This window comes from Halichoeres trimaculatus, unplaced genomic scaffold (genome assembly GCF_033239565.1).
Source record: "Halichoeres trimaculatus isolate MK-OKI-2021-1 unplaced genomic scaffold, fHalTri1.1 fHalTri1_scaffold_17, whole genome shotgun sequence".
NCBI classification, from domain to species: domain Eukaryota; kingdom Metazoa; phylum Chordata; class Actinopteri; order Labriformes; family Labridae; genus Halichoeres; species Halichoeres trimaculatus.
Genome location: NW_027437195.1, coordinates 8,365,109 through 8,424,796, shown reverse-complemented (window position 1 = coordinate 8,424,796; position 59,688 = coordinate 8,365,109). Strand labels below are relative to the sequence as shown.

Genomic DNA, 59,688 nt, shown 5'->3' with positions numbered 1-59,688 from the left:
TCCATTTGCACAGCCGCAGGTGAAACTGATTAAAATCTGTGCTGCTTCCTAAATGGACGGGTTGAAATCCCAGAGGTGTGACTGAGGTTGAATTATATTATAATGATTATGTGTTTGGTTTATTTTTTTTTAATAGCTCTGCCCCTCTGGAAAGAAGCCAGCTGGAGGAGGACAGAGCTGAAATAACAAACTCAACAAAGGAGCTGAGCTGGCATCACCTGTGTGTCATGAACTCAGATTTTGCAGGTATCTCAAACAACCCTACACCAAAAAAGAGGAACTAGTCCTTTAAATGCTTCCTTTGAAACAAGTTGAACTCTCCTTAATAGCTAAGCTGGCACCATGGTTACATGTTGCATGTTTAAGAAGATAAATAGACAAAGCTGTCTAATATGGTTAAAGATGCAATAAGGAGGATCTGTTTTTATTGGACTGCCTCACAGTCTCAGTCTGCGCACACTGGCGCAAATAACTTTAAGCATGGCGTATGTTTGTTTTGGAATTAAATGGAGATCGGACCGAAACAAATTTCCTTTGTTCAAGACAACTTTTTACCTGACAGCAAGAAAATATTGTAGTAGCCGGCTATATGTAGTGCTATCAGCAGTCCAGTGCTCCGACGTCTCAGACGACTGTAATGTGTAATGTTAGTGAATCCTGGTTATATCCTGCCAGTCATCTACCAAGCAGAGCTAAGGTAACCTCACTTTTCATTTTACTGATGGACTCTCAAGTTTGAACAGACCACTGCAGAATAACTGCTGACTGTGGGTTGGAATGGACATTAGCACAAACAACTAAGCCCCTGTGTTAGCCTTTAGCTGGGGCTGTATCACTCTCCTGTTTATCTTTCTCCTGCTCCTCTGTCCTTTTTCTATGTCCAGTGTCCACCACCACTACAAAATTAATCACAGAAATCGTTTTCAGCAGAGAAAAACACTAATCTCTCTTCTAACTTCTAAACTTCTTCAGCCAGCTTGGTGTTGCTATTGAGTCTTAGACGTGCTGGTCCTGCTCAACCCGATTGGTGAGCTAAAAAGTAGCATTTTCAAATAACCTGTAACCTGTAATATTGGTGCTGATAATCTCATTGTTAAGTGTGGATTAGAACCAGGCATATATCTAGAAGTGAGACTTTTTCAAGGTCACTTAGAAACTCCTCACAGCCTCTTTATGACTTGAAGGAAAGTTACAAACACATCCAGAGAAGCAGATGTTAGTATGCATTGGTAGTAACATACATACACTGTCAAACACCCTGAGCACCTTTCTTTTCATCACACACACACAAAGACACAGCAGAACACACAGCCTGTGCTCGTCTCTTGTTTCTTTTGACATTCTCCTCTCCGGATGTGAGGATTTGCGGGGCATCCCCTTCCCTCTTCTTTCATCCTCTCTCCAACCCTCCCACCTGCCCAACTCGTTGCAGAGCGTCTCATCTGATCCTGTTCATTAGACAAATGCGTCCCTGACTCACAGCTGACAGAGGACAGTGCTAATTCAGTCTCAGCAAATGGCACACTGACTTTTTCCTGCCAGAAGTATAATTCTTGTGCTCTCACATGGTAACGGGATCCATATCAGACATCTCACTGTATGATCAGTGCATGAGAGTCTCAGACACAGCAGTGTTTGCATCTAAACATCAGATTTGTGAGGTAAAATTAGATTTCCGTGTCTCATGTTTACTTTGTAAACATATTAGTTGTGTATCTACAGAAAAAAAGCAACGATATCATATTTGTGATGGCCTGATCCTCTTTAGACTCTGGGATTTCCTGACACAGGTTTGTTTCTCAGGCCAGCTACACCTTTCACAGATTCCCTGCAGGTTTTATATGATCATCAAGGAAACACCAACATACTGTACATTACCAGGTTCAACTTTGTGCTTCTATGCAGTATTTTCACATCTTTTTAAGGTTATTTTAGGTCTTTTTTAGTTTGTTTGGGACCTGTTTTGGTAATAATGTGCCTCTTTTTGTGCTTTTGAGGCTTCATTGTTGTAAGTTTTGAGTCACCTTGCACATTTTTATGTTATCTTAATGTCTTGCCTGGATTTCATCTGGTTCTCTACAGGGTGCATAGATGTAAAGAGTTACTGTACACTTTCTTTAACCCTCTAACAAAGAGTTGTGATATCAGTTACAAGGAAGGATTTATGCAACAGCTCATCTGTTCTTGTTCCTTATCTAGACCAAAAGTGTCAGCTCACAACTGTTGTGCAACAGAAAGTTGTGTTTACAGTCATGTAAATGTCCGGAAATGATACGGCGTGAGCTCCATCACGATGACATGTTCTATGGTTCAGTATTTAAAAATCAATTTAGAATACTGAGCAATAAAACACACCATAGGGTATCTCATAAATGTGGGGAAAAAACTGAATACACAGTGCAAAAACTGGAATCTAAGCAAGTAATTATGTCTAATATTTCTGTCCACAAAAATATCTTATTTCGAGATATCAAAATCTAAAAAAAAAAAAAAATGTTTGAATTGCTTATAGTGAGTAAAAAGATAAACCAATGGGCTAAGAAAAGTTTGCCTTGTTAAAAATTTGTCTTAATACAAGAAACTAAACATGCTAACTTTTTCTTGTCCCGTGTGCAGATATATTTTTTCTACTCTTTACAAGCAATGCAGGGGTCAGTTTTGTCTTGTAGTATCTTGAAATCAACCTTTTTCTGGACACTTCGGGTAAGTGTGGCCCAAATTAGGTCTAATACAATATTTTTGCTAAAAATAAGACAGATTAGATTTCAGTTTTTGTAGTGCATCAATTGATGATCAGAAAGTATTTAATCATCAGTCAAAATAAAATGTGTGATTAATACATGAAATAACAGCAGAGAATGAAAGCATTACTAATCATCAGTTTAAATGGAAAACAAGTTGTCAGACAGATCGTTAGGAGATTTTAAAGGTTAGATACCACAGAGTTAGAAAATAAAGAAAAACAAAAGGACAGAGTTCAGCTTGTTAAAACTCAAGGAGTCTAAATCTTACAACAATTTTTTACATTTTTTTTTACTGTAGCTCTTTTTTTAATGATACAACAAAACCAAAATGACACTGCTGACTGAAAACTGGACGATAACCCTGTGATTATCTGCTGGAATTTACCCCCCACGTCAAAAGAGGTATAATTTGAGTATTCTTGATACTAACTGATTGTCAGGATGTTTGCAGTGACTTATAATAAAGGTGTGAAAAACAGGAACAGGAAATGAGGATGTGTTAACAGATCTGCTGGCAAGCTTTTGACCTCGATGTCCCCGAATTAAGCCTGGAAGAGGAGCGAGGAGCTGGGGTGGCTGTTGGTTAACAACACAAATCAGACACCCTGTGCTTGCCAACTGGTAAACAGTGAATCCTCTTTGCATGGTGTCTCAAGTTCCGTTGTTGTCTAAGGTGTGGTGAAAGGGCACATCTGTACTTCCTCCATTCAGTGACTCTCTGACGGTTATTGACACAATAATTGTAGTACATGAAAGGATCTTTAAAAAGCTACAGAAAAAGGGTCTAGAAATAAGTTTGATGGCAGTACAGTGTTTTACTGATGATGCAAAGTCTCTTTAACGTGATAGTCTGCATGATTTGTTGCTGTATGTAAAGAAAATTTGACTTTGTCAGTTTCTTTGTGTCATGTGTCTCTTTCCACAGAGCTACTCACCTCACAGTCGGCATTACGATGAGACCACTTACACACAAATTCAAATAGGTGCACACTAATGCAACCGCCCCCCATATGGGGTTATTAAAGGTGTCAGTGTGGTAAATGAGTTGTTCTACTTTCATATAGCAGCCCTGTGTTGCTCAGTTTCTATTTGTCTCCTTTCAGACTATAAGGCCTACTTTGAGGTATGACCTTCCAGCAGTTCAAGTTTGTCTATCAGTCACTTTGACAAGCAGTATTGAGGTCAACAACTAGGTTTTACTTTGTCAAGATGATCAAAAGTCGAGAAATTCAAGTGTTTTTTTTTGTTCAGTCTAGGCTAAAATTAATGGCACATTTGCTCAGTGACTACTAACTAGTTTTTTTAGGGGACGTCTTGGTCGACATTAAGCAGCTTCTTAGCCTCTTCACAGAGATGCTACATACGTTTCTGCTAACATTTGCACTCTAACACAGACACAAAGTTTAGCTAAGGTTAACCTAAATATTATTAGCTTAGCATGCAAACATTCACTGATTAGCATTGCACACAAATTGAGCTAAAGCAAAGGCTGATTGGATTAACATCAGATTTAAGAGAGGTTAGTGTGTTAGCATGCTAACATCTGCAAAGTAGCACTCAACACAAACCTGGCTTCAGATGGATTGACATTCTTTTATTTTAGTCAAATGTAAAATGATGTTAACATTTTGTAATTAGCTCTTGATAACTGAGGCTAAACGAGGCCTGACTTGATAATAAAATAAAAAATATAGGCTTTTTTGATTGATGTAGTGACACTCCATCAAATGTCGACATAATGGCACATCTAGTTACTTCACACCACAAGGAAAAACTAATAAAGTTAAAATCAATCTAAATTTTGGATTTTACATTACCTTTGGGGCTGAGTTGTTGTTCCTGACCTATTCCAATTTGTTTTAACACCACTGACAGTGGGGTGTGGATTCTTCAGTAATGCGCAAATTTCACGATCTATATATCTATATATGTATTGAGTGTAATAGTCAGTGTACCAAACGTTGCTGCTCTTGGTAGAATTGTTTACAGCTTTTGTCATCAGAATATTCATAAAGTGTTGCCTATGCATTTTTGAGTCAGACGAAAGGTTAAGTTGCTCACTTTCCATTCTCTAGCTCTTTTGAGGATGTAAGTTTAAATACATGACTAAATGTAATGACATTATTGATGCTGCTGTTTCAGTTCCCACGGCCTTCATTTAAATTTTACAACCAAAGAGTAAAAGCTACTAAACAGTCCTACTTAAATCACACAGCCGCCCTGAGTGTCTGCCGGGAAGCCGCTGTGTGGGTGAAGTGTTACCAGCTTCCAGAACATAATAGTCTTTGATTAATTGATAAGCAACACTCGAGGCTGCTGTTGAGTTAATGCTGATTCTCTGATAAGGGACAAAACTACTTAACTTAAAACAAGATCATTGAAATGATTAAAGGTGAAATGATGGATTTTCACTGTGAGATATAAAAGTTTTTATCACGGGTTTTAAAATCCAGATTCTCGCTTGGAAAAGAACAAGAGTGGTGTAAGTGGTTGTCCCCCCTCAGGTATGAAAGCTTCTGAGCGTCCTTCACCTCTCCCTGATCCCTCCTCTTGTCCTTCCTCTTCCCTCTCTTTTATTTGCTCCCTACAGAATGTGCTCCCTCCCCCCTTTCTGCACCAGCGGGCAAACACCTACACCTGAACTCAGGTACCTCCTTATGTTTCAGGTGAATGGGAGGGGGTGGCTGAAGTGGCTGGAGTTGTGCTTTAAGTGGTCACACTCCTGCAGTCAGCAACAGGAGGACACTACTCTTCATCACATGGCTGCACTCCAGCAGCTTTAAAGTTTCACAGCTATGCTGCTGGAATGTGGCTGAGGCTCTTTTAGGGCTCTTTAGATTTAGATTATGAAGGACAGAGACAAATCAAACAGAAATCCAGGTCTGAAAACAAACGACAATCTCCCTCTAATGAGAAAGAACCTGGGGTGTCTCAATGAAGATTGGGGAGAGATGGATGAGTGGCAGGAGCAGAGGTCGTGATCAGAATCCAGCTATAGAACAAATAACATGAGACAATACAACCTTTGTCATGTGATCACAGTGGAATGCTATTCCCACACTGAGTGGGAGCTAAAGGGGGAAGGTGGGGGCAACAACAGGTGGATTCCACAGATAGAGAGGCCCTTTGATGGCACAACCCCCTGCTCCAGGTGAAGGAAGGAGGCCAGACTCACCAGCCTTTAATTATTCATCCCTCTGGTCAATTATTAAAGTTCTTTATTTGTCTAGTACTTACATCTTTCCTCTGAAAACAATATTTACAACTACAAGTCTGCTATTTGCAGCCAGCAGTTCCTGAAAATGGGTTTCCCATATAGCTTCAAAGCTTTAGACATTAAAGGGACCGCATTCTTAGAATGTTATTGACCATTAAATATGTGATTTGAAATATGACGTGCATTGTAAAATGAATGGCTAGAAGAAAAACTTATGTTTCCTTTAAGTGCCCCAAATTTCTCCCATGGCTATTATAAAAAGCTTCATGAAGGTTCTTCATGTAGCCCGGGTTGAAGTGAAATTCTGCATCACTGCGTTTTATTGATAAGCTAATAAAGAGAGTATGTGAAACACTGTTTTGTAAATAAAAATTTTGAAAGAAAAAAGTTTTTTTTTGTTATTATCTAGAAGCTGATGATGGCATGAAAAACGTTGGCATGGTTTGTTGTTTGTAAAACTTGAAGTAGCAGGATGCTAATGTTAGCTGTTGCAACATGACAACACGGTACTTAACAATATGACATACTAAGTTAAAATACACTGAGATATGACCATGAACAGTTCATTTAAATATGCCTCTGTATGATTTAATATGATACAATATGATCCTGGATAAATGAAACTATTCCAATGTGAACAAAAGTCCATGGCAATAACTAAAAACGGTCGTCTCACAGTTTTTTTTTTTTTTTTGCCAAAGTAAGTGTCAGGACCCACTAGGCGGTCACAAAATTCCATCCAAAATCAAAAAAATATTTACAATAGCATCAGTTATTATTGTAAAAATATAGCCAAAAAGACACCAGTCTTTTACTTGTCATCTAAATTAAGTATATCCAGCTTTTCTTTTTGCTTCGTCTGTTTTTGTATTGGCTTGTAAGTGTATTCTCATGGCAGGGGGTCACCATCACCACCAATTTTAGGATCACAGGCTCAAAAGTTCTCCAACAAATGTTTAATTTCACTTCTGGAAATAGCCTAGTCAAAGTAGAGTTTCTTATGCCCAGGACTCATGAAAACATGTTTAAAAACTGCATCAAAGCTTGCCATCCCTGAGCATGACCTCACAGGAATGTATCAGAAGCAGCTGGACTTCAAACATCCTCTGCACTCTGGATGCAAGGACAGGGAAGTTGAAGAGGATGTGTTGAGGAATTATGAAATACCTCTACTTTGCATGTCAGAATACACTTGTATATTCTGCATGTCTTTTGGAGCAACCACAAATGGTTTATTGGTTCCAGAGAAACCATTTCCATTCTTATACAAATTGTGTGCAAATGAACCATGGTGGCTGTGTGATCAAATGTGGTTGGGCTTTAAGGTTCTTGCAAATCTTTTATCCTCCCTAGTGCATTCAAAGTAGTAAGAAAAGCACTGCATGCAACAGATAGCGTGTGTAAGTGTACATGGTAATATGGGAGATTTCTCAAGTTTGGTTTTTATGCAAGTAAAGCCTTCAAGTTTTTATTTTCTCTCATTGTGGACAGCCCTCATATGAAAGGTCAAAGTGAAAGTTTTTTGACTGCTTTAGGTTTTCTCTGCACAGGCTTCAAATTTGATCAAGTGGATGACTGAGGTAAAGTTTAAGTAAAGAAAACACAGCTAAGGCAGCAATCAGTGATTCAGCCTTTTTGACTTTTGACTCTTCAACCCCCACATAGCTGCCTGATCAATCTGAAACTAGACCTTTAACTCTATTTTTTCCTCTTTGCAAACTTCCTCTGCAGACACTTGGTCTTAGGAGGCACAAAACTCTCGGAACCTCAAATACGTTCGCGCCGAGCTCAAACATGAGCGCTCAATCCAGAAAGAAGAAGTCTGTCAACATGAGACTTGTACAGTTCAAAGCTTTATTGGACATACAAAATTTAAATTCTAAAACACATTCACAGCAAACATTTCCAAATTGTTATACAAAATTTTCTGAACTCGTTTACAATCAGGTCGGGCCATTAAAGCCTTGTGTCAAGTAATTTTCGTAAATTTTTTTAGAGTGCACATTGGGCATATTTGTTACCAGCGACCACTTTCCCCATCCTCTGCAGAGGACTCCAGCTTCAGCTTTAACACCAGCGTCATGCCCGGTAAGGGGAATTTCCACAGTTCACAGAGGGCTCCTGTGACGACCAGAGGGACTCAGAAACAGCTTCCCGGTCCGTGCGCAAACCCGGGAAAGCACTCTCGCTGGCACGTTCCTCTCAGAAGACATCCTCAAAATACGGGACAGGTAAAACTTGTGTGAAATCCAAAATGCGTGGAAGGACAGGGGCTTTTTTAAAGAACTGCTCTTAAAATAAGTTGAGTCCTCAATCTGGGCGTCCGGGCTGTGTCTGAGTGTGCAGTGCGCAGCGCCATCAGGCCCGTCATCACCACCAGGCGTGGAGGAGAGAGGTTCCCAAAGCCAGGGGGAGCAGCAGAGTGAAGACGTCGGTCCGCCCGCAGCCGTTCTTGTCATCGGTAGTGATGGTCACTGAGGGAGTGGTCACGGTAGCGTTCAAGGAGGGTTCTGTGGAGTTCTGAGCCTGGACCAGCTGCAAGAAAAAAAAAAGTTGAAACAGTTCAAACACACATGAAGAGTTTTGGCAGAGATTTGTGCAGGGGGTCTGGATTTAAACGCAGATTATTCAAACAATTACCTGCAGCAGATGGAAGTTACAGGTTTTTTTCAGTGCGCATTTTCACACCGAACGAAACGCGTTTAATTAATTTAGCCGGTGGGGGAAAGAAAAGTCTGGTCTACCTCGAGCAACATGCAAATAGTCTTATTTTATAAGTCACGCAAAGCAAACAGAGGAAAGTTTTTTTTTAAAGAAGTAATCTTAATTAATGCTCAAAATCCACTTTTCCCTCTTGAAATGTTCAAAAGAGCGGTAGACTAAATCGTCGCTGACGGCTTTACCCAGACACCTTGAAATTAAGTAAAAAATAATATTTTATTCTTTGAGGTTGATTAGGTTCATAAATTGACATTTTTTTTTTGTTTAAGAAGCCATTTAGATGAAAAAAAAACTCCATAAATCTTCCGCATTGAATTGAAAACTTTTGCTAATTTACTCAGATTTCAAACTTTAAAGCAAAACAATAAAAAGAGAAGGAAAAACGAGGCAGAAATCTTACTTGTGAAGAGAGGAGACTGAGAGCCAGCAGGAAAAGTCCCAGGTGAGCTAGGCACATCTTAGACATGTTGGCGTTGTGTGTGAAGGAGAAAGGGACACAAAGACTTGCTGGCTCCGCTCAGGTCTGCTGCTCAGTGAGGAGGAAATTGATGCAACGAGAGACGCCACCTCGACTTTTATTCGGTAGGTGACGTCATCAGCCACTCAATACCACCTGCTGTACATCGTGCTGCATTTAGGTGATGTCGGAGATAAAAGCACATCCTCATCTCCTTTTATAGTTAAGATATGTATTTCAAAATGCAGTTCATATTCCCTCCCAACCTGTACAAGAAGACCAAGCAAGAGCTCAAATGATCATGTTTGGTGCTTACACTATGAAGTCTAGGTGTGTTTTTAATCTTGAATTCTCAGTATGGCTGTCAGTTGGTAACCAACACTGAAAAACACAGCTTAAAAACACAAGGTTATCTAGGCTACATAATGAGCTCCACATCCTCTATGATAACGATGGGCATTTAGCCTACAAAAGATTCCAATCGTTTTAATAATCACCATAGTTGTTTGTTAACCTGGGTAAGTCAAACAGAAGTTTTATGTTGACTTTTAATGGTTGAAGGATGGACTTTTCCCAAGTATTTGGTTTAAATAGCCACCATTTATATTCTGCGTTCTATTTACTTCTGTCAGCCTTGTGATTGGCTGGCGACCAGTACAGGGTGTACCCCGCCTCTCGCCCAATGACAGCTGGGTTAGGCTCCAGCCACCCGCGACCCTGAACAGGATAAGCGGTTAAGAAAATGAATGAATGAATGAATATTTACTCCTTTCATAATCCAAATTTCGATGACAGCTGTGACAATTTAGGCATAATTTCCCCTTGGAATAAAAATAAAGTAAAATTTATCTATTTATCTACGCAATTACAATTTAAAATTAATTTGAATATATAAAGAACTTGAACAGATGGATAACTTTTAATAAGTATTATTAACTTTACAATTTGTATTTTTTTCTCTTCTTCTTTTGTTAAACCTTTAACAGATAGATAGATAGATAGATAGATAGATAGATAGATAGATAGATAGATAGATAGATAGATAGATAGATAGATAGATAGATAGATAGATAGCGCCCCCCGGTGCCCATCTGTACAATTATTACTGTTATTTTACCCGTCACTGTTACGTGCGCGAGTGTCTCAATTTTGTCCCACATGGCTCTTCGTAGTTGTCCTTCCAATAATATCTTCCGGAGAAACACAACACAGGAGGGCGGAATAAACCAACGAACTCCTGCACACTGTCATAACTCAGAAATAAAGAAACACTTTGTGGGATTTTTAGTTTTCCTTGGACACTCAGCTACCTCTTCTCTCCATGCTCTTGTGCCGGGTTTCGGTTGTTGGCCAGACACTAGCGAGATGGGGACGGAGGTCACACCGGGGAGGCGGCCTCCTCCACCGGGCTCTCTCCTTCAGCTCCAGCCGCTGTCAAGGTGTCAGTCCGGGTGAGGACAGCGCTCAGCCCGTAGAGACAGCCACCGCTCAGGGACTGTACCGAGACACTATCCTTCTTCCCCGGAGTGACTTCCCCATGAAGCTTAGCGGACAGAAGTTACTGGACCGGGAAGTCGAAATTCAGAAGGTACACACATACGACTTTTCACTCAGAAAACTGCAAAGTTAATCTTCATTTGCTCATTGGAAGCTGGAAACACACCGATACACATGACGTAAACAGTACTTCTAATATAATAACTCATTATTTAATTCGGCATGCATCTGATGCTTCCTGAAATAATCCTAATAATAATAATAATTACACCCCTCTCATCCCGTCGTTTGTAGTTAGAAACGTCGCCTATTGAAGTGTTGAGATTTCTTTAATATGAGCCTGACTGCCCTCTATACGTACGTGGATGTGTGTATCAAACACAGCAACAAAAATGAAATTGGTGTATTTTTGTAGATAACTTTAAAACGATTTATGCCATTTTTGCAGGAGTGTGGTTTTGCAGATTTGTACTCCTGGCAGAGAGAAAGGAAGGCCAAAAAAGAGTTCTGTCTTCATGATGGACCTCCGTATGCCAATGGAGACCCTCATGTAGGACATGCACTCAACAAGGTAATCACCTTACAGCGTGACATAAATGTTTCAGGTGTTCACAACCCTTATCCTCTTTTGTTATATCTGCAGAATGGTTATGTCTGACTATTGTCTTGTCTCATCCAGATCCTGAAAGATATTCGTAACCGTTTTGAGATCCTAAGGGGGCGACAAGTGCACTATATCCCAGGGTGGGACTGCCACGGCCTGCCCATCGAGCTGAAAGCTCTTGGAGAGTTGGGGACCGGCACCCTTACTCCACAGCAGATCAGACAGAAAGGTGAGACAGGACACAAAAATGGATGCTAAAACCAAGCTGTGTAGATTTACAGCAGCTGAAGTGTCTTGTTTTCAACCCACCCAGCGCGGGCTTTTGCAGAAGGGGCCATAGCTCGACAGAAGAGTGCTTTCCAGCGCTGGGGGGTTGTGGCTGACTGGGACCAGTGCTACTACACTTTTGATGGAGCCTATGAAGCTGCTCAGCTGAAAGTCTTCCAGGAGATGCACAGCAAGGTGAACTATGCTCTGATTTTTAATGCCTGTGTGGATCAGATAACTATTAACCAAAGATGAACTATAAAAGCATCCTCTCAAGGGAGTTACATTTTATGCTGCAGTGCTTATGATAAGAAAGTGTGTACACTTTAACTCTTGGTGTGTTTCAAACAGCCTAGCACAGAAGAGGAATGAAAGCACAGCCAGCTAGTCTGCCTTTTTCTTGCTTGCACTGGAAGTACACACCATTGATAATTCATGTTTAGGCACCAGACGAAACTGCATGTTTCTGTAACAAAAGAAAAAAACGAGTGGAACTAAGGGTCACAAATTTCTTCTGAAGATGCACCAGTTGTTTACTGTAAATCCTGGTATTACCTTATTACTCAGATGTCAACTGCAGTGTGGCAAACAGCCCCCCGCTTAAGGATAAGGAAATGTTTCTTTCTAGATATTTATTTGTGGAATTGTTTTATTCTGCCTTTGTTTATAATATTCAATTATCTTTCCTGATAATAAACCAAATGCTTAAGTTTGATGAGCTGCCTGGATATGCTCCCATTACTAACAAGATTCTCCCTTCAAAGTAGAAGAATTAAAATATTATAGATTTTAATCCTAATCATACAAAATAAGAACAGAATTTGCAGAATCACACTGCTCCCCTAGGACTGTAGAAAGTTACACATACTCCACCTAAAAATGTTTATTTCACTCCTCTTTTCTAGGGACTCATCTATCAGGACTACAAGCCAGTCTTCTGGTCTCCTTCATCAAGGTAATGAATTGTAACGCTGCCTGCCGAGGCTGCTGTGTTGAATTTTTGCTTTATGTAAAGTACAACGTCCTTGACTTGTACAAGAAGTGTTTCTGCTACCTTTGAATATTAAATCCTGTCTCTGGTTCTCCTCAGAACGGCTCTAGCAGAAGCAGAGTTGGAGTACAACCCTGAGCATGTGAGCAGAGCCATCTACACCACATTCCCCCTGAGCACGCTGCCACCAAAGATGGCCTCAGAAGCAGGTAGTACATTGTCAGATACAAGCAGTTCAGAACTTAAACTCTTACTGTGAGAGAAATCTCTTTACAGTGTATCTGTGCATGTGTGTTTGATGTGTGCTCCTCAGCTGGTCTGGAAAACGTTTCAGTGTTAGTTTGGACCACGCAGCCATGGACCATTCCTGCCAACCAGGCTGTCTGCTTTACCCCTAACGCACAGTGAGTATCCACATAATGCAGAAAACATGAGACACTGAGCTCTATGTTCCAACACTACCAATAGATTTCTTTTTCCACATTTGGTCCTTTTTTCACATTTGGAATTTGACGATGTCCTGTAAGCCAGTGGTCCCCAACCCCTGGCCACAGACCAGTACCTGTCCGTGGGTCAATTGGTGCCAGGTCTCACATAAAAAGTACTTGACTTAGATGATTTCAGTTTGATTTATTATCTGATTCTGAATGATGTCTCATTTTGAAAAATGACAGGAATCTCTCTGTCATACCTGTCTATGACTCATTCTTGACACCAAATCCCCAAGCTAGAAAATTGGACAAAAAACAAACATCTTTGGAAAGTCTCTTTAGGCAGGGTACAAGAGCCAACAAGGAGACAGAAGAATAGCCGGTCCGTGAAAATATTGTCTGACATTAAACTGGTCCATGGCACAAAAAAGGTTAGGGACCGCTGCTGTAAGCCAAACCTCAGACCCTGAACAGGAAAAATAAAAATCTGTATTATGAGGAATGAAATTTGATATTCTTTCCTCAGTGGCTTTTATATCACTGATTTCCCTAGGTAACACTATTTTGGTTGTGTTAGGCCTGGCAGCTGTTTTTAACTTTTTTTGGGTGCGGAATCCAAAACTGTTCTCTCTTTTTTTTTCTTTTGTTAACATCAAGTTTTTGACGTATAAGACCCCGTTTAACCGCTAAAAAATATATTTATGAAAAAAAAATAGGAAAAATACTTTACTTAACAAATATGTGTTGGTTGTATGAAATCTTCAAATATTTACTTACAATGAAATATGAACGAAACAGGCATGACTGCAATGTTTTTACAATGCATATGGCTACTGGAAGAGCTAGAGGAGCAGACATGATTTGTAATAAAGGATATATATTCCTATGTAACACTAAGATGGAATATTTACAAGCTTTGAAAACACAAAAAAGCATGAAAACGAAACTAAACTGACATCAGTATGCCCCTGGTTACAAGGTTAAGAGAAAAGCCAGCACAAATCCTCTTAATTCCTACTATGTTAGCTCTCTGTTTGTAGATAGTGATAGTACTGACCTACTGGGAGCTGCACACTCAGTCTCAATTGTGACTGCACAAAGCTGGCAAGTCTTACTACAGCTAATCAGTGGAATTTTGCTGATCTGGAGGGTAAGCTGTGGGGAAAAACTTGACGTGCTAGAAAAAAACTAAGTGCATTTTTGGAATCAGCATGCCAATTTTAAATTTAATCAGCATAAAAACACTGGAAAAAATGAAATTGTATCAAGTGTTTTCCTCTTATTTTTAGTAGAAAATGTCTTTTTAGACTTAATATGAGCCACATTCACCTGACCAGTCCAGAAAATGTCTTGTTTCAAGTTATTCAAAGACAAAAATGAGGTCTGAATTGCTTGTAACAAGTAAAAAAAATCTACCAATGGAACAAGAGAAAAGTTATTTGTTTCAATACACTATTCTAGTTTCAAACAATTTTTTGAGCAATTTCTTCTTGTTGGCAGATTTTTTCACTTGTTACTAGCAATTCAGACCTTATTTTTTACTTGAAACGACTTGAAACAAGACATATTTCTGGACTGACAAGTTTAATGTGGCTCGTGTCAAGTATAAAAAGACAATTTTTACTTAAATTAAGACAAGAACACTTAATAAGATTTCAGTTTTTTTCAGTGAATCTTACTCAACAGAAATGTTTTTTCAAAATGTCAATTTTTTTAAATTTCAGGGTTACAGTTAGCGGTATGCTGATAAATTGTCTTTCTTGTTTCATGATTTAATATCAGTTTGCACTTTGGTTTGGGCATACAGTCTCATGATCCACAAGTTCCCGTCCAGCTGAGAAATATCATCTAGGCTACACATTCTGCTCTTTTTTTGATGTGTACCAGTCAACAGCAGATGTTGGGTCGGATACAAACAGAATGTTAAAGTTATGCTGAGCCTTAATGTGTGTTTTCAGGTATTCTCTGGTGAAGCGAGCAGACAACTCTCAGCTGCTCTTGGTGGCCACCGAGCGCACAGCCAGCGTGGCAGCACTGCTGGGTACAGAGCTGGAGAGTGTAGGCACCTTCACAGGTACCAATGCAAAGTATTAAAAGGATCAGACAGTCTTCAGACTGTGTCTAGCTGTAGTTTTAATGCCACTTTTTCTTTCTTAAAGGCACCCAGCTTGAGGGAGGGATTTGCAAACATCCAACTATTCCTGACAAGGAAGTGCTGCTGTTGCCGGCAAATCATGTGACCATGGGAAAGGGAACAGGATTGGTCCACACAGCTCCGGCTCATGGCATGGATGATTACAGCGTGGCTTCACAGTTTAAACTGTCTGTGGTAGGTCTTATAACAGAGAGCAACCAAAAATAAGGAGCATCTCATCGTAACTGATGTGAAGGAAAAACATGAATTAATGAAAAGTGTGTGTTTCACTCTCTTTTTTTCTCTACTGAAGGAGTGTATGGTAGACGAGGATGGCAAGTTCACAGAGCTGGCCGGTCCTGAGCTGCAGAATCTGTCTGTGATGACAGAAGGCACAGATAAAGGTATAAAACTAAAAAGAGGAACATTTCTTTCTCTTCTTGGTGTTATGGTGAGTGTTTGTGTTTGTTTTGTGTTTCTGAGTCTGTAACTTTGTTCTCTGGCCTGTGTCAGTGATTACAATGCTGGAGGAGTGTGGAGCTCTGCTGAAGGAGGAGCGGTGTGTCCACAGCTACCCATACGACTGGAGGACCAAGCAGCCTGTGGTCATCAGGCCCAGCAAACAGTGGTTCATCAACACAGCGTCACTTAAAGACAAGGCAAAGGTGAAGCTGGGCAATGATCACAATATCGATCATTTTAGTTCACCCCTTGAGTCTCTCTCTGGTGTAAAGGAAGTGCAGTTTCCTCTCTATACAATGGTTCATCTGTACCATAAAACTCATTATTATTGTTGTGTGTGTGTGTTTCTTCCAGGAGGCTCTGCAGAAGGTGCGTATTTTGCCAGAGTCAGCGCGGAGCAGCCTGCTGGCCATGTTGGACAGACGGACCTACTGGTGCATCTCCAGACAGAGGAGCTGGGGCGTCCCGATCCCGGTCTTTTACCACAGAGAAACTGGAGAGGCTCTCATCAACAAGTAGGCTGAAACACAGCAGGCCTGTAACCTCACGTACACACAGATATGTCACATTTTGTAGAGCTGCTCTCCTGAATCTCTTCCATGTCTCTGGACTCCGCAGGCACACAGTGTCTCATATCGCAAAGCTCTTTAAAGAAAAGGGAAGTGACTGTTGGTGGGAGCTTCCTATTGAGACTTTACTACCTGCAGATGTGTTAAAAAAGGTGAGTGATTGTGTGTTTTACATATTTTAAGCTTTGAATAACTTCTCAGGGGCATAAAGCATTGAAATTAATCTGGTGTGTAGATTGCTCCAGCAAGATAAAAAGGACCTCTTCTGAATAACTTTTTTCATTATTGCCATTAGAATGAATTATTCTGGGCTAATTATTGCTTTATTTATATTCTTTATTTACTAAATATGCAAACATAGCACCCAGAATTAAACATCCTAGAATTCCCTTCAAATCAGGAGCCAGAGAAATGCCAGAAAAAAAGTTTATTTTGGAAACACTTGGGTTTATGGTTTGAGAATAATTAGGAAAAAGCAGCTGATACTAACTCTGAAAAGCTTCAAACTGAAAAAGTTAGCAGATAAGTTTTATACTTTCTCTTGAGCCCAACAATGAAACATAAAGTAGCAGCTAAAGACAACAATATGCCAGGAATCAGTGGAGTTCGATGGTGTGTTTTGTTTCCATTTGTCTTTATTTTTCTCTTTCTGTTGATATGAACTCTTCTCTGACCTGCAGAAGACTAGGGATGGATGAAAAGTTTACAGATGTTTTTTAACTGGCTAATAAATGATCCACCTCTTACTCTCTGTGTTCCTTCTGTTTCCCTCTCAGAGTAAAGCGGGCCCAGTGACGGACTACGTCTGTGGAGAAGATGTTTTAGATATCTGGTTCGACAGTGGAACATCGTGGGCGGCTGTCCTAGAGGGTACGTCCTTAATCTCTGCTTAAATCTGTCCTGTTCTGTAAACCACCAGAGACTGAGATTATTCGACACGGCCACCTCATGTTGAGCGTGGATGTTCTCCTTTGTGCTGCCTTCCCTCAGCAGGTTTGTTCTCCAGGGGGCAGCGGTTAAATCTTCAGCTCACTTCGACTGAAGCCAGCTTTGTCAGCTCTAAAACGTGTAATCAGGCCTCTCTCATTAGTTTTATTACCCAGAAAGCCACTTACAATAACCTTACAAAGTCCACCAGTTAAGTCTGTGAGATGAGTGTGATGTAAGCTCAAGAAATTATGTGACGACCACAAACCCTGGATTAGAGCGTGCAGTCTCAGCACCTCAGCATCAGAGAGGTACAGAGAAGCAGGATGTGAAAGTTGAACCAGTGTTGGTTTGTTTTTAGTCAGACAAAAATCTCTCCGAGTCCATACCCGAGTTTTGACTGAACTGTTGAGGCAGGTTTGACTTTTACTTTTGAGGACAGGTTCATGTTTTCATTTTCCTTCTGACCATGGCATTGTAATTTTCTGTGAAGCATCTTAGTAACCATCTGATATCAGTGTTTTTTATACAAGCAAACAGGGTTCTAGATAGAATTGGAAACTGTGAAGAGAAAGTGGTGAAGGGCACAGAGCAAAGAGCTGAGGCTCAGAATTTCCCCTCATGGTTGCATGATGTAGCTGCTGAGCCAAACAGGCAGTGTCAGTAAATTTATAATCAGCCTGAGCTGCTTTCAAATTATATTTTTTGAATATTAGAAAATACTTCTCGTCTCTGCTCCACATCACACTTCTCATACAGTCAAAACAAGGTCCAAACCAAAGCAGGAAAATATGAGCACATGCAATGAAAGATCAAACTTTTAACGTTCAAAATAAACAGCAGCTTGCAGAAAGCAACACCTTTCAGCCCGAGACAATTGACACCAGGTGAAAAACCACAGAATAAACAAGGTAAAATATGTGAACACAAACTAGAATTAATAAGATGTGTTAATGAAATGAAGGGAAAACACTGGTTAAGCTAATATTGAACCCACAAGCTCCCACACTGAAGACTCCCAAGTTAATTTTCACAAATAAAAGAAGCTGAAAAACAAAAATGTAGGTCTGCACACACAGTTGGGGTATTTTTTTTAAGGCTGAGCCTGCCAGCTTTCTTTTTTTTAAACAGCAGAAGTTAGTGAATAAAAAAACAAATGACAATAATAGATATCATGATAATCTGAAGGTGTGTTAGATCCTCACAGCTACACACTCATGTTCCAGGTGATAAAATGGAGAGGACTCCAGCTGTTTTGTGTTTGAAGTATGTTTGGTTTTTGTTGTTTCCACTTCCAGAGGAGACAGAGGGAGACTCTGAAGAGCCTGAGTCACATCTCAGCTGGCTCCCAGCTTCACTCCGCAAACCTCTGGTCACAGGTTATCAGATAATAAATCCACTACACTGCAGCATTTGTCTCCTAACTGGTCTCTGTTCCCCTGTGTCTGTGTTTCAGGAGCTTTTACTTCCCTGACTCTTTCTATTTATACCTCTCCTGCTCCCCTTTCAATGCTCCTCAGTCATTTTTGTATTGATAGCAGTTAAATGCATGAAGGGATCTGTATTTGTATCTGTATTTGACCAAGACTATTAGACTGTGTGTTTAGGAGGTGTTATGGAGCAAACAGTGGAGAAGGAGAGAGCAGGAACTTCTCACCACAGCATGAATCTCAGCTTCTCTCTCTGTCTGTGTGTCTCTTGCGCACAGGCTTTACTCTAAGCATCTGTCTCAGCACTCAGCTTCTTTTGTCAGGAATGGCCAAACACCTGTACACTCCTCTGCTGTCTGACGTGTCCATGGGTTCAAAGGAGCTATTTTCTCTTTAAAGATGTCATGGAAACAGTTTTGTTGCAGTTTTTTCTCTCCTAACACTGGCTGTTCTTTCTTCCTTTTCCAGACATTTCTGTTCTCTGGGACACACACACTAATAACCACCTACTCTCCTTTTTTATTCATGGTTTTAAAATTTGCCTCACCTAACCCTCTCCTCTCTGCTTCATCTAGAGTCAGACTCCAGGGCAGACGCCTACGTTGAAGGGAAGGATCAGGTCGGGGGCTGGTTTCAGTCCTCGCTGCTCACTAGCGTTGCTGTGAGGAACAAAGCTCCATACAAGTACGTGTCACACTCACACCCTGCCTTTTACTGATTGTTTATGAAAAAATGCACTGGTTTCTATTCTCTATGTATGAAAGGTTTGAATTTGGTTTCCAGAGTTGAGACCTCAAAAAAAGCTTCCTCCTTAAAAAATAGTTTTGAATGACGTTTCTTTGCTACAAGCTTTCTCTACAATCCGTTTTTGTACTGTGTGTAATATTCTCATTTCACACCTGAGAGGGCCTAATGAAATGTGTCTGTGTGCAGGTCTCTGGTGGTTCATGGCTTCGCCGTCAGCGAAAAAGGAGAGAAGATGTCCAAGTCTGTTGGAAACGTTGTTGACCCTGATGAGGTCATTAATGGAGGAAAGGTAAGAGCAGAGCATGGATCACCTTTGGTCAGAGCCCTGAGTTTAGTTTCAGGTGTTTGTCTCTATTCAGCTCATCTGTAAATACTTCAAGTTCGTAAAATCTGTGTGACTTTTTTTAAGCTGTGCTTCTGCATGACGTTGTCTCCTGTCTTTTGTCGTTTTCAGGACGCCAGCATGCCGGCGTACGGCGCTGACGTTCTGCGTTGGTGGGTGGCGGAGTCAAACGTCTTCTCTGAGGTTCACATCGGACCCACATCGCTCGGTTCAGCCAGGGAGAGCATCAACAAGGTGCCTGTGTAGTGAGGACTCAGTAAAAGTGTTTTTTGTGTTCGTTCAAACCTCACAGCTCTCACTCTGTTTCATTTTTTCCTCTCCAGCTGAGGAACACTCTGAAATTCCTCCTCGGTAACCTGCAGGGCTTTGACCCTCGAGTTCAGGCCGTGGACCCCAAACAGATGTACTACATCGATCAGTACATGTTACACCTGCTGAGAGAGTACAGCATGAAGGTGTGTTCAGATGCTGATCATCACCTCAGTCAGAACAGCGCCACCTGCTGACTGAAAGAGTTTCCTGTGTAAGCTTCAGCTGAAGGTAACTGTGTGTCTTTACAGGTGACTGACGCTTACAGTGAGTTTGATGCTGGCAGGGTGATCCGGATCCTCCAGGCCTTCATTTCCAGAGACGTGTCCAGCTTTTACTTCAGCATCATTAAAGACAGGTAAAGACCATCACACTTCAGCTGTAAGTGTGTCCTCACAGTGGATTTACTGAGCTGTATTTATTCTAACGTCAGAGCCACGACCCAATCCTCAGAAAGCTCAGTGACAATGTGTCTACAAGAAGGTTTATGGCCTTGACATGGTCAGATTCATGTGGACATTTTAAAAACGACCAGAATCTCCTCTGATGGCTTCCTTTCCCTCCTCCTCTCTCTTCACTGATTGTTTTTATCATCAGGTTGTACTGTGATCCAGAAGACTCTCTGGGCAGGAGATCCTGTCAGACTGTGTTAGAGGAAATCCTGGATGGAGTCACGCGCTCTGTCGCTCCCATCCTGCCTCATCTAGCTGAAGAAGTCTATCTCCACGCTCCGGGGCATGACGGTGTGTGCCTTTTGCTTTGTGCCATCAGTCTTTGGAGTCATGAGAACGTTTCTAAATCACATGATCATTTTTGCAGAAGGGGAGACATTATTCAAGAGCGGCTGGGTCAAAAGCAGCCCTGTGTGGCGGCGGCCAGGGTTGGAGGAGGCTGTAGAAGGGGCGTGTGCTATTCGAGACTCCTTCCTGTCTTCCATACCAGGCAAAAATGCAGCGAAGTACGAACTCAGCATCGCCATCGAACCTGGATTGTTGTTTGAACTCATGGAGGTAAAAGAAGTAGATTTACTGCAAGAGAAATAACTTTGTTTCTGTAAACGCTGAGGCACTTATCTCAGCCTTTGATATTACTGTATTTAAGTTTTATCATTTATGAAAGGTTGTTTCTTTCCTTTTGATAAAAAAACAACCCCACTTTGTTAAATGGTTGGTACTAAATGAACTAAACATGTATGGATCTGAAATGTCTTGTTTCCAACGTAATAGTGCTTGGATAAAGGACCTACCTTAATGTTACAACCCACATTTATAAATGTATCATTAATATGACTAATGAAAATATAGAATAATCTGTACAAAGTATGAACTAGTCCTGCAGGATTAACTGGCCAGTTAGAGAGACTGGAAATATAAAAACTCATCCCTCCTCTGCTTTTACTACAGTCTCTCCAGGAGGAACCTTCCTCTACCTCCTCCCAGCTGGCTGAGCTGATGATGGCGGCGCGGGTCAACCTGACGAGCACGCTGCCCAGAGACCTGCCCCCTGATGCCGTGCTGCGCCACGGAAACTTCCTCATCAACCTGGAGGGTGAGAAACTTTTAGCTGCTGAGATGAATTGACTGTTAATGAGTTGAAAGCTTTCATGAAGCAACACCAAAAGCTTTCTCTAAGCAGTGTCAATCCGTCAGGAAATAAAGTTCCCACTTTCCAGCCCCTGCAGATATAAAAAGATAGAGATAGTTTAACTAGAAGAGCACTCAGAGAGGTATCTCCACCAGGCATACTGTGATTGTCACCAACACTTTAGTCCTACTTTAATGTTATACTCTCTTACAGTAGACTGTCTGTTACAATTTGGTGTTAGTTGCAGGTTTGTATGATAATTTGTTACCTGATGGTGTTGAAAGTTATGATGATCCAGTAAATATTTCATATTCTGGATCTTAGTATCCAGAATATTGCCAGGATCTGGACCATACTTTTACATCTGTCAGAAATGATGGTGACCTTGTCTTGTTTTGTTTTGCAAAGCAATCCGACCGTTTATCCTGGAGTTATATACACATACGGTAAAAGATCCTTTAAAAAATTATGGATCCAGATGGTGATCCGGATCACCTCCAAAATTCAATCACTTCTCCCTTATCCCATTTTGAATATTTACTTGAAATTTCATCAAGATCCATTTGTTACTTTTTGAGTTATGTGAACAAACAAAACAGACAGACAAACTCTCCCAAAAACATAACCTCCTTGGCGGAGGTAAAAATTCCCCCAAATATTTAGGGTTGTTATATTGGGCGTTTATTCAGAGAGGAGAGGACAGTGCATAGAGCAGGAAACAGGGCAAGAGTTGGGAGTGACATGCAGGAAAAGGCCACGGGATGGATTCAAACCCACATTTGATTTGTTTTTAACCCCAAAAATATAAAAATGTAATTGCTTTGCATTTCTATTAATTTGAAATCATCCCTAAAACTCTTTTGCTATTTAAAGCTCTGTCTTTTACTGTTATATTTCGCACTTATGCTTCTGCAAGAGCCAAATGACCAAGCAGCTGGTGTCATGATTTCCCTAAGTAACAACTGCCAGTGTTTTACATGATCACACTGAGTCACAGGCCTGTTCTGAATTTATCCAGGTGATTTTCAGCTTCATCATACCTGTTGTCCACATTAAGAGAAACCTGATCATTCAGAAAGTAGGATTGTTTTGACTTCTTTCTAATCCAGACTCTTGATTCTTTCCAGCATCAGTAATTAAATACATCTGCCATTAGAAATGTTTGTTAATGTCCAGAAACACAATCATGCTCAGTGTGTGTTTAATGTTCGTCTCAGGTGGCGTGATCCGTGAGGACAGCGCCTACAGTCTAGCAGTTGTTCCCACCTCTGCTGCCCGGTGCCCGAGATGCCGACGCTACACGGCTGAGGCAGCGGACTGCCTGTGCCCTCGCTGCCAGACCATCATCTCACAGGCTCAGTGACACCTGACGGGGAACCTGTCGCCTTCACAACCAGCACACACCACCCCGGGCCTGAGTACGGACCAGGTTTACAATCCTTGACTCCATGAGCTGAGTGATGCTGTTTCCTCTCTGCAGTTTCCTCTCTGCTGCTTACATTGGAAGAAAATCTCCCTGATAGCAGATAAAGATCTGTTTCCTGAATGTGCTTCAGATGTCTGCAACACTTTTCCAACACTTTGTCAGAGCAGCAGGTTTGACGTGTAAAAACCAAAACATCAGAGACGACTGTCAGCTGTCCTGTGGCCTGAATGAGCAGGGTGTACACTTACATTTGATGCTGCATGAGTCAGATCGTTTACTCTGGAAGTCATACAGGAGGCTTTTTGTTTGTTTAAGGGGAAATGAATTTACTGTGATGAGTGTCACTGTGTGACCGCAGCAGAGAATGGGTGGTAGCTCTTTTTTCTTTGTATAAATCCTGTTCTTTGTTGACTTTAAAACTGATGGTGTATGAAAAGTATGTATCTAAATTATAAATAAAGTTTTCTTCCTGAGTTAATTTGAGTATTCGCAGCTTTAAACTGTATGATCTCAACTCCAGCTGAAATGTTTCTTTGCAAATAAAATAAAGCTCTAAAAAGAGAACAACGTCTGGGCTTTTGAGAAACCTCTTTATTCTGCTTTGGATCATCCCAGCGGCAGCAGCTGGATAGAGAACGACAGAACAGGAGGTGTACAGGCACAGCTTTTAAAAACCTGTCTGCATATATAAATAAAAATAAGGTCCATTTTTCTTTATGTTACATCAGAGGGGAGCAGGGGGAGAAACAGAAGTCTGTTATGGCACAAAGTTAAAGCACTCAAACACTGACATCTGAGTTAAAGTGGATCAGACTAAAGATGAGGGCGAAAACAAACGACTCATTACCTAACAACCTTCTCATACATGTATATACCCCCCCCCCCCCCCACAGTACTCATAAGTATTTAATAATATTCATGTTACATGCATAAATCATAATGGATTAAAAAAGTTAAAAGCCTATCACATCTAGTTTTTACATGGCTGCCGTCTGTGATTACTCTGTGTGTTTGAAACAAACAGATTCGCATGAGCTGAAAAACAAAACCTCCATGAGGTGGACGACGAAGAGGAGGGTGAGTATGTAATCCTTCAGAGTCTCTCAGGGTCAGTCCTCGGTAGTTAGGGCCTCCACAGCCTCCAGGAGGTGCAGGGCCAGGCTGTACTGAGCGTGGTTTTCAGGCAGGATCTCAATCAGACGACCGACCAGCCTGCTGGTCTGAGGGAGGGGGACCAGGGGGCAGCGCAGCTCACTGGGGTCCTGCAAACACACGGGAACAAAGTAGAATACATGCAACAGCTTCAGATGATGAATTTTGTTCCAGGCTGCTATGGGTTTAGTTTTATGACAGCACTTCAGCATCTTTCAAATCTGAGATTGAATTTCTGGTCTCATTGATTGAGTTTTTATCTATCCTATTGGAGACTCACCATCGCCTTGAGCCATGTGCAGAGGGTGGGGGGCAGGCGGGCCAGCAGCTCCATGGCAGGCTGTGTCTGGCTTTGGCTGTGCAGCAGAGAGTAGCTTAGCCTCTGGCCGGTCAGAACCAGCAGCTGGGAGCCAAGAACGTCCTTATCTTCCACCTCCAACATCACCTGAGGAGAAACCAGAAAGGAGCATCAGACTGTTCTGAACGTTTCAGAGAAGTAGTTTGAGCTGCCTTAAAGCAACATCTTCCTCTCTGTACCTCTTCAGCGCGGGGGTCCAGGCCCTGGCTGTAGAGCTCACACACGAGGTGCCTTCTTAGGATGTCAGGGTTGACCTGCAGCAGGGCCCCCAGCTCCTGACACAGAGAGGGCCACCAGTCAGCTTTAGGGCCACTTGAAGGTAGAGGAGGGGACCCAGATCCTGAGGCTGGGCTTGAGGGGTCATCTATGGCCTGCACCCAGCCGGTGAGCACCCGCAGGAGAAACTGACACAGAGAAGGAGAGTGTTTGCCAAACAAAGCTCCTTCTGTTGGAGATGCTAATGTTTATCTCTTTATTTTGTTATTCGTAGATTTCACCTCTTGTCGTAGAGAGATGAGGCTCGGGTCCATGTCTCCGCTCGGCATCAGCTGGATGGTCGTCAGATCTCTGAAGAAAGCGTTCTTACCCTGAAACAGCAACCAACAAACATGAACACTCTCACTAAGTTAAAAATTTTATTGAATTTTTAAAAGCATCAACAGAAAACACAAACATGAGTTAACACTGTATGATTTATCAAACCCAAATAATCTGTGAGGAAGTAAAACTAGACCAGGGTGATTTTAATTTTTTACCTTAACCAAAAAAAAGAAGAAAAAACACTTAAACTAGAAAATCCAGGAATGGTCACTGTTCCAAACATTGGAGAGGAAACAGAACATAGCCAAAGAGCAATGAATAATAGCACTATACACTTTATATATATAGGATAAATAAAGTATAATATACTCTATTCTATTCTATTTGCATATGCAAATGGACTATTGTGCAGATTAGACAGCAGTGTCATTTAGTGGGTTTTAGTGCCTTTTGGGACAGCCAATAGTGACTTTCATTACTGAGGAGCTGGCATGTTGAAATTAACAATGTCTTCCCCAGCTTTAATGATGTTTAAATGGGAAACAGCGCCATTCTTCCTGTTTTTTCATGACTATAAATGACATGATTGATAAAAAATAATCTGTTAAAAGTGGATTATTAGGGTATATTGTAATCTGGGGTGTTAACAACAACAACGATGTACACCAAACCAAACCGAAAAACCATGACCACAAAACTGTGACAGGAACGGAACCATGGTTCTTGTGAACCGTTCCATCCCTCAAAGCCACATCTAACGCTGACATGGTAACTGATCATTCAAAGGACTACACTGACCCAAAAAGAAAGTCTTTCCTGCAACCAGACATACATCAGTGAAAAAGACAGAATGTTTAATTTCAGCACATGTAAAGTGAGGCAAAAGCAGACAACAAAAAACCTTAATTTAGCCATCTCAGATAACCGCAAGACAGACAATTGCATCATGGTCTGGGAAAGGGACAAAGACATCCACTCTGAGATAAACAGATACCAGAGCTGAATCAGGGAGACTGTGGAGATCAGGAAGCAGGATCATAAACCTCTATAACAGCTGACAGACAAGTCACAACAAGATCACAGGACTCCACTGAGGAAGAGTGCTGGAAGTTTGTTAAAACATGTTTGTTAAAAACAAAAATCCACTGGTCTGGTGACAGGAACGTTCTAACTATGACTAAATCCTTGTTTCTGTATTCAGAGCTCAAACATCAGCCCAGTCATGTTGATAAGAGACCTCTGCTAAATGCTGGCAGAATTTATTTAAAAAGTTACTTTAAAGATAAGATTCTCCATGAGCATCAGCCTGTGTCTCCTCACCTTGCTGTCAAACAGGCTGAGTGGTTTCACCTTCAGGCTGAAGGTCATAGCAGCATGAAGCAGAGACGCTAACAGGCAGTGGTGTTGGACCAGCGGGTAGTGGACCCCTCTCTGCTCCAGGGCCAGTTCAGCTATAGAGGCTGGACCCTCAGCTCCACACCACACCTCCTCCACGGACAGCTCCGGAGCAGAAACCTCCTCCACCGCTGAGTCGGCCTGACACAGCAGAGACCAGGAGGAGAGAGGGCTGTGAGATTAAAGGAGCAGGAGGATAACTCATTCATCGCAGACGTTCAGGTTTGACCTCACACTCGGCATGACAGGGTGCAGATGCACATGCACACATTTAAAGTTGCCCTCCAGTTCATCCCCAATAATTGCACGGATGATATTACTCCCAAACTCCAGATACTGGTCTACTCAGTGGAGAAACCTTTTCAGACACAAATCCTCTATGTGAACAGATTGATTAATAAATCTTAAAACATGTCTGGAGGGGATCTTTAAGCAAGCTACTTAGCTGGTTTATCAAATGCACGTGTGTGGTTAGTAGCAGCAGGTTTCTCCATGCTTCTGATGGATGTCTTTACTTACATAGTAATTTATAAAAGACAAAGGGCACTGATTTTTAACCAACACTCCAGTCACCTCCATGAGGATCTGCAGCAGCTGCACGCAGCAGCCCAGGAAGGACGTCACGGCTTTGTCTCCCATCCCCACATCCTGCATGAATAAAAGCACAAATACGCAGCTTGGTTTTAAAATCAATCGAATTCAAAGAGAAAATAAACTTTCAATATGGAATGATGTGAGACTTACCCTTCGACACAAACGATCTTTGGGGGCTTTTCCCACCTGGTTTAAAGACATATAGAGGTTTTATTTGTGCCTTAAAGACCATAAATACTGCTGCACTGTGAAGTTTCTGTGCAGGGCTTACCTTCTCCACAAGGTAGGCTGCCGAGGAAAAACGCTTCACGATGAACGTGCTCCACATCATGGTAGAAATGCCTGAAAGGAAAATTCAAAGTAACACTTAGATTGAAGTCAAAATCAGAAAATAGATAAAAAATGCTAAAGACAACTCTACCAGTATTAAGTCCTCATGATGTGGGCAATAAAGGTCTTTCCCACAAGTTACTTTGCATAATGTTGTTAGAGCCGTATAATATCACTTTGAGCCTCAGGATGAAAACTACTCGTAGTAAGCGTACTTTCACGCTGTAATCCACACTGAAAAATTAGGCTTCAGCCTTTACAACCTGTTTTACAACATCCCAAGCTAAAAACAATCTTCATGGGTAATTTCAGAACTTTATAGTATATTTAAAGCAATTCAAACCACAAAAATTTGCCCAACCAGGGCCAAGTCTTCAAATTTCTTGATGTCCTTTGCGTGGAAAATTTACAAAATACAGAGAAAGGGCATTTTTCCACATAAAAACATGAGACAGGGAGTAAAAACACTTTAAAGAGTGTCTCACCCAGTTGGATGTGTGGACTGGAGACCAGCTTCAGATGCTCCACAGCCCAGCATAAATACCGGCCCTCCTAAGAAGTACAGCAAATGTCAGGGTAGATTTTTTGTCCTTCATGTTAAGTTCATTTACAAAATCTTCCTGCTAATTCCTGCTAACACATATTTATGATTCTATCTGAACAGAAATATAAAGCAACAGACAGAGGATAAAACACAAAGACCCATACCTGCTTGTAAAGTCCAGTAATAGATTAAACAAGCAAAGAACTCAAAGAGCTCAGACCTCCTCTAAGCATATTGTGATTGTCACCAACACTTTGGTCCTACTTTCATGTTATACTCCCTTTCAGCAGACTGTCTGCTACAATTTGATGTTAGTTGCAGGTTTGTACCATAATTTGTTTCCTGACAGTGTTGAAAATTATGATGACCCAGTACATGTTTCATATTCCAGATCCTAGTATCCAGAGTATTGCCAGGATCAGGATTGTACTTTTACATCTGTCAGAAATTATGGTGACCTTGTCTTGTATTGTTTTGTAAAGTAATCTGATCATTTATGGTGGAGTTATATACACATATGGTGAAAACGGCTCTATCTCACAATGACAAAGAATCCTTTAAAAAACATCCTGGATCCAGATAGTGATCCGGATCACCTCCAAAATTGAATCACTTCTTCACTTATCCCATTTTGAACATTTCTTGAAAGTTTCGTCAAGATCTGCGTGTTACTTTTAGAGTTATGTTGTTCACAGACAGACAGACAGACAGACAGACAGACAGACAGACAGACAGACAGACAGACAGACAGACAGACAGACAGACAAACAGACAGACAAACAAACAAACAAACAAACAAACAAACAAACAGACAAACTCTCCCAAAAACATAACTCCTTGGTGGAGGTAAAAATGGTTCAAAGTGGAGTAAAGGTGCACCTCAGGGTCTTTGTTCCACTGCACCACATACTCCCAGCAGCAGTGGGCGAAGAGCAGGTCCGGTGAAAGAGAGTGTGGAAACCGCTGACACACAGCCACCAACAGCTCTGCAAACACAGTGAAGAGCAGGTCAGAGAGGCTGCAGGAAATTTGTTTCTACTGGGGAATTAATAAATCTCGTAAAGTATTAAGCATGACATATTCCTGACCTGCTGTCCTGTCTGTGTCCTCCTGATTTGTCTCCTCTTCCTTTGCTTCTTCTTTTAACTTCTGCTCTGATTTGTCATCTTCCTCTTTGTCTTCCTTCTTTACAAGAATGCCCTTCAGTCGCTCAGGGGAGAAGTTGTGCCTGAAAACCCACTTGGAGACATTATCTGCAATGCCACCTAAAATCAAACATAGAAAGAGAAAATTAAACTCAAATTAACCCAAAAAGACCAAGACATAAAATAAAGGAAGAAAACACACAAAAGACAACATGATCTTTGCTTTGTTACTTTTTCTCAAAGCTTCAAAAGTTTCCTGCTCATGTCATCACTCCAGCCTACCTGCACCCCCCTCCAGCAGAGTTTTGATGGAGCACTGAGCTGCAGCGCCCCCTGCTGCCCCAGGAGGAGGAGGCACCAACAGCAGAGTCTGCAGCACCAACACATCCTCCAGCTGACGCACACACACCACCCACTGCTCCAGCTCTAACGACACGGCCTCCCACTCTGACTGCAACTGTAAGACAGGAAACAAAGAACAGCCGGAGCAGGTTTGTAATTCAGCAGAACAGGATCATTAAAAAGTGTATTTTCACTTCATGTGTGTGAGTCTTCTTCACCTTGCTGTCAGCCAGGCTTGTGATGCTCGCCTTGGCTGCACGGTGGGCGACAAAAGCAGCCAGCAGGGCTGCAGCAGCATTATGAGACTGGATACACGTACAGCGAACCTGCTGCCACCAGGGGGAGATAGACTGTGGGTCCCATGACTCCTCGACTGCACCTGGAGACAGAAGAAGATGAGAAACCTTTTATATTTAGTGACTTGACAGATGTTAACTTCTGCAGGCAGTGAACGAGAACACCAACCTTTCATGTTGCTGAGCGCGATGAGCAGCGTGTGAAGGTTTCTGACAGTTTCCTCTGGTTTTTGTAAAACCTCTTTTTCTCTTTGCAGCCACACACTCAGCAACAGAGACTGGAGGGAAGAAAAAAACATAAGATAATGTTACAGCCTCATCTTAAGCTGACAGAATACGCTTTATGAAAAAACTGAGTTGCCAGTGAAGTCTATAGATTTTTTTTATAAATTGATCTTTTTCTGTCGAGAGCACAAAATAAATTTAAATAAATTTTTTTTAACAAAAAAGACAATATGATTAAAACTCTACAGACTAGACTAAACTGAATAAAATCCAACTAATATTTTGATTCACACATACATTTTTGTGAATTTATTCACATTTAAAAAAAGCATTTTGTTGTAATTACATGGTGTTAGCTTTAGACAGCAGGTACCACAGAAAGTTTTAAGGATATATAAAATAAAACATAACAAAAGTAAAAAATAAAAGTATCTCTGTCTCTGTAAAAGGGTTAAAGTCTGCAAAAACATGAATGATTCTAAATAAGGATTGTGTCTTTCTGCTAATTTTTTCCTTTTACTATAAACACATTCCAGTCAATCAGCTGTCTCAAAAATGAAACTGATCTCTATGTTTTTAACCCTCCCTCTTCCTTCCTTCTTACCAGTAGCTGCTGTGGACTGATGCCAGCCTGCTGCAGTGTGTCACAGACTTCATGAAGCGGGCTCTTTCCACACAGACACCCCCAGAACAGGAAGTTTCCTGAGCCGGACACAGAGAAGTAAACACATCCTCAGTCTGGGTTTGTGATGAGTGCTCTCTGTTTAAAAAGGTTAAATCACATTTCTTTGTAATTCTCTTGACTCTAACAGGGCTGTGAAGACTGTCTGGAAAAGCTAGTGTTTTTACGGGTTAAAGGATCTTTTTCCATGAGCGCTTGTACGTACTGACGTGGGGACGTGACTCAAACCAAAGCATGCGTTTGTTTTGGAGCAAATGAAAGGAGAGCAATTCTTTTTTTACACTACGTTTCTTTGCTCAAGACAACTTTTTACTGGATACAAAGCAATGGAGATATCTATGGATTTGTAGTTAAGTAGAGCTACTGTTTAAAACGTGATAAAAAAACACCCTTTTCAATTCTTAGTTTGTACTGTAGTTCAGTAGGACTAGGACGATTTGTTATTCTGGAGACTCGATTCTGTTATGATTTTTGGGGTGCCAATTCAATTTAAATAGGATTCTTGGATATTTACGATTTTTCGTTTGTTTTTTTAACAAAAGACCATGTAAAAAAGTTAAATGATGATTAAGTCTACAGACCATATCAGGAGCTATATCTTCCCATAAAATGCACATCACGTGAGTCAGAGAGAAACATTTCACCCTCTGCTGGAGAAAAGTGTTAACTTTTTTCCAATTCAGTTTATAAGCAAAGACTAAAACAGAGTTTAACCTTCGAAAAAAACCCAATTTTTTTAGAAAGAATCCCGATTTTAAAATTGCCAAACAAAAAATCCCAATATATCGATTCTCTATTTTTTTTCTCCCACCCCTATAGTTCAGTGACTGTATTTAGTGCCACGTATAGCTCAGTATTCGGAGATGTGTCTGTAACGTGTCCTCTACCAAACAGAGCTAATGTAACCTCACTCTTCATTTTATTGATAAACTCAAGTTTGAACGCTCCCGTTTGGCTTTTTTCTGCTCTTTTGTCCTTTAAATTTTTGCCAGTCCAGCCAGTGTCCAACATCACTAAAAAAAAAAAAATCCAAGAAATTATTTTCAGCAGAGAAGAACATGGATCTCTCTTCCCACAACTAAACTTCATCAGCCAGTGTGGTGTTGTCATAGAGACCAAGTGCCATAAATCAGTCCAGCCTGACCCAATCAGGAAGCTGAGAAATGGCATTTAGAAATAACTTTGCCGCTGATAATTTCATTTTAAAGTGTGGATTACGATTAGGCATATATCTACAAGTGAGACTTCTATAAACATAAATCTGAACTAAAAATACTATTACTGCCATGTGGTAAAATATGAATATGTAAAGACTGAGATTACTCCGTTAATGTCCAGGTATAAATGCAGGCGCGTGATGCCGTACCTAGCTGATTCCATTGAGTTTCAGACCCTCGGATCACCTTCAGCTCCCCGTCCTCTGTGCACTCTATCTGAGAAAGGAAAGCTTGGGCAGGCAGGGGCGTGTCAGGTGAGTCCTGAGCAAATGAAACACTGGGTCTGGCGGTGAGCTGGGCGTAGCGTTGTAGGGTGGGGCCAACACGGGACAGTTCCTCCTCTATGCCGTCAAGGGAGTCCTGCTGAGGGAGGTGACAAAACAAACATTAATGGTTGAGGATAAAACCCTTCGTCTTTGTGATGTTATGACTGTGTGCTTACATCTTTAGAGCAGGCCTCTGTGTCTGTAGCAGCAGCGTGCAGGTTCTTGATGTCTGTGTAGAGCTGAAGCAGTTTGAGCTGTGCAGAGCAGAGATGGAGTAATCCTGGATCCACTTCGTCCTGGTCTGTGATTCAAAATACAGAAATATGGATGCAAAGATTTCATGGATCTGCCAATGAACTTAACATTATAGATTCACAATGAGCTACAATCAGAGCATTTAAAGTAGATCAGCTTAGCTTAATGTGATCTGGATCTCAATAAAGTCTGTTTCTGTGACAAGAGCTAAAAAAAAACTGTAATAACTGCAACTTGAGCCTTTCATGCATACTTCAATCAGATACATTTTTTATTCATTTTTCAAACTGTGACACACGTCATTAGCTGAAGACTACCTAATGAAGTGAATCAACATGTCTCTGAGCCATTAACATGTTGGTGACATCTACAATAACATGACGTCAGCCTCTCACCTTGCTGCTTCAGAGTGTCGTGTAAGGCAGAAGTGACGTTGGTGAGACATGAGACAGGAGTGTTCTTGTTTGACAGCAGAGACTCTAAAGCCTAAAAGAAAGAGTGAAGGCTGTGTTCAGAGGTTTTGCTTTATCTGCTGAAGAATATTAACCCGTGTGTTAGTGTCTGAGGTCATTTCTTCTGTGTCTGTGGCTTCACCTGCTTCTTGATGGCAGGATGTTTGATGTCCAGAAGCACATTTTTGGCTTCACTCTCCAAAACTTCTGAAAAGATGAACACAAAACGAAGGGGTGATTTCTCATGTTACAGATGTTCATGTCTATTCAGGTGTTGTTCTTGTGTGTCTTACCAGGATCCACTTCTCTGCTCTTCAGTAAGGTAGTGAGTCTCTTAAAAAGGTGCATATCTTTGGCTCGCTCACTCTTCTTGTCACTGAAATGAGAAGAGAACAGAACAGGTGTAAATAAATGACTATTTTATAGACACGGTATATTTGTTACATCTTCAAATTACATAAAAAATATATTAATACACTATTTGGCTAACAAACACATTCAGATTCATACAGGTGAGAGGTCTGGATGAAACCAAATCAAACGTAATAAGAGTCAAAAAGCACTCATTATGTTTACAAGCAACTTAAGAAATCGCACTATTAGCTTAGTCAGCACGAGATCAGACTATTAATATAAATGTAAACAGCTTAGTCGGACTGAGAATGGACAAAGCATAGCTTGGTTGACACACCTAGATAATGAACTGCTATCAGACTGCCTCAGCATTCAGTGTGAATTTCACCCAGAAGAGGAAGTAGATGACCATAAGAAATGGAGTCACAGTTCTCCAACACAACAAACAAACACTATGTAATGTAATGTAATCAAAGCATATAGTATGTAATAAAGACAAAGGGCTGCAGCTGCATCCATCTCACTCATCATCATTAGAATGTTGTGTCCTCTTCAGGTGAACCATAACTACTTTGATTCATGCAGCTTTGCTTATCAGAAAAAAAAACACAGCACCGCCACTGTTTTTGCAGTGCAACCTTCATGTCAGATTATCGTGAAACATATGCAAGTAAGTCCCTATGCCAGATAGATTTCACACATATCTCTGTATTGTTTAAAGAAAGGTCATGTGGGTACTAAAAAGCTTCAGAGGGGATGGAAACTCAAAAAAAAAAAAACGCCTGCAGACAAACACTGATCCACACCCTCTGAGGTTGGTTCTTTCTGTGTGTACCTGAGGGCCAGGTGGAAAGGGATGCTCACTGTCCTCAGCGCTCCTGTGATGGGGTCCAGCAGACACACCTGCTGAGTGTGGAGCTGCCAGCCCTGACTGGTCACACTGTTCACCCCCATCAGACGGTAGCCGGCATACAGCAACCTGCGACACACACAGATCGTATTGTGATAAATGTGCTCATGCTTTGGCTACGATACCAGCTGTGAGATTAAGGTAACTCCTCCGTTTGTACCTGCAGTGTTTGCCCACAGTGAAAGCTCCGACTCGAGGTCCCTGCTGCATCGACCACACCTCCAGGATTCCCCTGCGAGGAGCGTAGATGACCAGGAACAGAGCGTGGCGTCTGGGGAGGGAGGCAGAGGGGGAGAACTCCCGATCACCCCTCTCTTCTGGGACCTGCAGCCAACCCAGCTGAGCATCCCGGTAACCTGCAGGCAAATATATTCAGGATACATTTATGTGGTAAGTTTGTGTTTTTATGCCTCTGGATCACATGAATACACACAGACAATCTGACAGTACGTTTTCATTATTTAACTAAGGTCATGAAAAGATGGTATTCAGTAGATATAAAAAAGCACCAGTGACTCCATGATTCACCAGCTGAAATAATTAAGAGCTTGTTCCTATCGCTCCTCATTTTCTCACCTTTCCACATGCGAACAGCGATACCCCTGGCCAAGTCGAGCAGCGTGACCCGACCAAAATCATCTGTGGCTCCAGCCAGAGTGTTACAAGGCGACAAACAGATAGACTCCCCGTGACGTCGTGAGTCTGGAAGACCAAATCTGCAACAGAAAAAAAAAGGTCAGACAAAAAAGACAAGAGGAGGACATTAAAAAGCTTGAAAGTGAACTCTGTAAGAGGCTATCCTTAAATATACGTTAAGATTACCTGATTGCTAATGGTGTGGCAGGCTCCACCTTTGGTTTCTGTTTCTGAACCGCCTCTTCTTCATTCTTATTCTTGTTCCAACCAAGCCATCCACTGAGGGTGACATGAAAACATAGACAAAGAAAGTGAGAAAGATGCAAAACAGAGAATAAATCTGTGAGGTGAGAGAATTCAGGAAAAGTACTGTTAAAGAGGAGAATAAAGAGAAGAAACAGCTCACTGAACACGGACATAAGATGCAGTAAGAAGGAACAGAGAGAAGACCTGAACCATCAATCTTCAGCCCTGAATTGATTAAACTGGCACTGACCAGAGAACAGGCTATTGTTCAGGGACAGCTTGGTGCCGTTACAGACTGTTAATGTTTCTAAAAGTACCTTAAATGTAACACATGAACAAGAATGACTATTTCTTGGACTCGCTCTGTCTGGTCAAAGTGTTTTCAGAGTTTTCACCCTCTCATCCTGAAGTGAGCTACAAGGTCACCTAAAAACTTGACTCAGTTATGACTATTTAGAAGTAGGATCATCTAATCAGTTTGTGAACATGTTTCACTGTTGAACGCTTTTAATTTATTAGTCAATATGATGGTTAATTTTTTATTCATTAACCTCTACCTAAAACTTTTTATTCTGTTGTATTAAACAGAACTCTTTTTTAAATATAAAAATGGAGTTTTCCACGTTTGCTTTGCCTCATTGATTAAGTGATAATCATGCTTTTTTTTTTTTTAACTGTGACCATATTCTTTAAGGGCCTCATTATTATGAGGTTACTTCTGCAGATTGTCTAAGATGACATCAGTAAAATTGGCCAATCTGTGGCTCCCAAATTTATTTGGGTAAATAGAAGCACATCCACTATATACACTTGTTTTAACTTGCAGGATTAGGTTATTAGAAGTGTCTAAAAATGACTTCTTCAAAAGTATACACATAGGTCTTTGTTATTTATACTGATTAACTACTTTGTTTTATTGATGTGTGACTGTTAACTCTTCTAGTGTTCTTTTTAAAGACAAAGAAGGTATTTTTTAGCTTGACATGTTTCAACGTGCATGCTGCCGTCTTCTTCAGAAGCTGTCATCCAGACAGCTGTGTGGTGTCTTTTTGTCAGCTGTTTCCGGTAGTAGCTGGCGGGACAAATTGATCACGTGGTCTGTCCCGCCAACTACGCCCCCCGTTGCCTGACGGCCTCTGGAGAAGTGTGTCCCAGGTGTGCGAGAGCTGGAAGGCTCCTTCATCCCTGTTGATGGTGTCCTTTCCCCGTTTTCTGATTTCTATTGATTCTTTTATCCATCTTTTGTATTTGTTGCTTTCTGACCCGATTATTGTAGATTTGTCCCAGTCCATTATGTGATTTTCACGTTTGCAGTGGTCTGATATGGCCGATTTTAAGTTTTCCTGATTTGCCTTATTCTTGTCTGCCCGGGTGAGACGTGTTGCTGTTTGTTTTTCGCACTCTTTCTGCTTTTGCGCATAAGAAGACGGCAGGTTGCACGTCGAAACATGTCAGGGTAAAAAATACCTTTTTTGTCTTTAAAAAGAACACTAGAAGAGTTAAGATTCTCAGAAGACAAGATGAATCTAATCAGTAATGATATGTGACTGTCTTCAACTGTTTTCTGTAGTATTTTCATTGTTGCACTTGTTTTTATAGTCTTTTTTTGAAAAGCGATGTATCAACAAATAATTGTTTTTAATATAATATGAGAGTCATCTAAGCAAAATTGTACTTATATTTCATGTAACACATGAGCCGGAGGTTTACTCTTGTCACATCTAATCATTTTTGTGATTGTGTCTTCAATTAACAGATGTTGTATAGGTTCTGAGCTTCTCCACGTAAGGACTGAAGTTAAATGAAATTTTAAGTCATACCAGTTGAGACAGTGACTGATAACTTCTGGATTCAGTAAGCTAGAAGCTCTGTTTCTGTCACTGAAATCAGTCAGCTTTGAAACAAGTCCTGATTCAAATAGTTATTATCAATTAACCAACTTCAACTGAAGCCAAACATCTTTTTTTAAAAGACTTATGATGGATGGCTCAACCAACAGTGAGAGCTTATTTGTGCATTGATGATGATACTTTACAGCCATTACAGGCTGTTTTAACACTCATAGCTGAAGCAAACAGCTCCAGACACACACAAACCTGGCAGCGCTGAAGAGAGCTGAGGTGAGCTTGCTGGCCACAGCTAAAGCCACGTGAGAGAGGAGAGGCTGAGAGCTTCCCTGAGGACGAACACAGACACAAACAGAAGATTTAATAACTGAACAGTGAATGCTGCCTGTTGTGCGTCATTCCTGATAACAACTCACCTCTACAGCATAGAAGAAGCCTGTGTACGGCCCCCCTCCCACTGTCACGTACTGGCTCATGGCGGGGGGGCTGCCCTTCACTGAAGCATTAAACCCTCCGAGGATGGATGCGTTCTTCATCTGATCGAACACACACAGCGTCATGATACCTAACAGCAGGAGAGATGGAGAAAGAGCAAGGACAAACAGAAAGAAAGGTGTGTGACTGATTTGATTTCACAAAGAAACAGAGTTATTTTGTGCGAATGTGCTGGGAGAAACAGCCATGATGACCCATTTCTAATTTGTTGAAAGTTCACAGGTGTGCGTACATGGAGCTCCTTAAAGGGTGGCTGATGAAGTGTGTTTTCTGATGTCCCCAAAAACTTTCTTTCCCCTGTTAACTGTGTGACAGATGTGTGGTACTGCATCCTACATCCTTCATCTTACCCACACTGCTGTGGTCCACAATGGTGTCCATGTCCTGCAGACCCCACTTCTTATAGGCCAGAGGAGGAGGCTGGATCATATCACTTCCTGCAGCAGCAGCTAGATGTGGATCACAAACAGTTATCATCTGATTATCAAACCTTTAACATGAGATTTCTTTAGCAATGACACATGCTATGCATTGGGCAACATGTAACACTAGGGCACTCTACCTTTATCAAGAACTGCTTCAGATACAAAGCACAAACACTAATCCACACATTTACAGCTCTGCGTCTAACTCTCTAGTGTCTCTGTGTTTAATTTAGTACCTGTACTTCTCAGAGCAACTTCTATCCACCCAGACAGCAAGTGAAGAACACATCTTTGGTTAACACACAGCAACCCTCTCTAACATTCAATTCTAAACCCTCATAATTACAGTTTCAGTTGTATAAGCACTAAAACACATGAACTGTAAACACTTACAGGTGGGTGCACATAAACAAGTGAACTGAAGCAGTGATACCTCTTGCAACCTGGTTCCTGCAAGCACGCAGAGACTGAAAGAGGCTGAAGCCATCGATGGTGACCAAGGCAGCAGGGTAGAGGATGCTTAACTCTTCATGCTGCAGTAAAATAAGATAAGACAGTATACTGTATCAGAATAAAATTCACAAAAAGTTAAAGAGACGCTGTTTTATCACACTATTTTTATCTTGTTTTTAGTTTCATTAAGTGATTAATACCACGCTTGTCTCTACATGCCAAAAATTTAGCATGAACCAGCAGGTTAGCTTGGGTTAGGATCAGGAACAGTAAGAGTTAGCTTTTAGTGTTTCCCCTACCATTGTACCATTGTATGGGAGGTGGTGGGGGCACACGGCAGTAAACCTATGCAAAACACTGTAGCCCAGCCCTATTCAATTAGCGGCTGGAAAGCAGCAGCTGATTGAGATTCAGTCTGATGGGAAAATATCTTTTACTAATTCTGCCAAGTTTTTACAAAAATTCCAACATTATTACAAATATTGACTGCAACACCCATCGAAACCTAGCAGCTAACCCTATGTATTGTGTCGCTGAGCATTAGCAGTCCAATGTAGGTGAGAGTAGCATGTCTCTGTCTTCCTTAAAGCAAAAATCAGCAAGGAAAATCATCTGTTTGACCAAAAAAAACAAACCAATGTGTTTGCTCTGCAACAAGTGCATTGTAGTACTGAAAGTTTATAATGTCTGAAGACGCCACACTAAAAAACATGACGTTTTGGACCAACTTTCCCCAGGGATCTCTTAAGGGGGCTGCTAAAATTCAGATTTTGACTGTGTCTTACAACTGGAGCTGCTCTACAGTAAAGACTTGCTTAGCTCAAGAGAGGACCACAGCAGCTTAACTGCTGCTATCAATGTGCGGCCCAGCTCATGTCCTTATTTTGAAAGTCCAGCCTGACCCAATTTTAATTTCTCTGCTGTAGCCTGTTTCTGCTTTAAGATGACAATACTGACCAACCAGCATCCCTAAACACACAACAGTGGAGGAACCATCATCAACTTGTGTGCCTCTGCCAGTCAGTTAAGTTTACAGTTTATATCAACTCATTTGTCTGAAAGAGAAGTGGCCCAGAAGGAACTTAAATTGGAGCGATTGGGGGGGGGAGAGCATATTTCTGTGCTGCCAGTACAACCTTCTTGAGACTAGAGGTAGACCGATATATCGGCAGGCCGATATATCGGGCCGATATTTGGACATTTGTCTCTATCGGCCATCGGCCGTATTTTCTTTTAAAAAGCCGATTTTTGATCCGTTGTATAAAATGACGCAATTTTTGATCAGGTACAAAAAAGATGAGCACCTCAAACTTGTGGAACCACTTGGATACATTACATTTGTTCAAATTATATTAATAAGTTTAAATTTCTTTTTTGACATTTTAAGAAGAGTGTGAATGTTTACTACTGCTTGTTACATTGTGTGTTTACTCAGACAAAATATTTCATTGTTTTGAAAGCTGAATAAATGTTCAGAGGACTGGACACGACTTGTTTAAATAGATTTCTTTTAGTTGATCAGAAATTGCTGCGTTTCACAAAAATGTGATAAATATATATTTATTTATTGGCCTGAATATCAAATTGGAAAAATCGGCTATGCATATCAGCATCGGCTGCCCAAATTTGGAAAGCATCGGCATCGGCATCGGCATCGGCATCGGCATCGGCATCGGCATCGGCATCGGCATCGGCATCGGCCCCCAAAAAACCCATATTGGTCGACCTCTACTTGAGACCAGCCGAACAAGCAGAATGCCAGAGATGTGAGATCACAATAAACTTCACTTTGACAGCCAAAAATCGGATCAGTCCGTTTACAGGGTCTGGGAATCCAAACTCAGGAAAAATCCAAAACATGAAGCGTCTTTAGACCAAACAAAACTGAAAAGTGGATGCTTCTGAGACAGTTATAAGTTTACAGTCTGCACATTTATCTGTGAACATTTGAACAGGTCCTTTTATGACTAAAGTGCTGGTCTCTGCCTCTTTTTTCCCAGTACAGATATGAGAGTGTTAAAAACCTCCCTGCATGACTGTCAGATACAGGTACAATACCAGAATATCAAACGGTTTCTTTAAACTTGTCTGTTTATTGTTTTAAGTGATACCTGCTCGGTGACTCCAGGGTGACGAGGGATCTCATACGTGCGACACTTGAGCCTCAGCACCGGGTCCTCATGCAGCAACTGAGCCAGGAGCAGAACCCCGCTCTGAGGAGGAGGAACACAAATGTGCATTTAACACCTTGAGTTATTACATTAAACTGGAGGGTTTCATTCTCTGTGGACTATCTGATCTCATCAGCTGTTTTACATGCAGTCAAAGCATCATAGTGGTAAAAAAAATAAAAATACTAATTGATATATGTAGTACCTCTGTGTAGAAGCGAACATATCCTGAAGTAAAACCCACAACCACACATGTCCAGTCAGGCCGCCCAGTAGAGCTCCTACAAACAGATGTGCACTGTTAAAGAAAAAACACTCACACACACACACGCACATGCACATAATTTTCCAGCATTGATAACTCTTACCTCTTCTGGCTTGCCAGTGGTATACATATGGAGCTGCTCACACACTCCCTGTGGGATAAAAACATATACAAACACACATTAGAGTCACTTCACACTTTGACAGGATTCACTTCCTTTTTAACAACCACCCCCTCTCAAAGAAACATCCCCTCATATTAACATCATCTATCAATAATCTGAAGTTATGCTAAATATTAAAGTGATGATACTGTCTTTCCCTCTCAGTTAGATCTCCTGTGACTCTCACCCTTCGTCAGTGCTCAGGGTTCCAGTCCAGGACACAGACAGCGTCATCTCCTCTTTGCCGCTGTCGTCTGAGCGCCACTTAGCTGTAAGAATCAATCAAAGATAACAGACATAAAAAATCCTGTTTGTGTGTTTAAATGTGACTGTGTGTCCGTGTTTAAGTATCTAACCTGAGAGAAATACAGCCTTTTGCTCCCGGGCCACTACAAGCAGGTCAGAGCAGGGCGACAGAGACACTACACAGTCCTGCAGCCATGGCGCACTCTGTCCTGTAGTTTCCTCATCATCCTCCACCTGCTCAGAGGAAAGAAAAGTCTGATTAATATTATCATTAAATGATAATGTCTTTTTAAGGGACTGAAGTAGTTTTTTTTGTACAGGAGTCACTGAAAGGACGTTGTTTTGGTAAGTGTTTGTTATGTGAGGAGACACACCGTTTTGGAGGGTGGAGTTTCCTCTTCTTTGTTTTCTCCACTGTCCCACGCTGACTCCCAATCAGAGGTGTCCCAAGACAGCTCATTTTCTGTCAGGGGAAATAAAACAAAGAAATTAGATGAGTTGTGATTTAAGGCATCATGATGAGAGAGGAGGTCATGCAAAGGTCAGGTCAGCCTTCATCAAGGATTTCTCTCTCTTTTTTTTGGTTCCTAATAATCTTCTCAACACTTTGTATTAATGTTTAGCGCGGGGGTCTAAAATCTGCGGCTCTGGAGCCTCATGCAGCTCTTTGACTTCTTTGCAGTGACTCCCTGTGGCTTTAAAAAATATTAAAATAAATCATCTATATATTTTTTTTACCGAGGGTATTGATGATTTATGCTATTGACTGAAAAAAATTATTAACATTTTTTAACCAAGCATTCATCACATCTGGATAAAGCCTGCCATCGCTCAACTTCACCTCCTACAACATCAACAGCCCACCAACTTTCCATGAACCTGTGGCTTTCCTCAAGTTTTACACCCCTCAAAAATTGTAAAATGTTAGCAATTAATTAATTTCCACTTGTTTTGCGTTTTTAAAATTTTTTGAAAATTCAATTTTCATTTTTTCTCCCATTTCTGAATTTTTTTTAATTTCAATTTTTTTTTTCATTTTTTGAAATTTTTGATTTTTTGAAAAAAATTATTTAAACTTGCAAATTCTTTGAAATGTCTTTCTTTTGTTTTTGCAAATTTATATAAAATAAAAAAAAACTAAGACATTACATGTACAATTTCATAAATTAAAAAAAAAGTTTAATAATTATTCAATAAATTTTACTTTGCATAGAATTTTATACACTATATAGGTCTCATTATGAAGATAAAATAGACTTTGTGGCATCAGAATGACTTTAATCCGGGTGAGCTGAGGCAAATGCCTCCTATGAAAGAAAAGGTTGCAGACGCCTGGTTTAGGGGGATCCTGATCTGTCTCATGTTTGATGTGACCGGTGACTTACTTAAGAGTTTGTTGCTTTTCCGATAACCTTGCAGTGAACACATTTAAGAAAAGAGACTGAGTTCATCAGCGCTAACATAAAATGTCACCAACTAAACGGGAGGAGAAACTGACGGGGTGTGGGTGGAGGACTGAGTGACGCGGTGCATAGAGAATTCCAGATGAGAACCTGTTGCCATGGACATCTGATAGTGTGGTGCAATGTGTGTTGTTGTTGTGTGTGTGTGTCTATCTGTCACTTTGCAGCAAGGATAAGGCGAAGACACCTTCTGTACACTTCAATGCATCAACTCATTATGAGGATGTGTGGCTACAGAGCTCCTCCATGTCTGTGTACATGTGCGTGTGTGCATGTGTGAGTGTGTTTGAATGTGTTCACTCAAGTCTGTGTGTGTTTGGTCAAGCATCTGCAGTGATGAGCTCAGGTGGAATGAGTCATAGCGCAAAGGGCAGGCACATTGCTCATCCCCCCTTTCCCTGCCCTGATACTGCAGAGCAAGAGCAGTTTTGCTGCAGACACAGAGGAAACAGATCTTTCCTCTGAAGCTGATATGTTAGCAGCATGACTTTGCAAAAGTAGTCAGTCTGAATATAACTGAAACATCATTAATTTCTTCAAAATTCAGACTCATGTCCAGACAATCTTTGATGAATCTGCATCATTACTGTTCCTGTACTGTATGATAGAGAAATATTGTTTTCTAGATGTGCTCTGTCAAAACTGTCAAATGTTTTATCCTTGCCTTATACTTAAGATAAAAAAAGAAAACGACATTTGATTATATTTAAGTGCTCTGTGCATTTTGTTCAAGTTTTGCACCTGATTGTGCATGAGATGAGCTCCTACATCTCCACTCTTTGCAGCGCAGGGTTGCACTGTCATCCTGATGGCTCTAAATGGAAGGAGAGCTGAATGCAGAGGGGAAGCTCGTAAAATTGCAGAGCTAATTCATGACAATGTGACACAGATGTCACAGTTAATAACAAGTTTACCTCTTTGGGAGAGCTAGCAAAAAGCAGCTTCTTCAAATCACAGGATTGAATGAGTAAAATATCCCATCATGCTTAATGGCACAGCCTCACAAAGTTCCAATCCCTGGTTATCAGTGATATCAGAGCAAAATAAAAAGACTTTGTGTACAGAAATGTAATTTTAGGCAATCCAGATGTGGAATTTTTTTATTACGAGAATCATTTGCATAAAAGGAGCCAATTTTGCTCCTTATGGATGTACAATGGATCACCTGAAGATATGAAACAACACAAGCACACTTGCAACTTCTTCGTTTGGAACATTCAAAATAAAAATAACAATTGAGTTTTACTAAATTATCTGTTTGAAAAATTCATCCATATTTAAATGAAGAGATTTTTTTTTTAGCTGTGCCTGGAAGTCATTTATCTATTTGTTTGTTAGTATTTTTTTGGTTCCTGTGGTGGTTCATATTTTACTTTATATAGTACAATGTTTTGGCTTTTTATTGTCCTTTAAAGTGCCTTGTCCTTGACAGGTTTTAAAAAAACTAGTGCTACAGTTAGAAAATTAAGCACAACTTAGTATTTTTGAAGAAAAACAGGAGTAATTTCTTTGATATTGTTATATCCTGTATATTTATCAATGTTAATTTAACAGTTGACGACTATCAAACTAGCACTGATAAATATAAACTTAGCTTTATTTCAAACCAAAACGGGGTGAAAATAAAAACGACTGAGTTTCAAAGTTATTACAAGTTTACACCCTGTTTGCAACCTTTAAACTCGCCTATAATCGTTGATAATCTTTTTACGCGTGCTTACATTGACATTGTTTACTTTAAAGCTAGGACCAGCTCGTTCAAACAGTGGCTAGCAGCAGTCTTACCTGTTTGATTCTTCTCCTCAGCTTGCTCACTTTGCTGACTCGTGAACAAATAATCCCTGACTGTTTTCAGCTCCTGGAGCCGACAGAACTCCAACAAGCTGCAGGACATCTCTCTCCCGTCCCGACAGGACCCAGGTGTGACAGGAATCAGCCAGTTAGCCTGATCTGCTAACAGTACAGTTCTGAGAGATCAACGGAGCTCAGCAGTTTGAGTCCGTTCACAGGTCCTGCTGTCCGTTAACTTTGTGACAGCTCGCTCACCAAAACACGATTTACTGTTCGTCTTCAACTGCACGTGCAAAAGATGTTAAAACAAGTCTGAAATCCTCCTTTTCCCAACATTTGCAGGTCGCACCCAGCCCTGGTACCGAAGAGCTGATGACACACTGTTAGCATAACACTGAAGCGCTTCCGGGTCGGGGTTTTAAAAATAAAAGCACAGGAAAATGAAAATAATACTAATAAAATAAAATAATAATAAAAAAAACATCGAAGGTAACTTGATTTCATCAATAATATCATATATTTAGAGTTTATTTATAGTTTTGAAGAAAAAAAAAAGAAAAAAAACAAAGCCATCATTCTTTGAATAAATAAATAAATAAATAAATAAATAAATAAATAAACAAATAAATAAATACAGAAAGAAAGAAATGAATACAGAAAGAAAGAAAGAAAGAAAGAAAGAAAGAAAGAAAGAAAGAAAGAAAGAAAGAAAGAAAGAAAGAGAATAAATTGAATTTCAACGTCACATCTGTCAGATTTCATGTTTTGCTCTCCCAAATAATGGGTATAAGGACAGACGGTTATACAGATGGGCAGTCAGATAGATGGACATAGCCAGACACAGGCAAATAGACGGATATCTATTTCTATTTCTATAGAGATAATTATAGAGACAGATATAGAGATATAGATTGAGATTCTTAAAGATAGAAAGAACACTAAAACAGTGTGAATATGTGAGAATAACTTATAATAAAATGATAATAATAATACGTTTTATTTGTATTGCACTTTACGTTTTTCCAATCTCAAAGTGCTACAGAGTAAGACACAATGAAAAACAGTTAAGAAACACATTAAAATTCCTTTTTAAGAATAATTTCTAGGTGAAAATGGAGAGTAATGGAGAGCCCAGTACTGCCAACTAGGTAAATGCTTTTTTTAAAGAGATATGTTTTAAGATTCCTCTTGAAATCTTTAGTAGTCCTTGGGGCCCTCAGGTGGTCGGGGAGGGCGTTCCACAGCCTCGGGGCTGCAGAGGAAAAGGCCCGATCGCCCATGGTGTGGAGCTTAGTTCTGGAGACCTTGAGGGTGTTGGTGGCAGCAGAGCGAAGGGTACGTGAGGAGGTCTGGGGGGAGAGGAGTTCCTGCAAGTAAACTTGAATCAAATACACAGACAATGTGACCAAAAATTTGCAGTGAATGGTTAAAACACTTGTTGCATTAATACTTGGTGTATTGCAAAAGTTTAAGTCCTGCATTACTAAATGTCAGCCTATATCCATACTCTCCAAACAGATTTAAATATTAACTGTATGTAAGTTACTTTATGCACACTTTTATATGCTCAACATGACCTACCCCGGATTCAATAATTACATTGAAACAAATCAGATGCCTACCATTTTGAAGAGTGACACAAACAGGCTTATATATACACACAGTCCCTTCCTGTGGTGATCACAGAGCATAGATTTGCTGAACACAGACAGAGTATTTGAAGTCACTGGAAAAGAAAGATTCTGGAAAAAAATCACAACAGGATTCCAAAATGAAGGTAATGAAACCTCAAGTTTTTTATTTATTTATTTTTTAATTGTATTAGTATTGATTTTTCACCAGAGGGTGGTAGAGGAGCATTTGTCTGGCTGAATCTTGTGCGTCTCCCTCCTCTCACCTCTCATATGCTTTATTGTTTCCACCACTTCGTAGTGGTGCTAGATGCAAAATTTTCCATCACAGCTGCTGCAGTTGTTATGAGACATAAAGTGATTTTTCCTCATGGTGTTTTTCACTTTTTGTGCTTATCTCAACTTCATAAATCTCATGAATAGCCGTGAGAACTTTGATTATTGTGCATTGCATGGGTTCTGTATTTTAAAGAAGTAGAATAAAAAAGAAATTTCCTCTCTACAAGTATACAACAAAGACCTACAGAGCACATCCCATTAATGAGTTAATTGGGAAAAAAAAATATTATTATTATTATTATTATTATTATTATTATTATAAATAATAATAATAATAATGATAATAATAATAATGATAACAATAATAATAATAATAATATAAATCAAGTGCGCTGCCCCTGTATTCTCTCAACTTGCTGTTTACACGTCTCACACAGACAAATCAGAGGAGTTGGGCAGTAGTCCAGGGGCAGAAGATGGGTCTTGGGAAGCAGGACAGGATTTTAAAAGCACTCTGAGAAAGCCACAGTGTAATGTTGACAACATAATGGCAGATGAAGCAACAGAGACTTTCACTATGATGACAGTTTCTGCATTCCTATCAGTGCTATATGACAGACAGGCACACATCTTAGCAGCTCTTGTTTTACAACTGATTCCTTTACTTCCCCCTTAAGTGTTTCTAGTCATGCCGTCATTCATGTGTTGATTTCCTGGATTATGAGTCAGGATGCAAATCTTGGCTGTTTGCATTTACACATGCAGCTTACCCAACATGAAGTCCTTGCTTTGTAATGGCATCAAAGTCAGGTATTTCCCAGTAAAGCTTTGAATAAGTGTCTAAAAATGCTCTTCAGCTGGTGCTGCTAGTTCTGGGAATGTTGTACCAAGTTTTGGAAATTATTCCACAGGGATGACAGGAATACACTGCTGTGTGACAAAACAAACAATGAAATGTAAGCTGCTTGTCAACAGAGGGTGTTTCAAGGATTTCTTTTGTAATCTCATGTGTGGTTGGACTCAGTTGCACAGTGTGGTTTTCACCTTCTTGCAGGCTAATCATTTTAAAGTTAATCTGGTCACAGATCATTTAACACTCTAGTGTTGCCCTACATTGGTGATTTATTACGATGTACAATGCTCACTGTAAAGTTTCCCAAGGCCAAAACGTTCTGTTCTCCAAAGAAGTTTCCTACTTGAACTCTCTTGACTCCAATAATAGTTTCATTTACGTTGAGTCTTGAGGAGTCAAAGGTCAAGGTTCCCACTTTCTCTCTGTGAACACACGCTGTAACTCCTGTGTTTAACATGACCAGCTGTTCAGAGCATTGTTTAACCCCACTCAATGTCTTGTTTCCCATCCTTCTCTGTGTTCTTAAAAAAGCAATGGGCACTTTTCCAGCACACTTCCTGCGTCTTTACTAACAATCCCACCTCACATCCATTACGCACTCATGCTCAGATTTACTGTATTGAGCATGCACACAAACACAGATTCAGGCTCACCTCTCGGGGGTACCCAAAAGTTTCCGGACCGGGCCGGACACAGAAACTCAGGAAACAATCGGGTGTCAGAAAGGTCCTTGGGCCTCTCACCGTCACATTTCCCCCTCCTGTGCCTTCGCTCCTAGAGCTGCTGTTACGTCGGCTGTTTTACAGCCCCCAGAAACAAATCACCATCTGGTTCCCCCTCTTCCTTTGTTGATAAGGAAGTTCACTGGCATCACTTTGTCCCTGGATGGATCTGTTGTTTGTACACAATGAGTAATGGTAGCGGTTTACTCATAGAGCTTAGTCACCATTGAAAGACCTTTGGGACTTCTAATAAGTTTTATGTTACGTGTTGCCACATGATTATTACGAGAGACATGAGTAATGTGGATGACTGCAGATATGCTGTGTATGTAGTTTCTGATAGGGTTCTCAATGTCACAACTACTAAATTGGTGTAAATAGAGGATGACCCTTACTTTTCAATACTATTTCTGGAAAAGACTTAAAAAAATATAATAATAATAATAAAAAGATGTATTCATTCATTTTTATGCTTAGATAGAACAGAATTTGATTATGTGTGTAAATAGAGCACTTCAATACCATAAATAATAATAAGAAATAACTGATAGGACTTTTAAGGTGTTTTTAATCACTTAAGCCAACACTGCAGGACAGGTTAAAGGTAAAAGAAACAGAGAGATACTACGGGGATCAGGAGGGAGGAGATGTTATGTGTTGCAGGCTTTTATTGTGAGAAGGTGGATTTTGAATTGATTTTTAAATGAGTAAAGTGAGTCACAGGCAGGGATAGGTACTAACAAGATTTTATTGATGCCAATGTCCTTTTTGATTCTTCTAGCAATTCCTCCTATGAATTTTCTCATGACAAAAAGTCTGCTTCAAAGAGTTTCTGTGTCAACAACATTTAACTGAGTGTGTAAGTAAGTAAATGTGAAATTGGTCACTGCATCTGGATATCTCTGAAACATAAATGCATGAAAATATATAAAAATTGCATGTCATTTGACATTGATGTACTGTTTTTATTGTATGTTATTTACTGGAGTAGGCCATCTAGTGTCTTGAAGCGGTTATAGCACATTGAGCTTACTGTAGTTATGATGAAGTCAGCAATAAGCTTGCACGTACATTGCATGTGTCTCCTGTTAACATTTTGACATTTATAGGTTTTAGTATTGTTTACACAAAGTAATTGGGATCTGTTTCTTTTACGAAAATTGAAATTATGTTGTATAACCAGAGTTATGCGGATATATGCTAACTGCTACCATATCAATGCAGTTTCCTGAACTATAGGTTAGCATCAAGCTAGCGCTATTTTTTCTATATAGTTTTTGGTACATTAGGAGAAATATAACATGGTGAATGTATTGAATGAGAGTCCCGTGTGAGAGAGTAATTTATATCTCTTGGTGAGTTCTTAAGCAAAACTTCAAGCTGAAAATCCTGACTCAGAGGTTTCTTGGGAGACTGTTATCTATCTGCTAAGCTAAGATAGCTGTGGCTTAGAAACAACATGAAGTCTGGCTGCTCTGGCATAATGTCAAGAATTGGTAAGAGAATTATTAACCATAAAGGCTAATGATGTCAATGGATTGGACCATTTCTTAACAGGAACAGGTTGTGGATACCCATCCCTAGTCAGACAGAGGGAGACAGTTCCAGAGGTGTGGTGTTTCGTTATGATGATGGGGGTCGGAGTTATCTGCTGACCAGAAGTGGCAAGATGGGGAGTGACTCAGGGAGTGTTGGTCAGCTAGAGGAGGCAAAGTTATTGGGAGCTCTGTTGGTTAGGAGGAGAATGCTGAAGCGGATCTGGTGCTGGAGGACGCTGTAGGGATAGGTGTTCAGTGAGTTCTGGAGCAGAAGTGTTTTGCACATATGCTGTCGTCATCTAGTATGGAGGTTATGCAGGCTTAAGGAGTGTTTCTGCAGCAGAGGAGGAGGTGAAAGAAGGATCTTTTCAGTTCTGTTTTTGAAGTGTGGTTTGAAGTGGTAGAGTGGGGTCTAAAACCAAAAGTCTGTAGGATGGATGAAAGGTCTTGTAATGGGTATCCCTTGGACCAATTCTCCAGTAACATACTCTCTGCTGCACTGGGTGGTTTTACATGACTGCTTCAGATTGTTAAAAAATAAAGATATTAAAACGCTTTACCTGCCAACTCTATTGAAATTTGAACCCAACAAAAGGGTCAATGTTGTATTACTTTGGCTTTTCAACAAAAACGCACATCCAGGCAATGTCGTACTTTTGCACATGCTTGCTTCTTGTCTCATGACTTGAAATCACAGAATACTTTGAAGTAACATCCAGACTCTTATCCCCAGAGCCACATAAGCCCTACAACTAACAATGAAATCATCTTAACTTACCTTATCAGTGGCACCATGGCACATCTGGGTCCGGCCTAGTAGTGAAAAGGTAATTGTTTTGTTTGAAAGATCATCAAAAAGATGTTATGTCATGTCAAAGACAATGTACAATGTATGAAGCAAATGGCCGCAGCATGCTCCAGAATGATGTGTGCTTGCCAACCGGACCTGAATGCTGCCTTGCGGGAATCTCTTCACAAGTACCCTCAACATCTGGGAAACTTTGAAGGAAGTAGAGCAGTGTGAGAGCATGGTGGTTGTTGCTGGCTGGATACAGGACTCCTACCATAATCTGACTCTTTAAACATGCACAAATACTGACTGAAAGATAGCTACCAAGAAGGAGATTGGTGGATTGGAGTTTCGTATCAAATGAAGAGTTTTTAAAGTTCATGGCAGTTTGAACATTTCTCCTCATACTCTGGCACGCGCATGTGTCATCTGTGTCGGGCCACTTAGCATGTGTGTGTTAAAGTTCAGCAAGTCATCACACAAAGGTTTCATTTTCCGTTTGACTGTTCACATCTAGGGGAAATAAAAACTTTGGAGTCATCATAAGAAGTGTATACAGGTAACTGAAAAGTAATGCGTGTGCTGTGGTCTTACATCTGTATTCTTTATTCTAGCCCGGCAGAGGCAACATGACTTATAACTTAAAGAGCGGGTCCTCTGCTTTCCTTTATTTTGAACTTAGAAAGAAGTAACAATCTGAATGTTTTTAATAAATATTTATCACGAAATCTCTACATATTCAGAAATCCCTGAATCTGTTTGTTAAGTGGTCAAAATGCTTTGTTCTAAAAATAGCACAAGATCCTCATGAGACTTGATGAAATGATGAGGTCATGGCACAAGGATCTCCTAACTGGTTCATGACACACTGGATGGGCAGGGCCTCAAACACCAAGGTCTGTCTATAGCTCTGCCCTTGACAGGCCACCAGTGGCCTGACCAATCACAGAGAGACAGGTTTCTCCTCTCTTTCTGCACAAAAATGTATATGTCCTGTTCAAACAATGCAACAGTCACTGCTCTCACACTTCATGTTGGCATTACTGCTAACCAACACATCCAGAGTCAAAGTTTATGACAACAAACAAAACAAACATGGCAACTGTGGAGGAGGTATTGCTAATGCACCTCTACCATGAAAGACAAAAATGGATTCAGCGTTGTTGAAGGCAGTTGTTGGTGAGGCTGTTAAATACATCACAAAAGCCATTGTTATTTCTTCTTCGTCTCACTAGAGCTACGTATCGGATAGCAACAGCAACACTTCCCCTAAGGTTTCTGTTGGTACTGCTCTGTTTGGACTGTATCCGTAAGCTTTCCCTCAGAACCTGCAGAATTACATTCCATCCATATCCAGATCCATATTAAACGTTGAGCACAAATAGGCACAAATAGACAGTACGTGCAACAAAGTGTTTCGGATAGAGGTTGAATTAAGAATTAAAAAAACAAACCCTGACTAATCCCTAAAATAAGGGTCATTTTGGGCTGTAAATCATGTGAAGCTACCTTTGGGCATAAGAAGGCAGGAAAAAGTATGAAATCTCTTCTTGAAATACTATGACTACATAAAGTCGGAAGCATTTTTCACAGGTCTATGATTAAAAGGTTGGACAAGTTTCCATTACATCAAGACAGCTGGTTGTTGACGTAAGTTCAGGATATTTTGACTTCACACACACACACACACACACACACACACACACACACACACACACACACACACACACACACACACACACACACACACACACACACTGTGTGTACTGCTAACTGGAGAAGATGTACCATATGTTAACACAGAGTGCAAGTTAATACGCAGAGTTTGTAACCAGCTCATATCAGCAGAACTCATGTTGGATGTCTTTTAGTTGCAAAACAGGAAACCCCGAGACATTTTGTCAAATTCTGTAGAGCTGAGAGAGTCCCTGCTCCTTTACCCCCCCCCCCCCCCCCCCCCCCCCCCCCCATGAAACGAGTCAGTCATTTCTGGTAACCATATTACAAAAAACATGTCATTGATAATTCTTTCCTGTGGATCACAAGGTCACACAGATATTTCACAAATTGAAAGTTACGATATAAAAACTGTCCATTACTGGACTGATGGTCTGATCTGCGTTTGTAGATCATAAAAAGGCCTTATGCCAGACCCGTTGACTCCTGGACTGGCTCACTCATATTGTTTTCTTTGTTGTAGTCAAGCCAAATGCAATCTGCATTTGACACAGTCTGTTTTGTGCTGAAAGTCACTGATAGGTGTTTTTTGGTAGTTTCTATGAAGTACTTCCTGTCCTGCTCGATCCTCTCTATGATGAATCGACTGCATCGACTGCATCGGCTGCATATTAGCTGCAGCCTGCTGGACCAGCCAGATAGCAGGATAGCAACAGAGAGGATCTAGTTTAACTTGACAAAATGACTTGAATGGAAACCCATCTGATTCAGTGATATGACACATCTGGTGTAGTTCAGCCCTAAGTATTAGTTTCAACTGGTTCCACAACCAATTCAAAACTCCTCACAGAGGTGTTAAAGGTAAGGTCTGAAGGTACTTTTGCTACTTATTAGTAAACACAACATTCAAACTGGGATCCTCCTCCTTGGCTCAGTGCCAGCGCCAGCGCACACCCACTGCCTCCAACCATGACTACATGAGCACATCAGCAACTGCAGCAACCACCTGTGGTATCGCGTTTCCATATGGGAGAGACTCAAGATCCATGCACCTGACTTGGCATTTTAGCACAAGCTAATCACAATCTAACACCTATATTTGAAGAGTTCTTTTCCAAACGCTAAATCCATTTAATTTTCAGGACCAGGTTGGACTGTAAACAGGATTGGTGCTTGTTGCAGTTTGGAGAAAAACTGCATCTTACTGTACATTTTAAACAAAGAAAATAAGCGAATTAACATAAAATAATGATCGAGCGGTGAATAGATTCAGTACACAGCAAAATGGCTTTACGAACTCATTTAAAAAAAAAAAATGGCATTCATAGCATTTTTAAAAAGAACTCTTTGTTTATAGGTATTTGATTATCCAAGTGCCTTGAAAGTAAAAGTCTAGCTCGTTTAAGAAAAAACTCATCTGTTTAATGTTTTTTTTTACTTTGGTTGAGTCTTTCTTCCTCCATGCTAAGTCCACTAACCTAGCTGCTCTGATTAGCTTTTGCAAAGTCACTAGCGCACTGGGCGCGCTGTGATTGGCTGATGTAACCATGCTTACTCTCCACTCAAAAACATCCAGACACAACCAAAATATCACATACAAGCTGAGGAGAGGGTTGAGGCAGACGCAGACACCGACTCAAGTACAGAGGCCTGTAGGAGACAATTAAGCAGGATTATGTCTGTAAAAGTAGATTTTTTTTAGGAAACTCCTACAGATCCTGCCTTTAATGAGTTGGTTTATTGTTTCGCGAAGAAAAGTCAGATTTTTGTCCTTTTTCTTTCTTTCTTTTCTTCTTTTTTATTATAGTAATTTGAATATATATGTATTTTATGTTTTATGTTTATTATTTTATTTTTTCTGACACTTCACTGCTCTGCAGCTCCTCTCACAAATTTTGTTGCTTCTGACAGTAAAAAAACAAGACTGCAAGAAGAAAGGTTACATACGTACTACACCACATAATTCTAATCTTTGAGGATTCAAGATGTTTGTGTGAAAACAGTCTCTTTACATCTGACCTTGTTTCTTATTTGTATGTTAGGTGTGTCATTTGTTGCCCCCTGTTCAACAAACAAGAGATCAATATTAATCTTTTCATATGCATGAAATCCAGTTCTCTGGGACGCTATAAATACCTCCAAGGCCATTAAGGCTTTAATATAGATCCAAAGGTCAATCAGCCATGTGATAACTTTTTATGACGAATAAAATCTGTTCTCTGAACTCTACACTTGGGGTTTCTGAGTGTTGAGCATTTAGGTTGTCTATTTTTGTGCGAATTTGTGTTGCTGTGCTCTTAGCTCTGTGCGGTTTTTGGGACACGTTTCCTGATTTTATCAGCAGAGTAGAAAACACCCAAAACAAAGGAGGCCTGATTTCTGAGAAACATCTCCTGATTTCCTATGCTTATCTCAATCAGCTCTAGAAATCCCCCATCCATAAAAAAATCATCACTGCTGACGTTGTAGAAAAATGTGCAGAGTGTGAGCTCTGTGTGACTGAAAACACGAGACTCTCTGATCCTCTTTCCACCTGTGGTCACTGTAAATGAGCATAAGAGCACTCCAACCATGAAAGAAGGATAAAAACTGTAGCTGTCTTTGTGAGTTCACCCACAGACAGCCTTGGATCTGAATCAGTCCTTTGAGTCCCATCATAGAGAGAAACTGAGAGTCCCCGACAACCAAATGCCAATTTTCACTGTCCTGAAGGCATCTTCCAGACTTTATTTATTTTGAAGCAGATATGGTGTTGTGTTTTTCATGATTCGACTTGCCTCATATGCCCCCTCCTCTGTGACGTCTGGCTCACAGTAACCCATATCTGACTACTGTTATTCATTGAACTCATCCTTGCACGCCAATGTTAAAAGTCACTCAGCGTACTGGCATCATAGATGGAGTCAAAGATCACGGGGTAAATATTGTTCTCTTGACCAACACCCTGCAGCTGCATGGTTTACCTTTAAGTCACACACCAAGACGTCTCAAAGTTCACAGCATGTTGACCATGATCTCATAAAACTCTTATGGGTCTAAATGTAATTTGACGTGCAGTCATCCATCAAGATCTTTACTGTTGTTAAAAGAAACAAGAGAGAAGTTGAACCCAATTCCCACTAATTAAAGAGACAGCACAAGCTCCCTTTAAAACATAACTTTGTTAAACCTGGTTCAAGGATAAATAGTCAAACAGAGAGAATTTTTTACCCTTATTGAAAAAGTAAACACAACTCATAACTACACAGATATAGATCAGATATACTCACAAAAATTAAACCTAAATGTTTGTCTCTTATTTTTCTCTTCAATATTTTATTAGACTTAATATGAGTCAGCTCCAGCTAAAAAGTGAAAAATGTCTTGTTTCAAGATATTAAAAGATATAAGATTTTTTTTTTCTTTTTACAAACAATCAGGTGTTATTTATTTCTTTTTGAATATCCTAAGATGAGACATTTTCAGGCTTAGCAGATGAACGTGACTCATATTAAGTCTAATAAGATAATTTTTTTTTTCTCCATTTTTTTTTTTTATACCAAAGTTAAGACACAAACCCTTGCTTAGATTTCAGTTTTTACAGTGTATCACCTCTCTCAAAGGGCTGTCACATTGATTGTCACATTCACTTGTTTCCAACCACTTCACATTTTTTGTGAATGACAACTTAAACACTTCTAAATATCTGAAAGTAGCACGTCAATGGCTGTGATGGTTTGTCAGTCAAAGTAGAATTATTTTAGTATTGTATTTACAAAGCTTGAATATTGATGGAACAACTAATGTGAAGCCATCCAATCCAGACCCTGCATTTTTGGGGCTGTTACCAAAGGGCTGAAATTAGTGTTTTGACCAATCTTTTCCGTTTCCTTGTAATGCTTTCCTGTCCTCTGTATTGTGCGTTGATGTCTCTAATCCTATTTGGCCGAACACTGTGTTTTGTATCACACTGCTTTTGTTGTATTTGGCTGAACACTGTGAAAAAGTCCCAAGAAACTCTTACATCTGTTGTGACAAAGTCTCTGTCAGGTTTTCCTGGAGAGCATGAGAAGCATTTATGGTTAAAATAAATCACAAAGTTAACTCAAAGTTGACTTTTTCTGCAGCGGTTGTCAGCTTAGCGCCAGTTTTTCAGTGGGTGGTTTATCAGCAAAGAGGCTGAATTGACCAGGGTCCCTGTGGGGTAAAACCATAAACTGAAAAAAAAATGGATGTCATATTCATAGACTGTATAAAACATGGACAAAGCATTCACAACATCACCCGTCTGTTCCTGAAACTGAAATGACGCTAATCTGCAGACACAGCCACATTCGCTGTGACGCCGGCTGTGAGTTTTCCTTCGAGCAGCTACAGGGCGCCTGCCGGTCACGTGACCTGAGCTGTGCCTCTGATTGGAGAATCAAAGAATCCTAATAACTTCTTAACTGCAGAGATAGATAAAATTTCACTCAGCGTACAGTGTGTGCTGATAGTGAAATTAGTGTTTTAGACCCAAGCTGTTTTTTGAACCAGGCTGTAAATATGCTTTGTAATGCCGTAAAAGTCAGTTTTATATGGCTGGGTGTGTACGTGACTTCTGGTCTGTCTGCAGCCAGCCTCAAGCAAATTCTGGACGAACAGTGACTTTTAGCACTTCTGCATAGGCTTCATTTTTACTGACCAGATGTTGACCCTTGGTCGTATTGCTTGAGGTGAGGTCACCACAAAAACTGCTCCCACTGGTGGCTGGCTGCAGTATAGGCCAAAAATCCATCTCCCCAGTCATTCCAGATGAGCTGTGGTCAAAGTTAAAAAAATAAATACACCTTGTAGAATGTTTCTCACGTCTGATTGTTGTGCTGATTTGAAGATACCGTCTGGCTGTCTTGTATTCAAGTCCTCTTTTTTACTGAAAAGTTTCATTTTCATTAGTTACAAGAGGTTAAAAATGAGGTTTACCGTCACATTTGATTAATGATGAACAGCTGCCATTCTTATGAATTTTTTTTTCAGGGATTGTAAAATATGTCAGGAGGTTGAGCCAAGAAGAGATTCGACTCTCGAAAGAAAAAAAAAAAATTGTCACCTGGTTCTCTTCGAGTCCCTCATAGCCTCTACTGCGCAGAATCTGGCTGCACAACAGCTGTCAATGGCGGCACCTGTGCTGGGGGTATTTTGGCTACAAAACCGTACAATGATAAATGGTGGAGCCACGTTACCTGATCTATATACAGTCTATGATGCTGCCAATGAAAATGCTGTTGGTGGACTTTTACTTTAACATTACTTAGTTTGTAAGTTTAAGCATGGAGGTTAAATATCAAGAATATAAGTATTGATTAATACTTTTTTTGAAGATTGTTATTGCATATCTTTTTATTCATTTACAGCTACTTTTCTTTTATGATCTGTTGTCTCCAAAAGGTGCAAAAATGTTCAAAATGATACATTTAAAAAAAAAAGTGGGAATATTGTGAAAACTTGACAAGTGTTACTTGACATCAAGATGATTTGTCTGTAGTTTAATTCTTCACACTTGAGACCGAGTAAAGTGAAACATAAAAGAGGCTGATTTATGTTTGGTCTGGAATCCCGCAGTAACAGGAGACACTCTGCTTTCCACCAGGCTCAGCAAACTTTCACTGTGAGACGTCCTCTTCGCTTTGGTTCAACGACCATCATCATCTGAGGCTTCATTTAAAACAGCCACACAGATACATGTGTTTACATTTCAGAGTTTTATTCCTAAATCATTTCACCTGAGGGTTAGTCAACAACACCATAAGGACGTATTAGAGAGGAACAAAACACATCCTGTTTTGTTTTTTTTATGTGCATATAAAAATTATTGGTAACAAGGGGGTTATTCTGCTGAGTTTATTAAGGAAGTTGTCACTGAAAACAACTTACTGCTCTGCACGAGTGAATCTCGTGTCTCTCTGGCAGTTAAGGACAAGCCAACAGCCGAGCTCCATCTGCGCACATTAAAATGTAGCTACAGCCAATAAATGATAATTTAACATAAATTGTTGAGTTTGCATTTTTAGTTTCGCTTTGATGGTGCATAATTTAAAACATAACTAAATTTTTAGAGTTGTTATTCCAGCCAGTTTGACATTATAGACTTCTACTCTCTCTGCAGGGTGGTTCACTCGTTCGACGGAGTGACCTTGAGGTTAGTGTGCATTATAAGTGCAGCCAAGTGTCACTGTTATAACACAATCAAAACAAGATCACCGTTGCACCGAGCAGGGCAGCCAGCTGTCAAGTTTTAACTGATCTGATTTATTCTCTTTTTAATGTTATAATTAGAAGCTTCTCCCAGTTGAACAAAACCCTTTCACCCGTCCAATTGGACAAACGCACTGAACACAAAGGAATCCAATAAAGCACGATCTGCTCCAGTATTCCTCAGTTTCATGCAGCTTTGTTGAAGTTATGACAGTGGCATTTTTGCCTTTATTGGACAGAGCAGCTGAAAACAGAAAGGAAATGTGAGTTGCGATGAAGACTGTAGTCTTTGTATATGAAGCACATGCTTGATACAGCTCTCATAAACCTCCAGATTTTCAAAAAGCTTCTCTTTCACCACCATGAAATTTAGCGGCACTCGCATTAGTTTTTCACTGAAGATCCTAAGTCCTGAGTATGAGTCAGACCTCGAATCAACTTGATGCAGTATTTTCCATTACCCATTACAAATTACAATGGCACCTCTCAGCTTTCCTTAACATTTTTTACTGCTTCCAAGGGCCACAGCTAACACTTGCATGCTAAAATGCTAGTCATGATATTGCAAACATTCAGATGTTAAAAGTCCCTTATTATGCAAACACCACTTTGTTAAGTCTTCTAGTGAAATTTGTGGGTCTTTGGCTTTCCTCCCAGCCCACAAAACGTGATATTTGACAACAAAACTTGTACTTAGTAGTGCCTGTGAATGTAAAATCCTGACCTAAAACGAGCTGTTTGGATTTTGGGGATTTGCTGACGTCAGCGATTCCCTTTTTTGACCAATCAGAAGCAAGTCTGACTTGATTGGTCCCCCAGAGCAGATACCCCGAAACCCCCTCCCCACCCACTCCCCTCCCCGCTGCTGGAGAGAAATCTCTGACTGATTTCTCTGAAGACTGAGTGGCTAGAGTTGATTTATCAAGGAAATGTGCCAGCTACACTCAGTAAAACTGTGCTTTTGTGTGCTAGTCACTTCACTGCCAACTGCTTTTCCAACTTTGGACAGTACAACAGAGGGCTAGTGAATAGACTGGTTCTGAATCCAGGCGCATTACCAACCATCCACCAACAAACCTCAGACCCTGGAAATATGAGTATTTTAAATGCTGTGTGCTGTGGGGCAGATGTAAGAACTTTTCCTCAGTGTCCCCCCTGTTTCTGTGTTAGCTTCAGGATGCTAACTTTAGCTGCGGTTAGCCTGTTGTTTTAGCCTGAAATGTTACGGTAAACGAGCTTCGCTGTTTTCTAAACATTGTGCACTCAGAGCTCGGTAGTCATGGTTACCTGGCGCGAAGTGACGCAAAAGAGCGGGGCGGTATCAGCGGTGGCTCATTTACATATGAAGGTCACGCCCACTAAATCAAACCGTTCTGAACAGAGGGGCTATGAGAGGCTGGAAACAATGCTGCTGTGCTTGATTTATTTGCAGACTCTGCCTCCCATGAGCCCTTGCTCCACACTGTTGAGGACACGAGTCTAAGCTATAGACTGTGTAAAATGTGGACGTAGTCTTCGCTACGTCACCCATCAGTCACTTTCGAAATAAAACAAACTAATTGTATTTAGCTTGACTACAACAACAAGTGGACATAATGAACAGAGCTGAGCCAGGAGTCACCAGGTTTGAGGTTTTACAGTCCAACATGACAAACAAACCCCCAGTGAGTAGTGAGACTACTGTGCGTTTGCTTTCACGGAAATATCCCCACCTGCTGATAAACCACTACTGATGCACCACAACAGGCCAGTAAAAACCAAGAGGCAACATCTTTTAAAAAAACAAAGAAGAAGTCTATGCAGGGGTGCTAAAAGTTGCAGTTCATTGACGGCCTGGTTAAGGCTGGCTGCAGAAAGACCAGAAACC

General features: G+C 40.5%; 2 protein-coding genes across 5 annotated transcripts; one reads left to right on the top strand and one right to left on the bottom strand.

Annotated features, from left to right (window-relative positions):
* Positions 1-10,291: 10,291 nt before the first annotated feature.
* iars2 (isoleucyl-tRNA synthetase 2, mitochondrial) lies at positions 10,292-23,409 on the top strand. Of its 2 annotated transcripts, XM_074691512.1 has the most exons (24): positions 10,292-10,727; positions 11,085-11,207; positions 11,316-11,469; positions 11,554-11,702; positions 12,413-12,462; positions 12,598-12,707; positions 12,812-12,902; positions 14,888-15,003; positions 15,089-15,258; positions 15,377-15,467; positions 15,577-15,728; positions 15,880-16,040; positions 16,144-16,246; positions 16,871-16,964; positions 18,320-18,400; positions 19,027-19,135; positions 19,385-19,487; positions 19,653-19,775; positions 19,865-19,996; positions 20,102-20,208; positions 20,448-20,593; positions 20,670-20,860; positions 21,254-21,398; positions 22,652-23,409. In XM_074691512.1, exons 1-24 carry the CDS (start codon positions 10,461-10,463, stop codon positions 22,795-22,797), a joined length of 3,114 nt encoding a protein of 1,037 aa, XP_074547613.1. In that variant the 5' UTR covers positions 10,292-10,460; the 3' UTR covers positions 22,798-23,409. The 2 variants fall into 2 exon arrangements, with proteins under 2 accessions (XP_074547613.1, XP_074547614.1); XM_074691513.1 differs by lacking the exon at positions 18,320-18,400 and having other exon boundaries at positions 10,293-10,727; positions 22,652-23,408.
* A 27-nt stretch (positions 23,410-23,436) lies between these two features.
* On the bottom strand, positions 23,437-44,504 carry rab3gap2 (RAB3 GTPase activating protein subunit 2 (non-catalytic)). 3 transcript variants are annotated; one of them, XM_074691509.1, is made up of 35 exons: positions 44,113-44,504; positions 41,239-41,327; positions 40,975-41,098; positions 40,806-40,887; positions 40,559-40,606; positions 40,396-40,471; positions 40,131-40,232; positions 38,000-38,099; positions 37,492-37,590; positions 37,063-37,211; positions 36,896-36,975; positions 34,740-34,832; positions 34,494-34,633; positions 34,078-34,273; positions 33,843-33,986; positions 32,947-33,029; positions 32,796-32,860; positions 32,597-32,687; positions 32,123-32,247; positions 31,830-32,043; positions 30,386-30,483; positions 29,726-29,834; positions 29,479-29,639; positions 29,201-29,375; positions 28,862-29,038; positions 28,653-28,759; positions 27,715-27,781; positions 27,171-27,241; positions 27,050-27,085; positions 26,825-26,953; positions 26,231-26,446; positions 24,868-24,957; positions 24,550-24,774; positions 24,293-24,457; positions 23,437-24,122 (listed from the first exon to the last, which is right to left on the bottom strand). In XM_074691509.1, the coding sequence occupies exons 1-35, from the start codon at positions 44,219-44,221 to the stop codon at positions 23,970-23,972; spliced, it is 4,188 nt and encodes a 1,395-aa protein (XP_074547610.1). In that variant the 5' UTR covers positions 44,222-44,504; the 3' UTR covers positions 23,437-23,969. The 3 variants fall into 3 exon arrangements, with proteins under 3 accessions (XP_074547610.1, XP_074547612.1, XP_074547611.1); XM_074691511.1 differs by having other exon boundaries at positions 26,879-26,953; XM_074691510.1 differs by having other exon boundaries at positions 31,830-32,040.
* Positions 44,505-59,688: the final 15,184 nt, after the last annotated feature.

Excerpts from the sequence above, each read along its gene's own strand:
- rab3gap2 (XM_074691509.1), bottom strand. The coding sequence starts at position 44,221 with ATGTCCTGCAGCTTGTTGGAGTTCTGTCGGCTCCAGGAGCTGAAAACA. Across the intron at positions 32,248-32,596 it reads CGACACTCTGAAGCAGCAAG|ACCAGGACGAAGTGGATCCA; the intron begins GTGAGAGGCTGA and ends TTTGAATCACAG. Across the intron at positions 26,954-27,049 it reads AAGATCGTTTGTGTCGAAGG|GATGTGGGGATGGGAGACAA; the intron begins GTAAGTCTCACA and ends TTATTCATGCAG.
- iars2 (XM_074691512.1), top strand. The coding sequence starts at position 10,461 with ATGCTCTTGTGCCGGGTTTCGGTTGTTGGCCAGACACTAGCGAGATGG. Across the intron at positions 15,729-15,879 it reads CACTTAAAGACAAGGCAAAG|GAGGCTCTGCAGAAGGTGCG; the intron begins GTGAAGCTGGGC and ends TGTTTCTTCCAG. Across the intron at positions 16,965-18,319 it reads GTGGGCGGCTGTCCTAGAGG|AGGAGACAGAGGGAGACTCT; the intron begins GTACGTCCTTAA and ends TTCCACTTCCAG.